General features: G+C 43.4%; 4 protein-coding genes across 5 annotated transcripts; 3 read left to right on the plus strand and 1 right to left on the minus strand.

Annotated features, from left to right (window-relative positions):
- The first annotated feature begins 11,952 nt into the window (after positions 1-11,952).
- Positions 11,953-19,715, plus strand: extl3 (exostosin-like glycosyltransferase 3). Its single transcript, XM_080791097.1, has 5 exons — positions 11,953-14,108; positions 15,037-15,164; positions 17,214-17,358; positions 18,038-18,166; positions 19,326-19,715. Exons 1-5 carry the CDS (start codon positions 11,967-11,969, stop codon positions 19,533-19,535), a joined length of 2,754 nt encoding a protein of 917 aa, XP_080647223.1. The 5' UTR covers positions 11,953-11,966; the 3' UTR covers positions 19,536-19,715.
- A 5,049-nt stretch (positions 19,716-24,764) lies between these two features.
- On the minus strand, positions 24,765-32,435 carry syt14b (synaptotagmin XIVb). Its single transcript, XM_080791473.1, has 9 exons — positions 32,374-32,435; positions 30,567-31,335; positions 29,753-29,861; positions 29,358-29,498; positions 28,546-28,793; positions 27,670-28,101; positions 27,105-27,282; positions 25,420-25,476; positions 24,765-25,085 (listed from the first exon to the last, which is right to left on the minus strand). Exons 2-9 carry the CDS (start codon positions 31,281-31,283, stop codon positions 24,769-24,771), a joined length of 2,199 nt encoding a protein of 732 aa, XP_080647599.1. The 5' UTR covers positions 31,284-31,335; positions 32,374-32,435; the 3' UTR covers positions 24,765-24,768.
- Positions 32,436-39,274: 6,839 nt separating this feature from the next.
- LOC308334814 (cytosolic 5'-nucleotidase 1A-like) lies at positions 39,275-44,136 on the plus strand. The gene is made up of 6 exons (XM_080791665.1): positions 39,275-39,488; positions 39,716-39,883; positions 41,236-41,365; positions 41,456-41,578; positions 42,157-42,341; positions 43,625-44,136. The coding sequence occupies exons 1-6, from the start codon at positions 39,378-39,380 to the stop codon at positions 43,988-43,990; spliced, it is 1,083 nt and encodes a 360-aa protein (XP_080647791.1). The 5' UTR covers positions 39,275-39,377; the 3' UTR covers positions 43,991-44,136.
- Positions 44,137-44,652: 516 nt separating this feature from the next.
- On the plus strand, positions 44,653-53,303 carry LOC308334812 (saccharopine dehydrogenase-like oxidoreductase). 2 transcript variants are annotated; one of them, XM_080791663.1, is made up of 12 exons: positions 44,653-44,799; positions 47,073-47,185; positions 47,471-47,551; positions 47,953-48,082; positions 48,250-48,299; positions 48,621-48,751; positions 50,161-50,281; positions 51,243-51,362; positions 51,567-51,623; positions 51,966-52,077; positions 52,366-52,447; positions 52,734-53,303. In XM_080791663.1, the coding sequence occupies exons 2-12, from the start codon at positions 47,075-47,077 to the stop codon at positions 52,831-52,833; spliced, it is 1,095 nt and encodes a 364-aa protein (XP_080647789.1). In that variant the 5' UTR covers positions 44,653-44,799; positions 47,073-47,074; the 3' UTR covers positions 52,834-53,303. The 2 variants fall into 2 exon arrangements, with proteins under 2 accessions (XP_080647789.1, XP_080647788.1); XM_080791662.1 differs by lacking the exon at positions 44,653-44,799 and adding an exon at positions 45,856-46,261.
- The last annotated feature ends 7,645 nt before the right edge of the window (positions 53,304-60,948 follow it).

A 60,948-nucleotide genomic window follows, 5' to 3' on the forward strand; every position in this document is an offset into this window, starting at 1 on the left:
CCAGTTGAATTGAGGCAAGAATATGTTTTAATAGGGACATGGAGCAAGCCCAAGTACTCATGAACTTACTTTGGAGCTATCTATTCTAATAATCTTCTTATTTTGTAGTCAACTTTGTAAAAAATAGACAGTGTCATTTTTTTGGCTTACATTTCCTCTCACAGCCAGTGTCTAGACTACTAGCCTTTGGCTAAAGTGGAAGCGAGGCTCGTCTTAGCGTGCTCTTCGACATAATGTGTGGAAGAGCTGGTGTTGAGTTTTACCTGGCTTGAGTTCTTTTTGGTCAAATCATTCAGAGCAGAATCTCAGTGTAGAGACGTTTTTTTTGTTTTGTATGACTTCCTCTCTTAGAATCTCTTCAACCCCACTTTCCTTTCCGAGTAACCTAATTATGCACACTTAGAGGGTTAGATGAGTACCGTGTGGCAGCCTGTAATTAGATTTTGGTAATGAAAGGGTCAAATGCCAATCAGCTATGCAGCTAACTCAGGAATGCCCGGTGAAGATGACATGTCAGACAATGCAGAAGGCGCTTTACATATCGCCACATGAACACACCAGAAATCTTGGCCTGGAGTTTCTCTGTGTACCTGTACAAGTCAGTATGACTTAATTTAAAGGAATACTACAGGTGCAATTGACCTTAAAAACATTCTTAGATGTGTTTATAATTCGCACTGAAACAACACATGGTAGCCATGGCGAGGCAATGTATCAATATTCCATTGATATTGTGACCTGAGACAGGCATAAGTGTTGCCTTTTTGGGGATTTATACTTAAACATTTCCATTTCTTCAAGAATCTTCAGAAATAACGAAAATAGCAATTTTTGGTCATACATATTATGATATACGGTTTGTCCATATCGCCCATTCCTAATGTGCAGGTAATCCTTTCCAGTGAAAAGAAAGCTAAAGGGAGTTTAGGGTCATTAAAGGACATGTAGAACACATATTTACACAGTATAATGAGTGGTCAGTGATGGAAAATATGCAACAAAAAAATCTATTTTTTACATTGATTTATTTTTACATTTATTGTGGTTTAATATATTTATTTTGTCAGATGAAGCTCATTAGACATGGTTGTGGAGCTGTTCTGTAATAAATATAAGATTGATGATAGACGCTTGTCCAGTCTAATTGTTTGATATCTCAGCATGTGGAAAGTGTGATGCCTCACTCCGTAGTGGCATATTGTGCCCCAGCCCGTAACGCGGTCATAAGCGTTGGCGTGTCTGTCAGACTACCACTGGTTGTTGTCATGCCAGCACAATGCATTTTGTTTATCATCCCCTACACACCTATTACCCAGGAGATGACATATACTGTCACCACAGCAAATATGTGGTTCTCAGAGTGTGGTCCAGGGACTCTCAGGGTTTATAAAATTGTAAACGTTGGAACGTTGGTTCCACTTGTATACTGTGCGAGTTAAGGGGGGTCCTTGAAATGTAAAAGTTTGATATTCGCCCCTGACACCTGCCCTCATTACCATGCTAATTAGTAATTACACAGTTTACCAGCGTTTTGGACTAGATTTTCACCTTGGTTTGTGTCCTTCGACTGCACACCTGTCCAGTCCTACAAGTACATCCTCCTGGGTGAGCTGTATCACACTGGGGGAGCTTTGGGTTTTGAAAGGCGCCGTAGGCCCATCTGTCAGTAAGGCCCAAACCGCACCAATTATTCGCCATGCAGTTGCATTGGTGTGACATGTCCTTTAAAACTATTTTGTTGCAAGGAGTTGCATTGCTTCAGTTTGGACCTAAGAGTGCATCCATGCACTTATTTTTCTTTTTTGTTTTGCTTCCATCTGCAACCATACCTAACTATATATCCTTATTTCACTTCTGTCCTCCCCCTGCCCCCCCCCACCCCACACGCACACCCAATGATTCTGTGGTGAGTGGAAGGTAGTTGGCATGCGGAGCCCTCTAATTGCTTGTGCGCTGGGCTATAATCATGCAAAGACTGCCCATCATAACAAGCCTCATTGTCATCAGTTGCAAAGCAATCTGCTTTAAATGACAGCATTAGAAGGGCAGCACGAAAACGATATAGATTTATACTGCGGTGGGCCGCCCGTTATTATGAGATCTGTTTTTCCGCTACTTTTCAGCTGTCGGCTGACGTTGTCATCCCAAATGAGGTAGAGAGATTTTAAATTGTCTAAAGAGGGTTGATATATTGTTATTAGGAGGACGGTCCTTTAGCATGTCCCATGTTGCACCCAGTGAAACAACACTCTAGTGCAGCTTTGAGTCTCAATGCGGGAGCCTGCTGGAAAGATATCAGAATATGTAAATGAGTTATATTCTTAGTAAAGTGATTCACTCTACGCCCAGCCATCTAGTCTGGTTTGTACATTACGTGTCCTGAAATCCACAATTAAGTCAGTCACAGACATTCTGGGCGGGAACCCCTTTTGGTGTTTTAACTAAGCATTATGTTATACTTTAGCTATTGAAAAATAGCAGATCTACAAGCTCATAGCGCACCACCGAGTGGCGCGCTGCGAGCTTGTAGGTCTGCTATTTTTGAAAAATCGAAGAACGACTGACATGGAAACATAGATTTTTCAAAAAATTGTCAGGATGTAGAAGACGTTTTTAGAATCTGATCTCAGGTCAAAATGGGTATAATGACGTAATGCATTGTAATTTGAATACATTAAAAAAACAAAACAATATTGAAATTCAATGGGACATCGATGGGTTAGGTTTTTTGATGGCAATGCTTGTCTTTGTACTGGAGCAGTGGGAGAGAGAGAGAGAGAGGGGCCCTCCGGGCGGTTCAGTGAGCAGTCTGCAATCTGCATATGAGCCATGAACCATGGTGGGAACAAACAGCTGGTCTCCTCACATGGCCCTCTGACTGCGCCCTCCCCTGCAGCCCTCTGACTGCGCCCTCCCCTGCAGCTGCCCACATCTACCTCCACACCGAGAGCCTACCTCTATGTCAACCATGAAATTATAATCAATCAACAGTTTGACCATGCTGAAGCAGAGGGCCATCAGGTGGCAGAACCGGTGATGATGAAAATGATGAAATTGCAGCTGAGGTACAGCTAGCTGCTCACCAACATCTCCACTGTTCCAGCTGCTGCATTAGCAAGCACTCTACTGGAACAGTGCACTAACCTGAGAGCTATACGTACCGGTACATTGAAAATAGCCGATCTATTCTACAAGCAAGCTCACAAAACGGTGCAACTATTTTCTGTGCACGGCACAAGCAGGCAAATAAAGATCAGGCTTTAGCGTTCTCTTTCTCACTGTTTGGATTGCTAGCACTGCAGTGACAGAAAAGGGTGGCAAATTGGCAATGTGTTTCATTTTTGTTTTACAAAATGCACAGGTCCAGCTTATTCATGCTGTATAATTTGTGTAGGAAAGTCCTCAGTCCTCAGTCACAACACTATTTTAACACTATTAACCACTTCAAGGATCAGCTCTGTCTATCTGTTTAGGTTACCAACAGGGGGCGCTGTTGCACCACTTACTTCAGACAGGTCAGATTCTTTTTTACCAGTGGGCAGTCCTACATAGTGCTGCACGATTCTTGCTCAAATGTGAATCTTGATTTTGACGATTCTATTTTTTTTCTGTGAAAATATTTATAACATAAGAGTGACTAAAATGAATTCAACCAACTAGTGCTGCATGATTCTGGATCTCGATCTTTTTTTAATTATTGTGCAACACTAGTACTCCTACATGAAAGATATATCTATTGAAGACCGGTTTTGCAAGCATCAGTCCAGAAATGTAGTCAACGGTTGTCAACCCCCTGCTTGAAGTTCGGCCGTGGTGTGCAGGTATACAAAAAAAGAAAGGAAGTCAATGGGCCACCTACTGAATGTTTCACTTGCTCCAGCAGCTCCATCGCTAGAGCCTTGCCTATTAAAATATACAAGCTGTGTGATCTCACCCTCGCTCTGCCCTCAAATCCCGCTGTCTATCTCTCTCTCTGTCAAAAGCTCAGTCTGATGCATCATGGGCTGGTAGATAAAACGGCAAGCTGCTTCACTGTGAACTCTGAAGCAGTAGGTTCTGTTATCTGGCATCCACTGCCTTCCACTAATAAATATGCCCCCCCCCCTCCCCTCCAGTCCAGGGCCGGTTGCCCTGGAGTGTAGTTGATCCCAGACAAGTCATTGCAGTTGTCGGGATATGTTGTCAACGCTCTCCTCGGGTTGTCTGCTGCTTTCAGAGACTTTCAGGACTCTTAAATATCCCTCTGCCAGTGTGCAGAGAGAGAGACAGACTGTTCAAACATCTATAGAGACACTTGTCACTTGCCCTGTGGTATTTCGTTTTTTGTTTGGAGAGTGTGGGAACTGGAAAGAGGAGGCTTGTCCACGCTGGGGCTGATTCAGCAACTCTCAGTCTTGACAGTCTGGCTAGCCAGAGGCCGAGCTCTGAACACGGCACCTATACTACTGAGTGAGGTCCTGAAGGTCCCTCGCCCAGACCTGTTGGTATCAGTGCTAAATGCTGGAACAACACTTATCTTTGAAGCTCTTTGATCTAGGCCTGGACAGACACCTGGACACAGAAACCCAGCATTTGTGCATTACCGTTGAAACCCTGTCTAATGCGGTCAAATTTAACATGTATGGCATGTTGTATAATTTCTCCAAATCAAATTAACTGAGACCACTGAAGCTGCCTTGTTCGCATATAAGTCCGATGTTCTGGCTGACTTAGTGCTGCTTGCTCAAAAATGTCTTTATCTGGGTCATCAGCTGTGCTAGTATACACCCACCTCAAGCAAAGACCTTCCCATTTGAAAATGTTGCAGAATTTTGCCCTCTGGATGAAACGGGGCAGAAACAATGTAACATTCATACTGACATTGCAGTACAACATTATAATGTAAATCCATTTTTAGTCTTGGGGTGGCGAGGTTGGTCTGTCAACCACTTTGACCCCAAACAAATGATATTGTAATCAATGGCCTTAATAGGGTGTAGTTTGCTGGGCATGGTGCTCCATGAAAGATGACCCCTACTGATTTAACTCCTTTCCTGTAGCACCTGTCAGGCCAAAATGTCTACATGCACACAAGAACATCCAACACTTCCATGCTTCCTGGAGGGGAAGAGGTGCTGGTAGCACCACAACTACACTGTGATATATTCATCAATTCCATCATTCATCATCACTCATCATCACCATGTCAATCATCACCAGCCCATTTGTTCAATATGCCATTAATGCCACAAATAAATATGAACTCTGAACTACCCATCTGGTCCAACAAAAAGCTAAACTAAAACTATTATTACATCACAGTTTTGATTTGTTGACATAAAACATTTGTGTAACTCAGCTTTAGGTCTGATGGACGCTTAAGTAATGTAAGTAGGCTAATATTTCCATGCTGCTGAAAATCTGTTACATTTTGTCAGTAGCGGCGGCGCATAATTTAATTTAACAATCAGAATGAGTTTCCCCTCTATTATTGCCTAGTATCAACCTAAAATCAAACCATGGTTAACTCATTTTGTTATCTCTTCACTTTGCATACTCTGCCAGTTCAATCCTGTCTTGGATACATTACTCGAATGATAATCATTATTAGGTGTACATTTTGTTGTTCATGTGATTGGCCTGCTACATTGGTATTTGAAGGTCCATTCATGCATACCTGTCCTTGCCACAAAGAAACAGAACCATTCATCTGTTTCCTGAACCATGTACTACAGTCTGACTGCGTCTTAATACTGACTGGGACTGCTGGCTGAGCACAATTGCCTGCTAGCCGCCTGTGCCTGCACTCATTCTGGTACCTAGAGCTCTGCCTGTTTGGTCTCGACTGTGTTTATTCTCAAGGCCGTTGACGATAAGGACTGAGGTAGTGTAATGTACACGTATTTCTTCACGATCAATGAGTCTGGAAGACCAGAGTACTAAGAAAAGCAACAGTGGACCATTATGAGTAAAAAATATATTCTAACACAATCAAAATAACCATAAACTAGAAATATGTCACCATGCATATTGCAATTGAAATAATGGCACACTATATACTGTCCATATCTTGCAGCCATGCCCTGAAATGGTGGGCTCAAGTTCTCTCACGGTGTTGCCCAGCAGTTTCATATTTTATTGTTGATGCAGGCAGTTTGAGGTCGAGGCAAGGACGGGCATCTCAGTGTGTGTGTGTGTGTGTGTGTGTGTGTGTGTGTGTGTGTGTGTGTGTCTGTGTCTGTGTGTGCGACTGTGCGCTGCACTTGTTATCCCACCCACTCTGTCATCCTGTGCTACTTTTCACCAAAGCATACATTGTAAATGGATACAGCCGATATACCATGCCAGCCTTTTAGTTGTTTAACATGAAACGGTTTGGTAGCCAATTATAGCATTATTATCATTGACTCCCATGAAGTGGGTCTAGTGGATCGATGCTTGCTTACTTGTGCACACTGGATATGTTCCCCACAAACTCACTCTCAGACAGGCAGACAGAGAAAAACAGAGCCCCACGACGTCACGTACAAACACTCCAGATTCAATTGAGTCTGGTGAAAAGAGGTCACTCGGCAGATTAGAGGGTTGCAACCAGGGTAGTGCGAGAGAGAGAGAGAGATTGTCTGTTTTGTTCTCCTTCCCAGGGGCCAGAACTCTAAATGTGTGTGTTTATGGTCCCAGATTAGACCTAGTGGTGGCGTGTGCCAGCATCTGTCTCCCATTACCCTTGGGATGCTGACAAGCCTGCAGCAATTAATTGTGATTGTTGTGATGGCTCCCTGTCTGTCTACACCATGTAGGCACAGTGCATAGTGAGAGCTATTGGTCACAGGGTCACCTGTTAATGCTAGTTTGATGAGGCATACAAACAAAGGGAAGCCACCTTTCCTGAAATGTAAATACATTAACTTGCTTCAACCAGAGATAACTGTGGTCAACTCATCTTGTTGGCCCCGCCTCTCAAGGATGGCCCTTCGGTCCATCCAGCGATCCCCAACTAGCTCGATTGGAGTTTGGCCATGGAGTTTGATGTGCGCGTTCATTTGGTGGTTTTGGAGACCCTATGGCCTTTTCCTGTACAGGGGTTTTCCGCTAGTGGTCTGTGGACCACTGATGGTATTTATTTGTATGTTGTCCCTGACAATGCATTCAATCATCTTGAATGCATTGTCTTAGAGCATTGCCTAGAGTTATCGTTAGCATTGCCATTTAATGTGTCTGTGTCTGTCATACATTAGTTTAAAATCAGTATATTGTGAGTTTAATATGGAAGGTTGGATAAAGCGAGAACAGATTTTTGTTTTTAGATCTGGACCACTATCATATTTCAAACAATCCTCAAGGGCCACCCACCCCACCTTTTATTTTTTTGAGGGGCGCTAGCCCCTCCTATATACAGCTGTTGGTGTCTGTCAAACAAACTCTCCTACACAAACATTAAATAAATTAATGGAGAATCTGAGCAAATAGACATTAGTGTCTATTTTTCGTCTTGATGATGTACATTGTACAATGATAAGAGCGCCCCTCACTTCACGCGGGTGTGATTTGTCTATAAATAGTTAACATTAATGATTATACTTAGTTCTACAAGCTTACAATGCATTGCAGTGTGATGTGATGTCAAGTTGTCAACTTGTAGATCAGCTGTTTTCGGTGTGTGATATTACAGCAAACAAATTATATCAAGCCCTTAACAGTCAATAATTAATGCAATATTATTTAGACATGATGGTGCATACATTTAACAAAGACATTTGAAAACACTTCCCCATGGACCACGTGTAATTATGCCACGGTTGAGAACCAGTGTTATAAAAGTACTATGTGTTCTTATAACAAACTATAACAGCAGTTTATAATGCATTATACGTCTTAGTGTATTTCTAATGCATTATAAAGTCAAAGTCGTACGATTTGTAACACTTTACCGCAGTGAAATGTGTTCTCCACATTTGACCCATCTCTTGAGCCACCGCCAAGGAGCGCTGAGCTGCAGACGTGCCGCGCTTGGGAATCATTTGATTACGTAGTTGAAATAGACATGTGACGCATAGTAAGTGATGTGTCACAAATATCCCCATCCAACACAACAGACAACATTGGTCACCAGGTTGATTCTCAAGTCAGGGTGGTATGTGGTCCCTGGTTCACAATCGGGTGAACAAGAAAACCCAACTCGAGTAGCACGCATATGCCAAAATGTACAATTGCACCAATTATCATCAAGACCAAACATTTTGTACACACTGGCAGCAGCATAAGGAAAACACCCTCTGAATAGTTTACCAATCTGTGAACGGTAAATGTTACACCTGGTCTTTCAGGGATTGGGCCGTGATGTCAGTTTCATAACGGAATTGTCCCGTGCAGGTTGTCTTTATGCATCATTGTTGACGAGGCTGTCTCTGAAGCAGTCCTAAGTCAAGTGTATGCTTTGAATTGTTTTCAATGGGAGTTCTCACATATTTAGAGTTATGACCCTTGATATGCTCTAAAAGGTTGAAAAAACTAAATTTCACTTTAACTTGTCTTTAATGAACAGCACAGCCTCTAGAGTCTAGAACAGGACTTCTCGAAGCTTTGCTGAAAGTATTTATTAACATCTGAGGCCTTCAGAGGATAACAGGAGGAATGCACAGGAATACAATATTAAGAGTTAACTAAGACAGTAGACCTCATTTCACAATGGCCTCTTGCCATGGCACAATTCCTTTGTCTGGAAGAAGGTCATTAGGTTGTGCCTTATGGGTGCAACCCATGTAGGTTTTTCTCTTGAATGTCTACACTCTACAGAGACCAAACAAATTGTAGTATGCACCGATTCACAGAACCATGTCTTCTACTTTGTACTGGACAAGGCTGAGTCTGAGATGATAGAGTGCAGAAGCCAGACAAAAATGGGGTTCAGTTATCCAAACAAGTCACCCTAATTCTTTTTCATATATATTTTTTGGTGGGGGGATTTCTTACTTTATTAATATAGTACACAGTGGAGAGAATCTGAAAATATTCTGCAGCGTTGAGCTACGGAATTGCAGAAAAAAAAGAAATGCTACTTTTTAGGATGTTTTTTTTGTTTGTTACCAGCTGCTTTAGCTGCTGGTTAAACAACGCTCATGCAATGTAGACGACCTATTCGGGACCTAGTCATACTGAACGTCGAAGCATAAGTCAGGCTCAGGCTTCACTTTGTTTTTAGCCGAGCCGAGTCGGGACCTTTAGTGTCCTTGAGCAAAACACTGAACCCCTAATTGCTCCCGATGAGCCGGTCGGTGCCTTCCATGGTTTCCTCCACCATCTGTGTATGAATGTGTGTGCGTCTGTGCAAATGGGTTATGGGTTGAATGTAATGCACAATCTATGCAAAGCGCCTTGGATAAAGGCGCTATATAAATGCATTATTTACCATTTATTTATGAGGCAGAGCTGCACCTATTCGCTCCTGTGTCTTATCTCTCTGCTCTGAGTGGGGAAGCAGGTGTATGAGCAAATAGCAATATTGCAAGATGCTCTGATCAGGAAAAAGCTGCATTCTCTGCCCACTCATCCCTTGGACACTGAATCTCCAAATCGCCACAAGGCTGCTGGTAATCTCTGCATGTTGGCATAACTATTCAGATGGAATCAGCAGGGAGAATTCCTGTTTTTCCTGGCACCCAACAGTGAAATATTGCAGGCTGTTTTTCTCATGCTAGTATCGAGAATAGATTGGGTAGTATTTCTGTGACACTTATTTGAAACGTGTATTTCTATTTTTATTTTGACATGCCTGAAGAAAATACATAATTAAATTGTAACGATATACAGTACTTCTGAGAAAAGTATTGTCATATTTTAAAAATTATACAAAAATTACCTTTTTGTTAGGGTTAGGGATAGGTTGCAAATCATGCATGTTCCCCAAGGACATTCTGGGCGACTTATAAAATATACCCAGTTGGTTTCACTTCGCCTGACAAGAGTTTGACATCCAGCTGAGTGACATGCAGCATCAGTGGCATAAATCCAGGGGGTGCAGAGGATGCAACTGGCTGCACCTGCAGGCTGCAGGAGCCCCACAGCCAATTACAGTCTTCGTTTTTGCAACATAGATTTTATGTTTCACTGTATTAATGCACAGTTCAAAATGTAATCTTAGTGGCCCAAATTCAGTTAATATTCAGGTGATCTTGTTTAGAGCATATAGTGCTACATGTCATCTTGTCATTCATTGCAGGCAATGTCTGAGAAGTGTAATAACTTCAATATTTTGCTAATACAAAATGCAGGTACCGTATTCTATTTTTATTTTTACTTTTTTTATGATGGTAGTTTTGGGGGTATTTTGTATTTTATGACGCCATACTGCATTCTTATGTATTTCTGCCCATCCCTGCTTGTTGTATCAGACAGCATGTCACACCAGTGTTCTAAACAGGCAGAGTACCAGTAGCCCAATTAATAATACTTTAACCCCAGCACAGAATTTCTGGCTGATCAAGTAAGCTCTGCTCTCCTGCTGCCAAGTTAAATTGTAGCTCAACCCGTCTATGTTGTTGGGTTTATCAAGCCTCTCTGATATGGTTTAGTTGTGTATTTGATAAGGCATGTTTGGCTCTCGGCCTGTCTGGAGACATCCTCATGATAACTTGAGTGAAAAAGGAGACCGGTTGCCCTGGTAGGAAATGTATCAAGCCATGGTTTTAACTTTTGGCTGCTGTTGTGAAGACTTGCCTTGGAAATTGTGCCATTGTTTAAGTTGCAACTTATGCAATCGTGTAACTTCTGTGCTGTAAATAAATTATAAATCTAATATCTGCTTATTGGTAAATAAAACTCTTAAGAGCTTGTTTCTCTGACATTCCTAACATGAAGATAAGCCCATTGTATGATAAAGTCCCATGTTCCAATAACTTCAATTTTATTATTATTAGTGTTTAACAGAAACTCATTGGTTTACTAGGCAAAACATGAGTAACTTGACTGATGATGATTGATGAACAATAGTTTATTTAACCTTTTGCATACCTGCTGATGCATATTACAAAACTGTATATTTCATCCTACCTACTCTAGGATTGTGTTTGAGCAGGTGTGGATTTGATGCTTTGGACTTGATGCTTTGGAGGCTAGTGTAGAGAAATGCAAAATGTGATTTAGTTATTTGCTGATGCATTTTATTCAGATTTTCACCATTGATGCTGATGCTACCAGGCTTTACCATTCTATGCATAGTTAAAATAGTGTAACAATATTAAGTAAACAATGTTAATATAGGCCTAGTGCCTACCGCTCACACACTGCAGCCTTTTAAATACAGCTTTTCTGTTCAGACAAATTGCTCTATCTATCCTATTCAGTTACTGAAATAACTTTATCCAAGCAACATAAAACATCCACTTCGACTAATATTTATTAGATTCAATTTCACGGGCATAGTGTTTTAGCAGGAGTTCTTTTTTAAGTGACTTTGACTCATGGGTTTCTGTGAATCTTTTTTTGGCAGGTTCCTCTCTGGAGAAGACCAAGGGCCGTTTGGAGTCTCTGGGAGAAGCTTTCATCGATATTCAGAACATGAGCACGGCCCCAGCCCAGATGAAAGAGATTGACCTGTGACCCCACCATGCCCCCTCTGGACCGGCCCTCGAGGGGCACCGCTCCCCTTATTCAGACATAGATCTGGAGCAGCGTATGACCTTGCTTTGGAGACCATACCGGCTTGTTTAGACTATGATGACACACTGTCGCAGCACTGGTGAGGCCAAACAACTACGCAGCACCCAGAGCAGTGTGAAGACAGTTTAAATCCCTAGATGACCTTTCCTCAAGGACAAGACGGCATTGTCCCAGAGCAGTGTGAAGACAGTTTAAATCCCTAGATGACCTTTCCTCAAGGACAAGACGGCATTGTTTAGCATCCCTTCAGCTTGTCGATTAGGCCGTGCCATGGCTCCTGCTGATCCCCGTAGGATGACAATGTTGGGAGCAGATTGAGCGAGTGGAAGATGCAGCGCAACGGCGGCGGGGTGGGGGCCGGCGGGCAGCCGTGGGTGCTGCGCCGCGTGCGCCTCACCTGGCTCAGCTTTATGCTCTTCTTCATCCTGGTGTTCTTTCCGCTCATCGCCCACTACTACCTCACCACCATCGATGAGGCGGGCGGCCCCGGAGACAAGCGCGTCTTCGGCCCGCGCCCCGGCGGCGAGCTGTGCGAGGCCAAGCACGTGCAGGACCTTTGCCGCATCCGCGAGTCGGTAAGCGAGGAGCTGTTGCAGCTGGAGGCCAAGAGGCAGGAGCTGAACGGCGAGATCGCGCGGCTCAACCTGCGCATCGAGGCCTGCAAGCGCAGCATCGACAGCGCCAAGCAGGACCTACTGCAGCTAAAGAACGTCATCAGCCAGACGGAGCACTCCTACAAGGAGCTGATGGCGCAAAACCAGCCCAAGCTCTCGCTGCCCGTCAGGCTGCTACCAGACAAGGACGACCCTGGGCTGCCCCCGCCCAAGTCTGCCCGCTCCTGCCGTCTTCGCTCCTGCTTTGACTATGCCCGCTGCCCACTGACCTCTGGGTTCCCAGTGTATGTCTATGACACGGCCTCCTATCCCTGGGGGGAACACATTGACCCGCTTGTCAGGCAGGCCTTTACAGCGGCAGTAAAGAGTAACATTTATATAACTGATAACCCCAGCGTTGCATGTCTGTACATGGTGCTGGTTGGGGAGCTACAGGAGTTCCCCTCCACCCCGCTCCCATCTCCTTCTGACCTGGAGAAGCAGCTGAAGGCTCTTCCCTACTGGAGGTCTGATGGCCACAACCATCTGCTGGTGCACCTATCCAGAAAGTCTATGACACAAAACTTCCTGTACAACGTAAGCACGGGACGTGCAGCGGTGGCTCAGTCGACCTTCCTGGAGCAGCAGTACCGCGAGGGCTTTGACCTGGTTGTGTCCCCGCTGGTCCATGCCCTCTCGGAGCCCAATTTCTTGGAGGTGCCCCCACAGGTTCCCGTTAAGAGGAAATACCTGTTCACCTTCCAGGGGGAGAGAGTGGAGTCACTGAGGAGCAGCCTGCAGGAAGCCCCACCTCAGTCGTTTGAAGAGGAGATGGAAGGGGACCCGCCAGCCGACTACGACGACCGCATCATCGGCACCCTGAAGGCGGTGCAGGACAGCCACCTGGACCAGGTGCTGGTGGAGTTCACCTGTAAGAACCCCCGGGCCAGTCTAGCCACAGAGTGGGCCCTGTGCGGGGAGAGAGAGGAGAGGTTGGAGGTTCTCAAGGCTTCCACGTTTGCCTTGGTGATCGCTCCGGGGGATGGACAGCTGGTGGCTTCAGCAGGATGTGGGATGAGGCTGTTCGAAGCCCTGGAAGTGGGCGCCCTCCCGGTCGTGCTCGGGGACCACTCCAGACTGCCGTACCATCACCTCATACGCTGGAGCGAGGCAGCTATTTTAGTCCCCAAGCCTCGTATCACAGAGCTCCACTTCCTGCTTCGTAGCCTATCAGACAATGACCTGTTGGCCATGAGACGGCAAGGCCGCTTTCTGTGGGAGACTTACTTCTCCACCTCGGAGAACGTCCTCAGCACAATACTGGCCAGCATCAGAACCAGCATCCAAGTTCCAGCCGCTCCCATCAGAGAAGAGCCTGCGCAGGAGATTCCCCACAAGGCCGGGAAGTTGGCAGGAACCGACGCCAACCTGGCTGACAACGGTGACCTGGACCTGGGTCCTGTGGAGACGGAGCCTCCGTATGCCTCACCTCGCTTCCTCCGCAATTTCACATACACGGCCGCAGACACCTACAGAGCGTGGAACCGTGCACCGGGCCCTTTCCACCTTTTCCCCCACACCCCTCTAGACCCGGTCCTGCCCTCCGAGGCCAAGTTCCTGGGCTCTGGTACGGGCTTCAGGCCCATCGGTGGAGGCACGGGAGGCTCGGGGAAGGAGTTCCAGGCGGCTCTGGGAGGGAACGTGCCCCGGGAGCAGTTCACCGTGGTCATGCTGACATACGAGAGGGAGGAGGTGCTGATGAACTCCCTGGAGAGGCTCAACGGGCTGCCGTACCTCAACAAGGTGGTGGTGGTTTGGAACTCCCCCAAGCCTCCCTCAGAAGACCTGTTGTGGCCAGACATCGGACTGCCTATTGTGGTGAGTGCTGCCGTTGTATACCAATTAGATGAGAACCGTATCTGGAGATCAGCAAGCATCCCCTGTTAATTTACAAGAGATATGTAGCAATTTGTTTTGCTGATGTTGGTGTCTGGGTTCTTCTTCAGCAAGAAATATAATCTTTAAAGCTCTGGCGCTCTCTTTAGCTCTGTCTCCCTGACAAATGCAAATAGGGCAACAGCTTTATGCTGCCATCTCAGAGGCAATGCGTAGGTGTATTACATTCAGCTGATTGAATCGCTTTTCTGTTTGAACCTTTCATTTCAATGTCCAATTAAAGCAAGCTAAAAAAAAAAGAGTTGGAACAACTACAATGCCCAATAAAATGTAAAGCTGTGATTTAAAATGTAGCCCAAGAAATCTAAACTTCAGTGGAGATAATTAGTTGTGACTAATTATCTGGGGGTTGAGATCATTAATGACATTTTTGTGTATTGTTAATTAACAGTTACATACTATACCTGTGGTGGTTTATCTTTAGCATTCTCACTGCACTTTGTGATCAAGTAAGTTTTTCTTCCAACATAGCGCAATTGAGCGTCTGGCCTGTAACAGGACTAATCTCCAATTTGATAGGCATCAGTAATGGTACCACTGCTGCGAAGGACTCTGGGATTTTCCTTTTATCCATTTTACATGGTATTACTATTTTCACTAAAAGCTAATATTTTGTGTCCGATTTTCAGCTGAAAGGTACATTTTTGTGAAGATGTGAGCATTTCAGTCAAAAAATTGCAAAGACTCAGAAATGTCTATCTTTAACCATGTCATTACTTTCAAGAAAGGCATAGTATACGTCATGCTGTGAGACCATGTCATTAACTAAGCACAGTAACAACGTTAGTAGCTGCTCTGCACCGGTGAAAACCCAGTGACAAGACCACGTGTTCCATCACCTCCCTCGTAGGTCGTACGCACAGAGAAGAACAGCCTGAACAACCGCTTCCTGCCCTGGGACGCCGTGGAGACAGAGGCCATCCTGTCCATCGATGATGACGCTCACCTCCGCCACGATGAGATCATGTTTGGCTTCAGGTCAGTGGTGGGGACAGACCGCTGATAGTGTGAGGGGTGATAGGCAGGCTGCAGGTCAGTGGTGGGGACAGACCGCTGATAGTGTGAGGGGTGATAGGCAGGCTTCAGGTCAGTGGTGCAGGGACAGACCGCTGATAGTGTGAGGGGTGATAGGCAGGCTTCAGGTCAGTGGTGCAGGGACAGACCGCTGATAGTGTGAGGGGTGATAGGCAGGATTCAGGTCAGTGGTGGGGACAGACCACTGATAGTGTGAGGGGTGATAGGCAGGCTTCAGGTCAGTGGTGGGGACAGACCGCTGATAGTGTGAGGGGTGATAGGCAGGCTTCAGGTCAGTGGTGGGGACAGACCGCTGATAGTGTGAGGGGTGATAGGCAGGCTTCAGGTCAGTGGTGGGGACAGACCACTGATAGTGTGAGGGGTGATAGGCAGGCTTCAGGTCAGTGGTGCAGGGACAGACCGCTGATAGTGTGAGGGGTGATAGGCAGGCTTCAGGTCAGTGGTGCAGGGACAGACCGCTGATAGTGTGAGGGGTGATAGGCAGGCTTCAGGTCAGTGGTGGGGACTGGGGACAGCCTGATTGTGATAGTGTGAGGGGTGATAGGCAAAGATTTCAGTCGCACTGACATGAAAAGGAAATTTGGCGGCGGTGGCGGGCAACGGGAGCGTTCCTCCTCCGCTCTTTGTTGTTGATCAGCACTTTTTCAACACTACGACAAGCGATTACACCATTTGAAGGCGGATTTTCATGAAAAGGAACAATTATGTCGGGACGGTAGTTCTTCAAAGGTTAGTGGAAAAACTAGGCAGTCAAATGGGGATTGCGATGTTTTTATCCCACAGCCAAACTGTTAAGATCGCATGAACCCCCCCCCCCCACCATTTTGCTGTAAGCTGCTGTAAACCAGGCTAATTAGTGTGATTATTGTAACATCTCAGAGAGGCTAGAAGTATCCATCTCCCAGAGATGGTTGTCCCTGGAAAGCCATTTGTTCCACTAGAAAAATGTCATGAAGTGGGTGTGGTGTGACAGGATGTATGGAACTCCACTAGCCTTTAGAGCCGATCTCTCTGTAAAGAAAGGTAAATGGAGGAATGTAATAAATCAAATTCTGTAAATAGATCCTGAGAGGCAAACATTCCCCAGTGTTGCGCCAGTCCCAGTAATGGTGTTTGAAATTGGAAAAAAGAGATGCACCATCCTGTCGGTTTCCACTAGGCAGTCAACACAGTATTTTAAGAACAAAATAGGACCGAGTCTTGTTTCTCAGACATACAGTAGGTCAGGAAGTTTACTGTACTTCACTGTGAATTGACGTCAAGAATGGACACAGAGGTTAAGAGTTAAGACTTGTTATTCTTCCATTAGAAACAGTGTCTAAAAATAGAATCCAGAAGTCTTTTAACTTGTGAACACAAAGGCCATTACACCATCAAGTCGGCTGTTGCACCCCCCACTCCCTTCGTCTCTTAGCTGTCGGAGACTTGCCACTGTTCCAGCAAGTCCAGGCAGGTGGAATGCAGCTCTGTGTGAGCGGGGTCATTTTGTCATGAATTATCTCCAACTCCCCCAAAATTATGCAGGAATGTTTCCTCTATCTCCACTCTCACTGCAGAATGGAAATGATACAGTGTCCATCTAAGTGTTGGGTATCAGATCGGCCTGATAAGAGGTCCCGAGGTGTGCGAGTGCTTTTTGAGTCTATTTCATGGGTAGGAATTTCAAGCATCTCATCTGATTTAAGAGAGGCTCTTGCCTTTTATTTTGTTCAGCAGCTTTCACAGAGCAGCTCTGCCTACGTGTAAATATCTATGCATTAGCAGCTACTGGTATATTTTGCTCTCATCGGTCTTCGCACCGCTAGTGTGAATGACAAATAAAAATTAACAACCAACCAACCAACCCATAAAAAGTGGCTACACCTACAGTCACAGCAAATTACTGTATCCATGGCCTATAGGAAAACCATCATTAATCACACACTCGGTGAACGATGTGGACTAGTGCTGAGTTTGCTGACTGCGCTTCTCTCCGTCTCTTGTGTTCCCCAGAGTGTGGCGTGAGGCCAGAGATCGCATCGTGGGTTTCCCGGGAAGGTTCCACGCCTGGGATGTCAACCACCAGTCCTGGTTATACAACTCCAACTACTCCTGTGAGCTTTCCATGGTGCTGACGGGTGCTGCCTTCTTCCACAAGGTCAGACTCATGACAACCTCATAGCATTTGAGGTTAACCCATTAATACTCTGAGGTGGATTCTACAAATGCCTGCTATATTATTCAATTTTCGTAGTTCAAAATTCATTTTTCACAAAACACAAAAATAGCAGGTGTATGAGCTCGCAGTGTGGCACAAAGTAGTTGTGAGTTGCATAAGGAGAGGAGACTGGAGCAGCACGGACATTTAGAGCCTTTTATTTAGGTGCTGAGTATACAAACGACTAACGTTTCGACCTTGCAGTCTTCATCAGAGTCATAGTTAGCTGTGAGCTTGTATAACTGCATGCTATTTTTGAATAGCCAACGCTAAAATCTAAAATGACACCAATGCTTTCCCGCTTTTTAATGGTTTTAAACAAATTGAGCCCATCGCCCAAGCCTCATTCATCATATTTTTGAGGGCCGCTAACCTAGAGTAGCAACCAAGTCTGGACTTTCTAAGGTTTGTTTAGTGCATTTTATACAAACATTACCAGGTGTTATGGAGTTACAAAGAATTTCTCGGACACGGGTGCTTCACATAAGTGTAATTTCTACGACATTTTTATTCCACATAAAGCCTGGCCGGCTTTCTATCTCTTGTGTTGCAACCACTTTCCCGCCGTGATTATTGTGACTCACATTCACTCCCTCTTCCTGGCCTGTGCATGTTGCAGTACTACGCCTACCTGTACTCGTACGTGATGCCGCAGGCCATCAGGGACATGGTGGACGAGTACATCAACTGCGAGGACATCGCCATGAACTTCCTGGTGTCGCACATCACCCGCAAACCACCCATCAAGGTCAGTGTCGGCAACAACATCCAGAAGGAGTGTGTGTGATTCTGGCCTCGCTCACTGCATCGCTAGGCGTTGTATCTCTCTCTCTCTCTCTCTCCGAGCTCTCGTGTTTATTAGATTTCTATCCACTTAGCCTCACCATTACTCATACTGACACGTCCAATATTCTGTACAAATTATAAATCAAAACAGAGGATGGAATCGCTATGCCTGCGTTCTCTCCTTATGTTTTCTATTGGTGGGATGTGCATTACCGTAGTGCATATTTATGGCCAGACAAATAATCATACCACTCAAGCCCAGGAAAGCAGCTGCGGTAGAAAGGCAGTTGCTGTCCGCTGTTTAACCCATTTTGGGCGGGAACCCCTTTTGGTGTTAGCATTATGTTATGCTTTAGCTATTGAAAAATAGCAGATGGCGCGCTACGAGCTTGTAGGTCTGCAATATTTTTGAAAAATCGTGAAAATGTGGCGCTGTTATGTTTTTAACTCAAATCTTTGCTTCTGGGGAGGTCCCTGGAACTACATATTTTCAAATGTGGGTCGGCGGCCAAATACATATAGTTTCTGGGGTCCTTGACATGAAATATTGAGAAACACTGATATAGAAACATGAGGTTTAAAAAATATATATATATACATTTTTAAAATTTCGACGTCAGGCCTAAATGGGTTAAGTATGATGTAGCACGCTGTTAATATTCGGTGGGGTTTCGGGGAAGTTAAGGATGTTTGATGGAGTCCGCTGTATGACAGCAGTTCCTTACCAGGAATAAGCCTTTTTAATATTATCCTAACGAGAGGGGAACTTATACTCAATGGTCATTTATGTTATTTGTCATGTATAGTTCTTGGGCTACACATGACGTCAGGGAGGCCTGCTGATGTTTGGTGGGGCATGTTGATTTTTGGGGGATTTCAGAGTTTTGTGGGGAGCATGAATAAGACTAACATTAAAAGTCCATAGACTTGGCTGCCACGTGACGTCATGCCACTCCAGGCCCCTCAAACACTGGACTTAGTGTGGTGGGGTGGAAAGGGGGTGACAAAAAATCTTTATTCATCTGTTTATCTGACCAACAAAGGCAAGCTAATACATTAGCTACAGTTCTTATTATTCTTATTCTTATTAGGAAATTAATAAATAAGTCTTTCTGACACAGGTCACGTCTCGATGGACATTCCGCTGTCCTGGCTGCCCCCAAGCCCTCTCACACGACGACTCGCACTTCCACGAGAGACACAAGTGCATCAACTTTTTTGTCAAGGTGTACGGCTACATGCCGCTGCTCTACACGCAGTTTCGCGTGGACTCTGTGCTCTTTAAGACTCGTTTACCCCACGATAAGACCAAGTGCTTCAAGTTCATCTAGTGTCCCGCCTCGGGCTCAGCAGCCCAGCATACTGTGCTGAGTCACGAGGCGGAGCTCATTAAAGGCTGTACAGAGGAGCTCCTACTGATACTGCTGATATCGGTGGGCAGATTGTTAGATGGACAGAAGGGTGGACAGACTGGCGGATAGATGAATGCACCGAATGGGCCGGGCAAGTTAAATGTGTGTTTGGGTGGGGGGGGGTGGGGTGGGGGGGGGGAGGGGTTGGGGTCGACCAAGGGATGGACATATTAGAAGCTGTTGGCTGAGTGTAACTGGAAACCCTGGGTGTGAAAACTGACAGTAGCGCCAGCGGATGCTACCCTACTTTTCCACCCCGTTTCTTGTCCGTCAGACATGTTCCATCAGCAACCACTATGGATCTCATTTTCACCACTTAACATGCCTGCTGAGAAGAGAGAGGCGTGCTTGTACACTACTTGGTAGCGACTTTCTAAGCCAGACTCTTGGCTGATAACGGTTGCTGTCGGTTACTGGATGAGCGCCGCCACAATGGGGGCGGGGCATGGGAGCCGGCCGGGCCGACTTATTGACGAGAACATTTTATCATTGGGAGAACAAAAGTGTCAAAGGCAACTGGTCGCCATTGCACTCTTTTAGTTTTTTTAGTTTTGTTTGTTTTGGGGGTTGTTTTTTGGGGGGGGGGGGGGGGTCCATTTTACATTTACGATCTTGTACGAATCTTGTATATGAAACATGAGAGAAGCACTGACGGTCAGAAGTATTTTATTGAACAATATCTTTTTTTTATCAATGTTGTTTAAAATTGTAAATCTATGTGGAATGACCATGTTCCAGAAGCTCTGTCTTTGGGAGATCTGACATCAAATCAAGGAAACAGCACATTAGTATATCCACAAGTAGGCCCAAATATAACTTTAATATTAATATTAAGGGATCGAAAGTCACTTAATAGGTTCCCATAATGTCTCAAACCTCACGATGGAAGAAACACTATCAGACGCTTTTGTTTTATGGGCTACACTGTCAAGGAGTAAGTCAGTAAAAATTGTCTTTTCTTTTTTTGCTTTACACTATTATGTAATGCATTATGACCAATATTGATGCTTGACTGGAATAATATTGGTCATTGACCAGTTATAGTATTCCCAATTGTAATGTTAATGAAATGCTTGTAAATATGGTTGTCACTTTCTGGCCAAGCCACAAAGTCTAAATTGTCTGCATCTTCAAAAGTCTTTAACGGTGTTTTTTTTAAAAGAAATCTGTATTTAATGTTCCAGTTAGGCTTCCTGTCAGTTTTAAGACTTAAGGTTTGATTAATAATGTATTTTGTAGGTTACAATTATGAGTAGTTCAGTTTTGTAGCGGGGCCAGAAAGTAATAACCTACAAATAAAATATCAAGTCTTCAGTGTTGTAGGCACACACCCCCCCACCCCCCACCCACCCACCCTCCAGCTGCTATGGTCTTACACTTATTCTGACACGTGTCTCAGAACCTGCCAACTTCTAACAGAAAAGCCACCATACCACTCTGTTGGTTTCACCATATTTCTGTTTTTACCATAATGCTTGATGAATGTTTCTTTGCCAAATACTGTAGGTACGATATCTGCTGATGTGCAGCATAGTTTTGCAAGGTGCTCAATGTGAATTCTTGTTAAAGGGATGGCAGTCGGGTGTACTCGCCTCCATTTTGCATGGTACTTTACAAAGTGTCACGTCCGTACGAGTTCCATTTTCCAAGTTCCCCTCTTTAATGTCGTCTGTTGTTCCTTTTTAATTTGACCAGTGAGTGGATTTACTTCAACAAAACAAAAGATACTCAGCTGGTAACCGTGTTATCAGATGATAGGATTCTTTTCTTTCCGCTTTTATATAAGGAAATCTCATGAGCCCATGGTTTCTGTATATTTATTAAATATATTGTTAAAAAAAAAAGCTGAAGAAGCTCTCTTCTCGAGGAGAGTAACTTTTAAAATGGTAAACACACATGCAATAAAAATGAGTTGGGCCTTGGGGTGCATTATTGCAATGAGCAGCGCCATTGTACCATGACTGACCGTGACAGTACTCATCAATAAATGAAGGTAAACCAGCGTGTGCCACTGACTGAATGCCTGAAAGACCCGTTATACTTTGTTGCACGCCAGTGTCGCACGACTAAAATTGCCAATCTACAAGCTCACAGCTTGACGTGAGCTTTCAGATCTGCCATTTGTGGCCCCTTGTATGAATTAGGCATATGGTGAAGTACTGCTATGGCCCTTACAGCACCATGCAGGGATGGAATCATCCTGTGGTGTCCTTGAGCAACCTTCTGAACAGTGGCCTGCCTCTTTATGGCATCCAAGTAGACGAGTCTCAGAGGAGCATTTATTTTAAACAAATCAATTGCACTGTGCAATTAAGTGCCCCAAACATATTTTTTATTTGATTTTCATTGTGTTTGTAACATGAACTCAAAAGCCAGCCGGGGCGTCTGTCGAGTCTAGCCTTGTCGACGTGCAATAACCCACCCTCCTATTTCGGTGAGCTTTTTATTGGAACTCCAGGGGCCTCATTAATTACCTGCCTGACTACAAACCTGTCCCCGGGGCAGGAATGGGTCAGCTGGTGTCCCAGGCGGCTGTTTGGAATAATATCCTCCAATTCCTCCCCTCCATGTTATTTCCCCCTCCCGGGAACAGTGGCACAGCTGGTTTTCTACGGCTCGGAGCAGGAGAGGCCCCCCAGAGGGGACACCGTCACTCCGCTACGTAGGTATTAAGGAGTTGTGAAACTATGTGCTCCTGGAGTCTGTTCCAGAACTCTGGGAGCAGCTCCAGACACCTGCACAGTACCAGACTGAAAACCCATGACAGCGTCAAACGTACCATTGAAGGCCAGATGAATGGAAATAAACTCTCTACGTTGTTTAAAAACACTTTTGACTGGTGTCCTAATTAGCTTGTCTGTCTGATGTGGGAATGGGAGAGCTGTGGGCCAGTCCCATAGGGACACTTTAACCATGTTGAGGTAGATGCATGCTCGGTCACATTTACTAAAGCAAAAAAAGAAAAAGTCATTGTCCCCATTTTTTCTAGAATTGATAGATTTATTAATACCCCCTTAATGAGGAGAAAGTAGATATTGGGTCTTTAAAAAAAAAACAAAGATGAATGTTCCGAAAGTAAATTTCATTGTTCTTTCATAGATCTTTGAAGTAATTTGTCAAATATTATGGTTCGCCAATGTCTTTTGGTGTATGGTAGTGTACGTTATTTTTTTCAATTTCATATCTTTATTATTGCAACTTTCTTACAGATTATAACCGCAATGTCTCATCTTCTTTTAAATAGGCTAATGTTAAAGCCACCTATTTAAAATATGTTAATGAACAAATCTTAAAGAAAGCTTATGTTGCTGCTTTTGAAACCAATCCTGGCATGCATCTATCTATATTGACAGTTTGTTACACTGTATGTGGAAACAAGCTAATTCTAATTATTTAATTCTGGGTTTTCTCCAGTTAACAAAGGAATGAATACTGGGACCCAATTAGAAAGGCAAATATTTGTTTGATCTTTCTTGAGTACAAAGTCATTTAGTTTCTGGGTGATATAAATTGCCTGCAGTAGCCCTGACCCAGAGGCATTAGGTCAACTTGCATCACAGGCAGAGGGATAAAGAATGTATCCCACACCCCTCAGGCGAGGGGCTTCCATTCTGCTCTGACAAGGGTGTGGTACTACAGTATGTGATGTGATTTTTGTGGGCCTTTTCAGGACTGGGGTGGTTTGAACATGCAGCTCCTATAGTCATGTCTACTGGGAGATTACATGTCAGAGCGTGGCTTTCATTAGCATTGGGAGTGTTTGCAGACTCTGTCAACAAATGACATCTATAATCTCCTCTCTGCTATCTATTGGACGCAAGCAACTGTGTACACATGCATTGACTTATACTGCTGGGATATTCTATGACTATTCTACTTGTATTTATTTTTTCTTACCTGAATTTTTGTGTTCCTGATTACATCTCTCTGCGCTCCTCACTGAATGCTGTACCTGCATTGCACCGAGTAATTTGACGGCCGACAAGCAACATTACAGTCTGTCATCGCCCCTATACCTCAGAGACACAAATATGTTCCTTCTCAGCGGAAAGTCATGCATTCTGAAAGTTGTCCGAAGGCTGGGTGGTGAAATAGGCTTAGTCTTGATGGAACACACAGGACACTGAAGTTACTGTCTGTAGTGCCACACAAGTGCTGTGCTCAGCACAAAAGAAACAGGCCCAGTGACCACTTAAACACGTTATCTTATTTAAAATGACAAATGCATAGTGTTTTGTATGATATAAGACCATTATAAAAACAAACTAAATTGAGCTTGCATTTGTGTAACATGCCCTGCAGACAATAGAAATGGTACACCGTATGTAATACCTACAGTATAAAGCCCCAAACATAAGAACATTAACCAATGCTGTAGGTAGGTACTGCATAATGCCACATGCATGCATGTAAACAGACTGAGCAAAGCATAGCGTGTCAGCATAATTGCAGCATGTTACAGGCCGTCTTGTTAACAAGTCTTTCAAATAGCTTTCCCGTTGGCCATTGATGGCTACGTCTTGGTAGAGAAATGTCTGGTATGCTGGTGGAAGTCAGGTGAGGTCCAGGAGGAGTATTGCTTCTCCAGGACCTAGAGCTCTTCTTTGGTCCGAGATGAAGAAAACCAAAGGCATAAATTCCTGTCACTCGACAGGCTATGAAAGTGTCGCATGATCGCATCGTCTCCTGTAAACAGTATCATGCAATTATTAGAAAAATACAATAACGGTCCCATTCTGTTCCTACGCATGTCCAACAGATTTCATTTGATGGATCGACCACTCGGATTCAAAGAATGAAGCGGTCCGCCTCGTTTTTCTGTCAGTGATGGGCCTTAAATCTGCATGTCACACTTCTTCCACTAATGCAGTCAATCTGCCCTGCCTTGGCTGGTTGACGGGTATTAAAGGATATTCAAACAATCTTTGGGGGTGAAGACCAGATATCTTTGCCAGTCCCCCCCCCCCACTTACTTGACAAACCAACACACAACCACACCACTACCAGCACCGGGCAGGCCGCGCACCGCACACACAAACACACCACCCCCTATCCCTTCTCTGGGGTGATTCTCAGCCACGGTGACCCCTATAGGTTAAATAATTTGATGAATTCAGCATCCTTTCCGTCGACTTCCTCTCGCCTCCTCGTTCTACGTGTCTGACAGTGTGTGCCAGTGGCAGACCTGCTGTCCCTCGGCCTCCTTCATCTCAGTCCAGTGGGCCTGCTGGTCCTCCCCTGTGCTGCTGTGGCCTAGGGAGACCCAGCCCAGCCTCTCCCGGGGCTTCAAGCTGCTCCGACAGCAGAACACGGACACCACCAGAGAGACCTCAGACAGCTGGAACAGCGCCACCTGGAACACGAAGCTCTCCTTGTAGGTGGGGTTGGGCTGGCCTCGGCACACGGCGGTCTTGCACTTGGACATCTCCTTCCCCTTGGAGTCCAGCATGGTCAGCTTGACGTAGGTGTCTGACCAGAGGTGTGAGAGAGACAGTTTGGTGTGAGTGAGACTGACATCTTGTGGCCGCATATTGGTAATGCAGGAGATAATGGCGCTCTCTGGGAATTTGTTAGTTTTTTTTAGGGATGATCATTAGTCTAGAAATGTGTGGAGGATGCTTCTGAAACATTGTCAAAACACTACACTTTTTGACAACTGGGCTAGGTGTTAGACTGTTTTCTGTGATGAACAAACTCACAAAGAAAGGCATATTAGTTTCTTTCCAGCATTACCACAGATCATAATAAGTATTTACATGATCCGACATGAAGGTGGCCAAAGGGTCAGTGACAGCTGACTCACCTCTCATGATATAAAGCTGTCCTCCTACGAAGTGTTTTATACAACAAAACAGACCATCTGTGACACACAGCACAGCACACACAGAGATGGAAAGAGGAAAAAGTCAGAGAAGAAACAAGACGTGAAGACAAGACTCAGGTAGAGACACACAGGAAAAGTTTCCCAAGAAGCTTTGCTGAACTGTATACAGAATGTAACATTCCCATATCTACACACTCATCATCTTGCTGTGTAGAACGGCTCACCATCAGTGGTGGAAAAGGTACTTGCATATTTTACTTAAGAAAAAGTATCAATACTGCAATGTAGAAATACTAGTAACATTAATTAGTAAAAATAAAATGTAAAAGAACAAAGGTATTGGCATCAAAAAGTACTCATCATGTAGAATGTCCACAAATGTGTCACAAATCTTTGAATATAATATATTCAAAGATTTGTGACACATTTTCCAAAAAATAGCAGTTAAAAACGTTCGCTCTGAAAGAATATATTATATTCTTTCAGAGCGAACGTTTTTAACTCGAATCTTTGCTTCTGGGGGGGACCCAGTTAAGTAAATGGGTTAAGTACAGTACTTAGTCACTTTCCACCACTGCTCAGCATCCATTGTAGAAAGATCTTTGTGTTAGAACAAGGAAATAGCCAAAAGCCAAGGAACATCTGCAGAGGGAGCTTTGTACTCACTTGTAGGGCTGTGACGGTATGGAATCTGTATTACCGCATTGAAAAAAGCATCGTATCCCAATTGCTTATCGCTATGATAAGCTGTGACCTGCAGCTATGGATATGCAGCTGGATATGCCATATTTGGCATATCCAGATTGGAACCAGATTGATTTATTGAGTGTAAACGGCTCAGTTCAAGGTGGTTTGAAATGTGATTAAAATCTGGTTTTCCAAAGATGTCTCTCAGTCTAGACGCTTTAGCCACTCACAGTGAATAACAAACTATCCTTTATGTCACTCACTCGCCACATGACGAGAAGGATTTTGACCTATTCATTAACGTGTGAGTGGTAGCGTTATGGAAGACATTGAGAACAATAGCCCCTGGACAGAGGGAGATATTACCTTTCTGCTAGCACTTGGGGGATGCCTCAGTATAGGCGAAGCTTGAAGGAATGTACAGGAACAAGACCATATTATATCAAGACATAGAAGGACATGGCTGTAGTGCCAGAGGGGGAAAAAAACGAAATATAAGGAGACAAGAGATGGAAACAACAAAAGCGGGGCGGGACGAAATAGGTGCCCATTTTATGAGCTGATGGACATGCCATCATTACCACAGCAACCAATGCAGATAGGTCGTCGACGGTGTCAGAATACACATATCCGGTTTGCTTTGATCACTTGTAAGTAACAGTGTGAACACAGGACAGTCGGTGCTAAACATCGTATTTGAGAAACAAAACAGATGTGCCTACAGTCTGAACAAAGACCATAGAGAAATTAGTTCTCTATAAGCACTTTCAATCTAATTCCAACTTTTTACTTTGTTGCTTCTGCTTCTGAAGTAACGAGCGATTCATTTTGTTTCTCCACAAGCCCTTGAACATAGGATTTAAGAGAGTCAATGATAACGATTAACGGTAAGCTATATGCAAGAAATAATAATGTAAGTATTTATGACAGAAATTAACTCAGCCCCTGCACGTGGTTACTGTCCCATCCCCACTCACTTGTAGGTTTGTCAGAGGCCGTGGTTCTGAAGTGGCTTCCCTGGATGACCTCAGCAGACAGGCGACCCGTGGACGCGTTGTAGATGAGACCCAGGAAGATCTCTGGTAGGGAGTCTCCACTTGATCTGTAGGACAGTGCTCCTGCACTGCGAGACACGCTCACCAGAGAGCCACAGCCCTGCCAAGACCAAACACCATGGAGGTTACTGTCATCTGCTTAAAGGATGTCTTCAGCCCTTTTCAACCTATCCTCACTAATGCTCATTATGGTAACAATATGGTCTACTACTCACTCTGTCTCAGTGGAGGGCTGTGGAGAGTTCATAAACCCACCTACCAGTGATATCATCGATGGGGAATCCATGCAAGCTAATAGAAACCGCAGACTTTCTATCCCTGGAAAGTTAGCATGCTATACGAAGCCATTGTTCTATCATTAACACAAATCTAAAAAGGACCAAGCATTTAACAAGCATCAGATATGTTTGGATAATAATTAAAAAGTCAGTATTAAAATATGAATACAGATGAATGTCATAACCAATGTTTGACCAAAGCCTCTCACCGTGAGCTCAGAACCTGGCTCCAGGGTGACTGGCAGCGCCATCTTGCCCTGCAAGTTGAGTTTGGTCAGGTAGAAGATCTTCTCCCCCAGGACCTTCTCCTTCTTCATGCGTCGGACACTGTAGAGACGGAAGCGCACGGCGTAGTTTCCCAGGGCCTCCTGCTCCACCCGCGAAAACTTGAAGGTCTCCGTGAAGACGGGACACGGACCCTTCTGGACCCCCGTCTTGGCTCGCTGTTTCTTGGTGGGCAGCAGCACCAGGTGCACCTGCCAGGCGATGTTGCCCGTCTGCTTGAGAGCAGGGATGTCCGTGGCTGCCGTGACGGTGACGGCCAACCACTGCTCGCCCGAGTCATACTCGAAGGCCACGTCCAGCGTGCCATACTTGGCCATGGGCTCCGGCTCGTAGGGAAGCATCGGACCAGAGCCGTCCTGAGAGAGGGAGAGCAGAGACAGATGAATTAAAGAGTGATGAATACACGAGTCACAAAGAGAGTGAGGTTGGAAAGAGTTAGGATTAGCATATTGCTGTGATTAAACAGATGGTCATGAGTCAGAGAGTCCTGCAGGTCAAATGTGTGAGCTCTACATCAGCCTCATTCAAACATCGTCAGTTAAATAAGTCACAAACATTATGAATTGAGTAACACACACTTTCCAGTGATAATCTCTACTTTGTTGCACTTAGCCTATATTGTGTGGCCCTGTGTGTCAAGCAAAAGTAAACAAACCACAAGGTTTGCCAATACGTTTTGGCCGGGCCCTGACTTATATAAAGTCATGGGGGAGGAATTAAGACAGCCCAAGGCTTGTTTTATGGGATAATGAGACGCAATAAACGTTAAATGCCCCAACCCAAGAGGGAGTTCCTCTGACCTCTGCTCCCAGCACAGCGGTGCTGTCACTGGGTACGTCCTCCTCATATCCTTTGTTGAGGTAGCTCTCAGTGTCCTGGTCCACACTGGCCTCACTGGAGCCCTTGGAGCGCTCTAGAGACGAGCCCCTCCTGAGCGCCCGGCCCGACCGGGAGCGTGGGACCCGCACCAAGGTGTCCTCGTCCTGATACGGGGGAGGCTGGAGCTCGTTCAGAGAATGATCCCGTTTTATCCGCTGGATATTGTTCACTATCTCAACAAGAGAGAGAGAGAGAGAGAGAAACACAATATGGTGGGTGTGGTGTTGTATGTTACTGGAGACTCACAGTATATGTTACAACATGAGAACTGTACTGGAAGCGTGTGTATACAATATACCGGTGTATATATATATATATATATATATATATATATATATACACACACAGAGGTATACACAGGTACATATATATATATATATCCCATCGATTCTGCACTATTTAGCAATATCTGGATGGCACCATGAAAGGCTGAACAGTTTACATAGGCAGAGGCTCAAATCACATCGACAACGGGGTGAGAGACAGAGAGACACCATCCTATACCACACTGGATTTGTTATAAAGAATAAAATATACATGTATAAGTCTTCTGACATTTATCTTACCATTCCCACACAAATATACAGAAAAACATGGCATATTTTGGACATAGTTTGGATGGTGACTAATCATGATTAATTCATTTTTAAGATGTGATTAATCTGATTAACATTTTTATCGCCTTATAACATGTAATAACATACAGGCAATATTGAACATTGCTGTCACTCACCCTGTGCACTGGAGGCATCACTGCTGTAGCCCTCTGGGTCAGTACTGTGTTTGTGTCTGTTGTTCCACACAGACCCAGTGTTCTTGTTGACTGCTGCTGCGTCTTGTAGCTTCTCCTCCTCGCTCCCTGATGAGCCCCCCTCTGAGCAGGACACAAGGCAGTCACATTACAACATCGTATCACGGACAGTTAAACGTTTTATCAAAGTTTATTTTAACACAGTTGACAGAGGTGAAGAAAGACGGGTCATTGGGTTGATTTTCGCACAACATTCGAGCGAGAACGTTCGGGAAAAAGTGTTTTGTTTTTGTTAAGTCCAGTCTGAAAGGTCAGCTGTTGGACATGAAGAGGTAAAGGAGAGCAGCAGTGAAAGAGAAGCAGCACACCGCTCTGACCTTTGCTGGATTTATTCTTTTTGCCTTTCTTGCTCTTCTTCTTTTTGTCTTTCTTCGACTTCTTTTTCTCGGTGTCTTTCTTCGACTTCTTTGCGTTGTCTTTCGCTGCCTTCAACGTTCAAGGTTCAACTTTATTGTCCCCGAGGGGAAATTTGTCTTGGGCACAAAGCTACACAGTTGCTTCCCATATAACATCAGTGGTGGAAGAGGTACACAGATTTCTTTTACTCAAGTACAATTAACAATACCATAATAAATCCTGTACACAATATATTAAGTATTCAATATATACTTACAGTACCAAACTTATAGTACTTACTATGTAGAGTGGCCCATTTTACAATCATGTGTTATTGGATTATATTTACAGTAGTAATGTTTTAATGTGTTTATCACTTTAACATGGCTGTTGGTACAGATTTGAATTGCTTTATGCACTGCTGGGTAGCTTAACTTATAATAATAGGTCATCATTTAGCAATTAAAGTATGTGTTGTAGAAATATTCTAAAGTAACTATAGATATCAAATAACTGTTGTGAAGTAAAATGACCAATATTTTCCTCTAGGATGTATAGAAGCATAAGGTATCATGAAATAGAAATACTCAAGCAAAGTAAAAGTACCACAAATAAAGAAAATGTTCTTAGTTAATTTCCACCACTGTGAGACATCTTAAACATGCTAATTTGATCATACATTCAACATTGACAACAGGATTGCTTGAAAAATAAACTGTAAGAATTAAAATACAAAAGTTCTATGTTTTTTTTTATTGACTAATATCTACCGTATTACAGTAAAGTACACTTGACCTTCTTCTTTTCTGGAATTGTCTCCTTCGTTGGCGAGGGTGGCTTGACCTTTCCCTCTGTCTCTGCACTGGCCTGGTCTTTGTCCTTCTCTGGCGCCCCGGCCTTCACCGCGGGCCTGGGCGACGCTGGGGCGTCCTCGTCGCATGCGTCACTCTGCCGCTCCTCGGTGGGCTCCTCCTCTACCTGCGTGTCCCCCTCCCCACCGCCATCGTGTGCCTTCACAGCGCCGTCCTCCGGGTGCTCCGCGCCCTCCTCCTCCTCCTCCGGGTCGTCCTGGCCCATTTCCTTGCGCCTCTGGGCCTCCTGGGCTTCCCTCTCCAGCTGCCGTTCTCTTTTCTCCCTCCTCTTCTCCTCGCGCTTCTCCTCCCACTCCAGCTGCTCCTGCTTCTTCCGCTCCTCCTCCTCCAACTCGGCCTCCGTCCTCTTCACCCTCCAGCCCCCGTTCCTCCACTCCCACTCCTGTTGGCTGGCGGAGCTCTCCGTGGCCTCCGTGGACTCCTCCTGGGCGCTCTCAGCCTCGACTTCCTCCGCCTTGCTAATGGCGGCCTTGCTGATGGTGGTGACCTGTTCAGACACCTGGTCGCTGACCGCCGATGTGGCATCGCTGACGGCATTCGCCAGGTCGCCCACGCCGCTGGTGACCGACTCAAACATGGAGGAGATGTTGACAGAAGGGAGGACTGGGAGGTTGCTCTGGAAGCTCTTGAAGAACGCCATGTCTCTTCCGTCGTCACTCCTCACGCCGCTACAGATTAGCTCAACACAGGCACTGAACACGGATGAATTTGTAATTATGAATGTTTGTCACAGCCGTGTGTGTGTGTGTGTGTGAGTGATTTTGAGTGAGTGATTTGAAAATGTGTGTTTCAAATTCAGTGTCCTGTATTCTAACCTTGTAATCTATACATGACATAATAACATTATGTACTGACCTTATATGACCCCACGCATGTATCCCATAGTTTTTGTTGAATATTCAAACTGTGATCAAGATAAACAGGAGTACTGTCTTACTCATAAAATGTAAGCTTGAACAGTGTGGACAAGGTGTAAAGTTACACGTGTAGAGACAAGCCTTCACTACAAGCAATGGTGAACTCAGTCAAGTTAAATTATAATAAGATTGAGTGTGATACAAAGTCTATGAAGTCTATGAAGACTAGAATAATAATAATACAAATTCATGGAACATTCTTGTTGACCATTATGCAAATATAATGATATTCTGACATTTTGGCTACTCATTTGAAAAATCCTTTGGCCTACAGTAACAAAACAAAAACACTTTGTGAGAATGATTAGCTACACTGCTTTACATTTTAAAACAAAGTAAACATCTTGTGCCAAGATTGCAATCTAATTTGTAGCACCCATTAATTTGACTGAGTGCTGCTAACAGTGAAGGTGGTTTTCAGTCAAAGCTCTATAGCGTAGAGATGTTCAGCCCGTACTGTATGTAACAACTGTTTGGTGAAACAATATCTAACAATCTACTCTTTTTAATGTAATTGTTATCATATTTAACTTTTATTTTTAACTGAATTTAGCTTAAGGGGCTTCTTAAACTTTTTCTATCGTTCTATTGTAAGAAGGATATGTGCAAATCTGACATAAGCATAACACTGTATTGTGTGTTGGCAGCCCCCTAAACACAGAAATTAGGATTCTTGATATTTGTACTTCAAAAGGCTGTGTGTAAATGTGCCTAGACAAGTCAAATCCCTTGTATGGGTGAAAATACTGGGCCAATAAATGGATTCAGATTCAGACTAAAATAAACAGCTTCTGATTGTGATTGCGTCTTTACCTGGCTGCTCCTTATGGCCATGGAGACGAGACAGATCACTGGTGCTCTCCACAGACAGTTTGTTGCTGAAGTAAAGAAAACAGAGAGCCATCAGCGCCATGAAGACGGTGAGAGAGGACAGGACGCCGAGGATCTCGGGTGAGACTGAAGAGAAGGATAGAGAGAAGAAGAAGAAGGGAGATGACAGTGAATATGATGGCTTTCATCATAGAAGAGAAAGAAAAAGGAAATCTGATTGATTGATTGTGTGTGTGTGAGTTGTGTTTGTGTGTGTGTGTGTGTGTGTGTGTGTGTGTGTGTGTGTGTGTGTGTGTGTGTGTGTGTGTGTGTGTGTGTGTGTGTGTGTGTGTGTGTGTGTGTGTGTGTGTGTGTGTGTGTGTGTGTGTGTGTGTGTGTGTGTGTGTGTGTGTGTGTGTGTGTGTGTGTGTGTGTGTGTGTGTGTGTGTTATTTTGCTAATCTTGAAATAAAACAATTATCCTATATTTGGGGAATAGAATTAGATAGGCCTATCCTGTAACATTGCTAGGTTATTTCCTTCTTGTTCTTGTTCCACTTCAAAGACATAACCGATATAATCTACAGCCCTCTAAGTAGGCCAGCAATACTTCATGTAAATATGCAGCCCAGCATTTCTGATGATCTATTTTTATTAGAATCGCAGAGGACCTGTGGGGCATCTAACTGCAATGCAAGACAATGGAATCAGCAAGACCGTGTTAAGACGACAGAGTACAGATCAGAGCAGGTGAACCAACCACACGACAACCACAGGGAAACTTGAAACTACCAGCCACAGTGGTCAGTAGGATACCGTTAAAATGTTACCTCATGCGACATTACTTTCACCAGCCATGCAAGTCCCTAAAATATGGTGTGAAAAAGTAGAGCAACAGCTACAGCTATAAATTAGCAGCATTAATGTTGTTAGGTCGTAATTTTCCCCCATCCTACAAATAGATGTGAACTTAACCGTTATTATAGGTCATTGGTGGACCATTGGTATGTCAGGTTGCAACAAATCCAGAATGGATAATGTACTTTATCTAGCCTGCCCTTGCTGAATATAGCCTGAATTTATTCTTGAGGACAGGCTGTTCTCGCCACATTAACATGTAGAGAAGACAGCCAGAGTCCAACAACTAGAGCTGTCTGCTGCACAACGATAAAAAAGATGAATGCAGATGTGCAGATATGCAGAAGCTTACCCAATCTCTGCATGACCGTCCTCTTTTATAGATCTCCATTCCCCCAAAAAACACACGTGCAGAGAATACACTATTAGAACATTACCAGGTATAACTCCATCATAGGGGAAGAAAAAACAAAAACAAAGTGCTAACTTGGCCTGCAATAAATCCCTTCTGTGCTTAATCCAATCCAGAGGTTCAACAGATACAACTATGGTTATACCTTTCAACTCTCACAGGTGACAGCTCCGACGAATGAGCCAATGGGGGCCTGTAGCCCATAGCCCATAGCCTCCTGTCCAAATAAGTACTGTGTATACCTTATGACCCTGTTTTCCCAAAAGGAGGTGACAACTCATGCAGTGGCCCATGGCCCTGTTCTGTACTTGTCAACTGCACATGAATAATGTAGGTATCTTTGGTAAGTGGATCCCTCCCTCGGTGCACACCATCGAGGGGAACAGCAGCTAGCCTGCCTTTCAGAGCCTATCCTCGCTGCCTAGCAACTCACTGAGGATTAGTGGTGGTGACCCGTGAAGTCACATTGATTCATAATAACCACATTCACATAGGCTCAGTGTCCTAAGATGTGTGTCGAAACTAAAGACTCCAAACAGCAGACCAGGTCAGCTTCTACTATCTCTGTCTTCACTTTCTCTCTATCTTTCTCCATCACTCTCTCTCTCTCACACACACACTCTTGGGTCTTTTTTCACTCCTACTATTCTGTGTGTGCATGTGCATGTGCATGTACATGTGCATGTGCATGTGCATGTGCCTGCGTGTGCGTGCGTGTGTGTATTTATATATAATGCTGACAAATAGGCTGACAAATACAGTAAGAAGCAAAACCAGGTAATAATAACCATGATAAGTTGATCAAACTGACTGCTTGACCACTGACTCTGAAAACAGCATATTAATTATTCACTATGTAAACGTCCTATTTCAAATTAACGTCTCTCCATATATAACCATAGGCCTAGTCATGTTTCAGCCATCTTTCCACTCCGGCCTGCTGGGACACTAATGGGGAGAACACTGAACTATGTAGTGATATATTCTATTTCATGACAGCTTTCTTTTGACCAAAGTCTATTGAAGTCACCAAGGGTGTCTAAAGCATGTTTAGTTAAAACATAGGTGTGTAATCTTAAAGTCTTGCTTACATATGAACCCTATGGCTTACAGTATCTGAAACAAAACTCCATACTCTGAATAAATCATGACCACGCTGCTGCCCTCCTCTTGGCAAAGTGTACTAAAACTTGATATGGCATGCATAATTCACACTCAGACATTGCATTTTCTGAAGTCAATAACCATAGAAACACTGTCTGTGCTCAGTGTGCTGTACTTCAGTGGAGTGGAGCGGCAAGGAACTAAGGATGGGGAATAAAGTGCTCTGGAAAGTAACCATGCTTAAGCTTTCAAATGGACAAGTGTACAGCCAAGTAAGTGGTCAGACACTACAGACTAATGAATATGTGTATAACATGCACACATACTGTACACACACCTTACCTCGTCTGGCACAGATGAGCTCGTTCACGCCACAGCTCCTCCCCCCTCCTGAGGTAAAGGGGTGAAAGGTGAAGGGTCAGATGTATAACTCCATTGTTTCCTGTTCCGTGCAAGCATGTGTTCTGTCCCTGCAGAAGCCAGGGGATATGACAGATGCCAGCGCTGGCAGATGTCAACCTAATTAGCTTGAACCAACTGAGCACACTGACAATTCAAATGTTTATTTAATTTCCCAGGCAAGGTAGTGTTACATAATAAAGTATTATTTGATGAGACAGGTGCAGAGTAATTGAGTGTAGATTTCATGTGCATTTAGAACAAAACACTATATTTAGCACAAACCACTCTGTCCACACACAGGTGGAGGATAGCACCATGTGACTGACCAGTACACATATATTCATAATATACAAATTTCATGACTACAAATCTTTCTGTCACCTATCCTGTTTGTGATTTTCATGGACAGGATCTCGAGGCAAAGTCGTGGCGGAGAGGGTATTCAGCTCGGTGAGCTAAGGGTTGCATCACTGCTTTTTGCAGATGTGATCCTGAAGGCACCATTGGTCCAAGACCTTCAGCTCTCACTGGACTGGTTCGCAGCCGAGGATGGGATGAGGATCAGCGCTCCAAATCTGAGGCCATGGTTCTCAGCAGGAAACCAGTGGATTCCGGGTAGGGAATGAGGCATTACCCCAGGTGAAGGAGTTCAAGTATCTCAGGGTCTTGTTCACGAGTGAGGGGAGGACGGAGAAGGAGATCAGCCGTAGAATCGGAGCGGCAGGGGCGGTATTGCAGTCCCTGTACCACACTGACGAAAAGAGAGTTGAGCCAGAAGGCAAAGCTCTCTGTCTACCGAACAATGCAGATCTACAAGCAGGTCTACAAGCGTCATGTTGTGGTGCGTTGTGAGCTTGTATATCGGTATTCTTTTGGCGAGGAGGTTTGGTGGTCCATCTATGATCTTACTAAGGGTTTATAGTTAAACTGAAGTCTTCTTTTCTGTTCGGTTTTTCCCTTCAGGGGTCGCCACAGCGAATCATCTGCCTCCTCACCAACTATAACTTCATGTTCTCTTTCACTACATGCATAAATCTTCTCTTTGGTCTTCCTCTATAGGCCTCCTGCATGCCTGGCAGTTCCAACCTCAACATCTTTCTACCGATATACTCACTATCCCTCCTCTGTACGTGTCCAAACCTATCTGGCTTTATCTCCAAAACATCTGACATGCGTTGATGTACTCGTTTGAACAGCAATGTGTGTCCCTGGCTGGGTCCGTCCGAGCACGGAAATAGCGTTTGTCACTGTTGCGCAGCCACACACACACACACACACACACACACACACACACACACACACACACACACACACACACACACACACACAGTACAAGTACAGCACCACTCCGTTCAGACGGGTCTGATTTTATAGTTGTGATTTATGCACATATTTAACTCATGTAGCACAAAGTTTGTTTCAAGTGTAAAGTGCATTGTAAACATAGTCCATTAGTATGATTATTATTATTAGTATTAATAATAATAATTATATTAATAATAATATTATGATTATTATGATTATGATTATGATTATGATTATTAATTATTAGTATTACTTTACTTACGTGGATATACACGGCTTGGGAAAGTTGTCATTTGACCAACAACAACAAAACTGGTTCTAAATGTTCTCCTTTGACAAGGGAAGATGCAAATAGCCTACTGGTACTGTAGCACAAAACAGGTTATAACCTAATTTTAACTCCACCTGCCAGTGCCAGTACAGCTCTTTGGCAGTGTACTGTATCTCTCGGGCCATCACAGCACCATGCAGGCCATTTTTAGCTGCGGGCAGTAGTCGTCTTCCTGCCTGATTTCCTGTCAGGTGTGACGGCATCAGTGACGGTGTCTGTCACTACCGAGCAGCGCGCCTGCTGGTTGAAGCTAAACATGTATACCCTGCTATATACCCCGTAGTACACGCCGGTGTCGGTTTTCTTCTCTCTTTTTAAAGAACAGATGTATAAGCAAACCAGCGTCGCATCCTTCATGCATGCGGGATGCGGCACGCGACAACCTGCAGGCGAAGGCTCTAAATTAAACACACACGTGACGTGATGCACCGCGTGACAACCTCAAAACACGGGCATGATGCCGTTTCATTCACAAAACCCTTGACAGCCGCAATTGTTATACATTTGCATTAATAGGCTATATTAAATATAATATTACCTATTGTATTGAAATAACACACTCTCTCTCTCTCTCCCATGGACCCATAATTATGGTGAAGGCTGACATAATAATCCGCGCGCATACATGCCACATGAAAGGCACGCTGCTTTAATAGTGTCGCTGTCCACTTCAGCACCACGCGCAGCTGACTGGAGCACGCGCGCGTCGGATCCCGTGGAGGGCACATAAACAACCCCGCACCGCACCACCGGTGCAGCTACATTTCACATATAGGGCATTATTAAGAAAATATACAAATCAACAAAGTCGAAAACATATATCTGACCGCATAAATATATATTTTCATATATAGACTCGGCTTTTTCCAAAGCATATTTTGAGCTATCTTTGGTATATATATATATTTGTGAAACATTTCTTTTCGCTATGGGTATAGCCTGCAATTGCATGCACTGCACTTAAGGATCTACTATCCCAGCACAGCACCGAAACACTGCCGTGTGCATCTAGTAGCCTAGTCACGGCGTGTTTCATACATAGCTGCCAAATATGCGGTGCGTCAAATGAAACACGAGGCTTAAAAGCATTATTTGTCTGTCCTATGCAAGTTACAGAGTCCCACAGAACACACGTGAGCACAGTGTACTTACCATCAATCGCCATGATGTTCTGCTCTGGAATCTACCAATTCGAGGGGAAGACGGTAGGAAGCGAGCATTCCGGTGCCAGGGCAGGGGCGCAGGTATGGGCTCCGATCCAGATTTGGGAATAGTGATTATATGTTTTGCTTTTAGTTTAGCCTTTTCTTCCCTATTTAATTTAATTTAATATTATTTCAAGTTGTATATACCCATTATGTGAAAATAAACACACAAATTAATACAATATTAAAATCTAAACTTATAGCCTATACTTATATAGGCTATACTAAATAGACTAAAATAACCATAATAATATCATCATCATCAAATGTGAACCTGTGTACAATAAGATTGCAGGACAGATTAGCGAATTTTGAAATATAGTTTGAGTTTATATATATTTTTAAACTACTATATGAAACCTTTTTGTACCAAAATGTGACTAATGAGCATTAATTAACGGTCTAGGACCCCCACATTAATGTATTTGGCTGTGGACCTCCATCTGAAAATATGTTGTGCCCGCCTGCCATGGACCCCCAAGATTTGTGTTTCAAAAATATTTAAAATGTGTAAAAAGATAAATTTCGATTTTGGGACCCCCTGGACTTTGTGAACCACTGATTATTATACATTATGCCTCCACTAAAATAACACTATTGTTAATAATCATATACAAACTATAGAATTGGATGCACTGGAACCACCGATTATTATACATTATGCCTACACTAAAATAGCACGATTATGCTATATGGACAACTTACAACTTACAAGACTTTAGCCGGTGTGCATTAAGTGTCATATTTATCAAGCAACTTGAACACATGGAAGACTAACTAGCCTATATGCTTCCTATAGGTTCCCGTGACCCAAAAGAATAGGTTCCCGTGACCCAAAAGAAAATGTTGATGTCTCCCTGCTGGGACCCAAACTATTGCGTTGTAACTTGTGACCTTGTAGATTGGCTAATTCCACTAGTTACATTTTGTGGAATTTATAGAATTTATTTTAATTGTTTTAAATAAAAAATAATAATTCATACACGTACAGTACAAGCAAAATATTTGGTTGAAACTTCTGCATAAATGTTTAACTCAACAAGATAATAAAAGTATTAATGAAGTCGTTTATGAAATGAATACAAGGCTTCTTTACTGTGTCTATTATTGTCTAGACTTGGTATTTTCTCATGGGCCCACAAAGGGGCCATCAAGGCCAAATTATCCTGAAAGTTCACTCTTTCCTCCTCTGTCCATCATCCATCATCCACCATTCATCTTTGTGATGCTCTGGTTGCCTCGCCCATTAGTTGCATGCGTCATAAGTAGAAGACACGCCCACATACTTCCTCTCTTCACTACATTTCCGCAAAGTTTCCTCGGAGGATTCTCAACTGATTCTTAATTTATTTCTGAATAGATTTTACGCCGTTTGCGGATCTGCAAGAAGAATGAGTGAAATCAAGCCAGAAGCAAGTGATGAGTCTGACACTGGGGAGGAAAAAGACTGGGCCGCGGCGAAAGCCTTCTTTGATAACCTCAAAACAAAAACACCGAGACCTGTAAGTAGGCTGTTGTAGCCGAAATAATTAAATATATAAAGAGCGAGAGCACTCACTTATTGGTTGCAGTCTCATGTTTTAAAACAGCACTTGGACGTTTTAGCATTGCGTCTCAGTGTTGAAGCCATAACTGCACGCCAAAGTGGGATTGCAATGCGTTGAATTGATTTTTACACTTCCCACAACTCATGCAATACTTATTTTCTTGACATGGTCATCACGGGCAGCCCAAACCCAAATATGCTGTTACTATAGCCGTCTCCTCCCGTACCTTGTTCAACATGGTGGCAGAGAGGAAGATCTATGAAGAGCAAGGAGTGGAGAAGTACGTAGCGCATCAGGTGGAGCACGAAAACGAGCCTCTGATGCCAGGAGTTTCTTTTCCATTTGTCAAGGTAGGTCAATAAATATATAATAATGTTACTGTCAGTGCATCATGCATGTTGCATGCGAGCATGACGGGCCCTGTAGTTCGTGCTTACTTGCACAGTTGCACTCACCAGTCACCTCACCACCTAGCCTACATGGCTCAATCACATCACTGTCTTGCATAATTGACTATATTTAACGGACCAGGAGGATTGTATAAAAGGCTAGGCTCTCTTGTATCTTAATCTAATCTGATTATTAATAATTATAAACATCATTCATCATCACATTCACACAACTGGCGTCTCCAATTTTCTGCCCTCACTTTTCGAGGGCCTCCTATGTCCAGCTTTTGGTGTGTGTGCTAACACAAACTTTGTCCTACACAAACATTCAATTGACAATGAATGGACAATTTTGAGTGCTTGTGTAAACACAAACATTGAAGGCGAAGGTGAGGTTGACGCAAATTCTGATTGGCCGGAATGTGATGATGTATGATGTACACAGTACGATGATAAGATCGCCGCTCACTTCACACTGGTGTGATTTTTATCCTCAATAGGCCTATGTACTTTGCTCAGCCAATCAAATCATTGCTATGAGGTTCACACAAACAAAGATGGGCATAGATGTGTACCGGTAATTCGATTAGTTACATCTCTAGGTCGTCCTCAGACGAGCCCTCCATCGTCGTTTCCACTCCAGTCATCCCGATTCTCCATACATCTGGCCAGTTCGTTGGTACGCTCTTGAGTACATCCACGTATGTTAGCGTGGGGTGACCTCGTGATCGATGCCCGTGTGCCAGTTTGCTGGCTGGCAGTTCTTTATGCCTTTGGCAGTGTCCTGCTAGTCTCATTCTCCTGGCTGCTATTTTCTGGCTCACCCTTGGTAATCCCTCTTGTTAGTGACATGTACAGTCTTGCTGATGTTAAGTACTGCACGCAGCATTCTGTTGTAGCACCCGTCAAGGGACTTCTGCTGGGTTGGCTTCAGGGTCCAGCATTCACTGCCGTATAGGAGGAAGATTTATTACATGTTTGTCTTTGAACAATGGCACATTTAATCTCTGCACTGAGACCTCAGCATGAAACTTATGTTTAAAGAAAAATAAATCATATTTGTGCTCATTGTGGAACTCAAATGTTTGTAACTTGCATAGACAGCATTCCACATCGCCACATACCATATCAAAAACCGGTTAAGTTGAAGGTACAAGGTTTCATTTTTGCATCTTGTGTAAAGTGGAATTATTGAAAGAAAGGTGTGCCCTATTTCGAGTGTGGCAATATATTTGCCAAGAATGGTCGGACTCGGAACTTCAAGTTCTCACTTGTTACGTAATTATTTACAATGTGAACTTCTGTGTTGTTAGGCATTGATGACGGTTAACTCCAGGCTGAGGGAACTCTACCCAGACAGTGAGGAGTTGTTTGACATTGTCCTGATGACTAACAACCACGCCCAAGTTGGAGTCAGACTCATAAACAGTATTAATCATTACAGTAGGTAACACTGACAGCTATAGAAGAAATGTTCATTTGTCTATGCAGTATATTTAGTGTTTAATTAACAAATTGTCTTTGTTCCCTCAGATTTGACCATAGAGAGATTCTGCATGACTGGAGGGCAGAGTCCCATTGGCTATCTGAAGGCTTACATGACCAACCTTTATCTCTCCAAAGATGCTGAGAAAGTCACAGAGGCAATTGAAGAGGGTAGGCAATAATGCTGTCAATCATGTTTTCTCTCACTCAGACATGTCAGACTCAGTTGAAGATTGTTTTTGTGCCATTATTTCTATTAGTGAGAACTAATAAACTAACTTTCGATTACCAGCTTACCAAGTCTTGGCATAAACTTCAATAAGTAATGCTTAAAGTATTCTTGGTAAAGTGTTGAGAATGTTACCAAATGACACATCTTTGCTTACATCCACAAAAACACCATGGGACAATCCGGATATGTAGTCTTGTAAGTTTTCTTCTTTGTTCCAGTGTTTTAATGCATTTGATTTCAAATAATGTTTGAAATAAACTCATTCATTCATTCATTCAAGTTACATCCTAGTTACTTTTAAGTTTTTTTTTTCTTTTTCTTTGCACTCACTACTCACGACCATTTGCCCTGTCAGTTGACCAGGTTTTATGCCATTTACTCTGATCTTGCACGTGTAAGTCGCTCTGGATAAGAGCGTCTACTCTTCTAAATGCCTAAATTGTAAACTAAACAGACTTTTTAACTGACTTGCCATCCCTCCACCTATTAACCCCTGCCCCCCCCTTCCCCCTCCCAGGCATTGCTGCTGCCACAATGTTTACACCCAACAAAGAGGTCGAGTTGTATGATACCCAGCTGAGAGTGGCATTTGACGGAGATGCTGTGATCTTCTCGGATGAGTCTGAGATCATTGTGAAACAAGGAGGCTTGGATAAGTTCTTTGAGCATGAGAAGCAATTTGAGAACGAAGCACTTGCAAAGGTAACCAATAGCCTGATTGAATAACATGAGGGAAGGCCTATAATATATACTAAGAAACACCACAATCACAAGACCTAAGTCAGTCCATCAGGGGGTACTGTATTTCAGCACACCACCTCTGTCCACGACTGTGTTGAATCCACTAAGCCAACAATGTTTTCACAATCATCCTACCTTATATTCAATCTCAATAGTTAGTTACACACAAACTCTGGCTACATATCATGAACTGTGATTATGTTTCTCTCTTGTTTATCTCCGCCACTCAGTCTGTCACAATTAAGAAACTGATGAATCTGCACACCATTTTATGCTCCCAATTATATCTTTACTGAAGTGGTAACGTTTTGGGCCGCAGCCCTTCCTCAGACCTTCAAGGAATGAGTAGACAATACATATATATAGTGTGACGTACCACACCTTTGGCCCATCAACCATCAGTCCCAATCACTGTCACCGATCAGGTGACATTGACATTGAAGTGATATGTACAAGTCTCAAAGTATATCCATTGCATAAGATATAAAAACACCCATATACAATATACATTCATATTTGTCCCAAACATATACAGACATTGTAACCATACACACAGAGAACTCAGGCTGACAAAGCCATCATACTGCTACCTAAGAGGTGCCTCTAAATGCAAGTAAAAAGTAGGGACAACAAAATACCGTATCATTTAAAAACGGGTCTGTCACAATTATGGAACAAAACAATCGAGAAGAAGATAAAAGTGTAGATCACATGACCGTAGATGTCCATGTTCATCTATAGACATGTAAAGCACAGAGAATGTCTAAAGATGAACATGGACTTGTTCTCGTTGCCATGGACATAATTAAACGGTCATGTGATCTACACTTGTATCTTCTCCTCGATGGGTCATATCCTGGTTGTTTTGTTCCATAATTGTGACAGACTGACTCTCCTGTTTTTAAATGATACGGTATTTTGTTGTCCCTACTTTTTACTTGCATTTAGAGTAGACAAGAGGCGCCTCTATATGTAGCATATATACATCTTATGCAATGGATATCCTTTGAGACTTGTACTGTACATATCACTTGTGTCAATGTCACCTGATCGGTTATTCATTGAAGGTCTAAGGAATAAAATTATGTGCAGACTTTTTTCCATTTCTTCATTCGTGACTTTATTTTGATCCATCACCCAGCCTATATAGGTACTGTATATAGATGTGCGTGTTTGTTCAGCCTCCTCTACTACAACTGTTCAGCAAAAGCATTTTAGGCATACGGTTGTGTCGACTCTTTCAGGGTCCCCTGAAGGGTTTTCTGGAGGCCTTGGGGAAACTCCAGAAGAAGTTCTACGCCAAGGATGAGCGTTTGACCTGTCCCATCCGCACTTTCCTGGTCACAGCCCGCAGTGCAGCCAGCTCAGGGGCCCGCGTTCTGAAAACACTAAGGAGCTGGGGCCTAGAGATCGACGAAGCTCTCTTCCTGGCGGGGGCCCCCAAGGGACCCCTCTTAGAGAAGATAAAGCCCCACATATTTTTTGACGACCAAATGTTCCACGTTGAGGGGGCCAATGAGCTGGGCACCATCGCTGCACATGTGCCGTATGGGATTGGACAGAAGTACCACAAGGGGAAACTCATTGAGCAGCCACAGAAAGAGAAGTGATCTTACACCTGAACATGTTTTGACGTATACTGCCGTTTTACTTACCGGCATTTTAGACTAGGAGCTAATACGCACAAACTGTACTTTTTATATTAAAGTTTTCTATTTGTTAAACACAAGACTGATATTACTACTGAAATGGCCAAAGTTCCATATTACATTGCATCTGTACAGCATGTAAGTATTGTTAGACTCTTCCTAGCAGCTTTCCATAATAAGCTAATGGTTTCTAAAACTTTTTTCTATTTCTTCTATTTACAAGTGGATTGGTTGAGAGTTGCATATTTAGTGACTATTGTTATTGTAAATGAGCGATACGCCCCCTCAGCTGGTCTGCTTGAGGTGCAAGATGGCAACTAGGAAATACGGTGAGGCAGCTTTCTGCTTCTACGGGTTGACAACCTGGAATAAACTCACTATACTAAGCTTCAGCTTGGACAGGCCCCCTCTGTACACTCTTCAGTCTTACTTTTAAAACCTCTTTGTGTTCTTATTCATATACTCATTATTCTGCCTGATTTGCTGCCGTTTTTATGCTCTTTGCTATTGTTTTATTATGTTACTCTGTTTTTGCTTGTTTTAATGCCATCTTGTTTTTCTCTTTTCTGCCCTGTAAAGCATGTTGCACTGAAGGGGGGCACAGTCGTTAGTGCTGTCGCCTCACAGCTAGAAGGTCCTGCGTTCGATTCCCACTGGGGACACTGTTGGCACTGGGGGCGTGTTTTCGTCCTCTGCGTCATCAGTGCCCATACCTGAGGCAAAAGGGCCTTTCTGTGTGGAGTTTGCATGTTCTCCCCGTGTCCCCTAGGGTAGGTATACCCTCACAAAAAGCATGTAGTAATCCTGTTCTCTAAACTGCTTCCCCCTGGCCAGCCGGGGAGCCTAATGGAGGCGAAAGGAACTGTTCGGAATAACGTGTTCCTTCCACGTGCTACGTCCGGCCGGGGAAACTCCCCCTTGGACTCCTCATGCATAGAAGGAAGCATGAGATATGTCTGCTGCCCCCCCAGGTTGGCAGAGGTGTAGCGCCCAGGATTACATTAGATAATTGACACTGGGTGAAAAAATGGGTTGCAAAATCGTGGGATAAAAAATATATTTAAAAAAAAGAATGTTGCGCTGCATTTTTATGTCATGAAAGATGCTATATAAATAAAGTTTATTATTATTATTAATACTAAATCAGTGGTGGATTTCAGTACAACCTCTGAGCATGACCAATTGCACAATCATCCTCACATTCATTGCCATATCTTTATCATAATTTCACAATAAAAATAAGTAAATACACATATACTCACATTATACTGTAGGGCCTATACTGGTAGCCTGGCTAATAAGCCAGACCGAATCAGCCGTTGGCAAAAAATAATTGCCTGCCGTATACAGCGACAGTGTTGTGTGATATTAGTCTGGCTTATTAGCCAGGCTACTATACTGGCACTGTTATGCACAGTGAAACTGAAACCACAAAGGCCATGGAATATATTTCCTGGTCATTGTGTCATTTTGTCACACTTCTGCACCTGATTGCTCATGTATTTGGCAGTGAGTGTGCTTTTCTGCCAGACCTTGACGTACCTGAAGATAGGCAGGTGTTTCTGTGTGAGAACAATTGATGTAATTTGGTCTTTTGCAGTCAAATTCATGCAATCAACTCAGACTTCTTCACAATGTCACAACGCAATACTAAACTTGGCCACTAGATGTCTCACTTCATCACAATCACAATACCAGTTTTGCTGCAGTCAGAAATGGCTGCGTTCTCGCCGTTCTGGTTCATCTGGGCTGCCTGTGCAAGTTGTGCAACTAAACATTTTCCTGCGCATCTAGAGAAACGCTAATAAACTGCTAAAGAGTCTTATTATCTTACAGCATACCGATGCCGGCCACCGGCTAAATTTCGGGAAAGCAGTATATAAAAGGGGTGTGTCGATGTGTGAAAGCAAACTACGTACGTAACGGACACATGGCACTCCAGTTTCCTATCTGAAGGGCACGTTTGAGTGCTGCGTAGAAATATTATATAAAGCTACCAGCCAGCTCCGCAGGCGGGTCCTTTAACCGCGTACACAATGGCGACTGTAACCTCTAACAGACCGTACCACATTATAATATTCGGTGCCTCTGGGTTTACCGGACAGTTTGTGGTGGAAGAGCTCGCCCGATGCGCGGCAGAGAGTTCCAGTGGCGGGTCGCTCCAATGGGCCGTGGCCGGGAGAAGCCGTGAGCGCCTGGGAGGAGTTTTGAAACAAGCTGCCAGGAGGCTGTGTATGTTCTGGACTGCGTGCACTGCAGCTTTTGTTGTTTGTCGTCGGTGTAAATATAACCCAATCAATGTTCCTCCGAGGTGGAAAGCCTGGAGACGCGAGGTTAAATCAATTATGTCGGATGTCATTCTCAGCTGGCTTTGATGTGTTTTGAGCGTAGCTGCGTAGTGAAGTTATTACTGTTTCGCCAGGACAGTTCAGTCTTCAGAGCCTGATCTTTGAATGGATAAAAAGCTACTCCATTTCCTGTATTCCTGACCTCAAGTGTGCAGTTTGTCGTTTGTGCATGTCTTTCTATGTCCAATAAAATATTCCATTCATGTCTACTAGTAATACAAATACACACAATTGATCTAGCCTTGGATCAAGACTAGACTAGTCTAGCATGATGTATTTTATCGATTTTGATTGCATATCTATGATCAAGTCAGACCCTAAAATATACACAACACATCTATGATAGTCTTTCTTGACTCTTGATCCAAGGCTAACATTGTCATGACATGACATGACATGACATGACATGACATGCATGTTCCCTCAGTTTAGGGGTAGGGGAGTTGAGGTTAGTCTGAGGAAACATAACTCTGGTCCATAGCCCTAATGCCCTTTGAAGGCATTAGAGCTATGGACCAGAGGTAGAGGAAACAGGGCTGAGACCTGAAGGTATTTGTTCTTGCAGACAGTAATGAGACCCAGACTTTAATTCCCCAATAGTTAGCCTAAATAAAATACCTGTATGAATAGTCTACATATAATTTTAGTGATATCCACTGTAGATTAATCAATATTTACCAATCTCTGTTTTGTAGCTATGCCAGAGTTGAGCACAGATGTTGAAATAATTGTTGCCGATGTGTCCAATGAAGAATCACTGGGCATGATGTGTGGTCAAGGACAGGTCATTCTCAACTGTGTGGGACCAGTAAGTATGTATTTACTTTAGTCTTTTTGTGGTGATGGGGAGGGGTTTTCATCCTGTTCTGTACAGGTCCTGAGTAAAGTTCCTCTCATATAGGTTTTATTATGATTTATTTTTGACTAACGTATGTATGAATCAAACTGGTTTTCTGGGTTCATACAAATATAGCAGGAATATTAATAATAAAATATTAACATACCGGTAATAATACATACAAGAGCAAGGAAATATTCATCAGTATGTTTGGACAATTTTGGACGTTTCTGTGTCCCCTCTGTCCCCATTCAGTACAGATTCTTTGGAGAGCCTGTGGTGAAAGCCTGTATTGAGAATGGAGCTCATTGCATAGACATCAGCGGGGAGCCTCAGGTAGGTCGTAATTTAAATGCCACCTTTTATGACTGTTACCAGCGTTGTTCTTAATGTGTTTTTTATGGTTTGATATTTGTTTTAGTGCTGAGTCACTTAAAAAGACTGCAGCGATGACGGCACAAGTGATGTGTGTATGCGTTTGTATACTGGAGTGCACTTGTTCCAGGCACTTGGTCCAGGCACCTTGGCTGGTAATCCAGTCTGGCAGTGTGCCGCGGGTTCGACTCCCGATCGCGACGGCCTTTACTGCATGTCTTCCCCCATCTCTCTCCCCATTTCCTGTCAGCCTATTGTCTGTCCCTCCATAAAATATATAAAATAAAGGCGAAAGCCACAAAAAAACATTTATAAAAAAAACATTGCAGATATTAATGAATGTGTGTGTCCTTCCTCCACAGTTTCTGGAGCGTATGCAGCTGCAGTACCACAGTAAGGCCTTGGAGAAGGGGGTGTATGTGATTGGCAGTTGTGGGTTTGACTCCATCCCAGCAGACATGGGCATTCTCTATACGCAGAAGCAATTCAAAGGTAACACAACGCTGAGCTCACACCTGGCATAGAAGAAACAACATGTACATCATTCATGAATCATAGATTATTATTACTGTTTCAGTCCTGTCAGAAATGTGATAAAATGTAAAAGGAAAATAAATAATTTACTTAATTTAAGTGTGGGTACGTACGTATGTTTTCAGGAACACTGACAGCAGTGGAGAGCTTCTTCACGGTTACCACTGGACCTGAGGTAGGCTATCTTATCTTTTCCTAACTTCAAGAATAAAGTTTTTCCAGTGGAGGAAAGTGTTAAAAGTTTAAAATGACAAAAGGTTTAGTGTTAGGTCTTGGTATGTTTGACAGTCCTCTCAAAGCAGAAGACGTTAATGCTTGGTACATCTCTGTATCATCTTGGTGTCTCAGGCTGCCAGTGACATCAGCCCAGTCCATGACTCATGTTGCATGTCATTCCTGTTATTCTTCACTGTTCTTGTCAGAGAAGAGCAATTGAATTGAATGGGAACTGTTTACTGAGGTGAAGTCAGCACTGGTGTCCTTCCGTTCCTTGCAGGGCGGCGGTGGCCACGATGCCACCTGGCAGTCTGCCGTCTACGGCTTCTCAGACAGCCACTCTCTACGCCAACTGAGGAAGAAGTTTGGCCACAAACCCATGCCTGTGGTGGGAGCCAGAGTTAAAAAGAGGTGCTGTACTCGGTCTCAGAGTGGGGTTACTGTCTGACAAGTGCACTTGCATTTGGAGTGATGACATTTTCATTGGTATGTCAAGGCTTGGCAGTTTGGCAGTTGAGGGTTAGGGGTAAAGGGTGTTCTGTTCAGAATCAGAATCAGAATCAAACTTTCTCACTTCAAGTGAGCTACAGTAGTACACCATTTTTGTGTTTGTGTATTGAACCCTGGTGGGCACTCGGATACAAGTTATTTCTGACCTGCGCTATACTGTACAGTACATTACATTAACACTAAACACACGACTGCCATGGATGGAGATCCCTGCCTTTTCAAATCCATCGGCCATAGACTGTCTTTTAATCAAATCAAACTTTATTTATAAAGCACATTTACAAAGACCAAATGTCAACCGAAGTGCTCAAATAAAAGAAGAAAAAATAGCATAAATGTTTTATATTTTTAAATTTGAGATCGCGTTATACTGTCTATCAGAGTCTCCGTGTCTAGGAGTGAAATTGGAAGTGGTTGGTCTGTCAGGCAAAATGAAGGTTGTTGACTTGAACGATAGCCGAAATCTTAACACCCTTTTATCTCGTATTCTATTCTATTCCCAGATTCCGATTCTAATCAAAACAGAGAAAAACAAATTCACTAAAGCTACCACACAGAATAACAACAGCGAGAAAACAAAGTACAAACAGTGAAAACAACTGAGACACATTACAGAAAAACAACAGCATCACAGTGAGACAAAACATATACAAGGACCGAAGGAACTCAAGCAGGGTTAAAAGCCAAGGTATAGAGGTGGGTCTTTAGGCGAGATTTAAAAGTCTCGATGGAAGGGGCCAATTTGACGTGGGAGGGGAGTGCATTCCATAGTTTGGGGCTACAACAGAAAAGGCTACAACAGAAAAGGCTCGGTCGCCTCTGGACTTTAAGCGGGTCTTCTTTGTGACCCTGAGATTTAGCTGGCCCTCAGACCGCAGTGACCTAGGAGATTAGCTAATCTATTAAGTAATAGATTAGCTTTACTAACTGGCTGCTCCTAATTTCAATGTATCTATCGTGTTTATCTGTCTTTTGTTGTTTCCACATGTGTATCCTGCTTCATGTGTAAAGCACTTTGTAACAAAGGTGCTATACACAACATAAGGTGAAAGGTTTCTGCAGGACGCCAGCAATTTGCAGGCTATTATTGTCTGGTGGACTGGTTCCCATTCAGAGTAATGAGATTTTATTGGAAACTTCTCCGCAGTTCTAGAGCATTTAAAAGACTATCAGTGGGTGAAATGAGCTAGTGCTGAACGGTGCTGTCACTGTGTACACACTGTAAGCCAAGGGGTAGAATGGTTAAGTCTAGACATGTCTAACTTCGTGTGTGTGTGTGTGTGTGTGTGTGTGTGTGTGTGTGTGTGTAGGGGCTCTGTGTTCTTCAGTAAGGAGATTCGTCAGTATGCCATCCCTTTCATGGGCTCCGACCCCTCTGTAGTGAAGAGAACCCAGCGGTATCTTTATGAAGAAGAAGAAGACCATTCACCAGTAAGACCCTACATCTACAACACAGCTTTTGCGCTGTCTTCATCATTAGTTGATTTGACCCCCAATCCACATTGGGTCCCATTTTTACAGTCTTTGGTATGACCCGGCCGGGGATCTTACAAAATACAACTTTACTGACTTTTATACTTATAATACAGTCCTTATCCAGTGGAGCTGACAGTCGAGCCTATGCAGTTTTTATTAGAAGTTGTAACTTGCAGAATTTATTAACTGTGGTCATGTCTGTGATCTATTCCTCTCTCTCTCTGTCTCTCTGTCTCTCTCTCTCTCACTCACTCACTCACACACACGCACACACACACACACACACACACACACACACACACACACACACACACACACACACACACACACATTACTGTAACTGTAATGTTTGTGTGTGTGTGTGTGTGTGTGTGTGTGTGTGTGTGTGTGTGTGTGTGTGTGTGTGTGTGTGTGTGTGTGTGCGCGCGCGCGTGTCTAGGTCAGCTATTCCAGCTGCTGTCAGTATTTTATTGTCATCCACAGGAAACTAGCCTTAATGAAACCCTGCTGTGATTGCATTGTTTAGACCAGTAGAGTGGAAATATGATGAGTCACATGTAGTGATTCATCACTTCTCCACTGTTTATTATTCAGTTTGACGACTCATCTCTGCATCTCTCTCCCCTTTTTTGTTTTTGTTCTACTATTCCCCTTTCCCGTTTCATCTCCACCCCCCCCTCCTTTCTCTTTGCTTCTCTATTTCTTCTCTCCTTTCTCCTTCCGCCTACCTATTTCTTCCCTTACCTCCTTTGCACTTTATTGTCTTTCCCCCCGTGTCCCATCATTGCTTCATCCCATTCCCACTTTCCCCATTTCTCTGAAACCATCCCTCCCTCTGTGGCCTCCCCCATATTTCCCTCCTCTTCCCATCCCTCATCCCCTCCCTCCTCCCATCTCCTCTTAATCTTCTCTCCAGGTTCAGTACAGTGCCTATGTTGGCGTTGGTGGTCTGTTCGCACTTGTTAAAATGTTCTGCGGGGGTCTGGTCTTTTGGCTCATGGTCAAATTCAGCCTGGGCAGGAAACTCCTCACTATGGTAGGCACATGACTCACCAGTAATCCCCTTATCACAGGAATGTCACTACTATTGCCATGAAATACGGTATATTCCAAGAATAAGGCATCTCATCTGAAGAGGGAATTGAATTGAATTGAATTGAATTGAATAATCTTTACTCTGACACCTGTAAGGGTCACTTATTTCAGTTAAATGAACATGCGTTGTTATTTGGGTCCACAGTTTCCATCGTTCTTCTCCCTTGGCTTGTTCTCCAAGACTGGTCCAACGAAGAAGCAGGTCAGAACGCATGCTACTTCAGAGTTTTGTTCGGCTTATATTGTATTTCCTTTGCCTGTGTTTGAAACTCAGTCACTCATGCTAGCAACAGAGGCACATGTGCAATGCATGAGAACCCTCTCCCTGGTACTAAATGCACATGTTTCTGTGTCTGGACTTGTTCATGTATGATTATCTCCATGCGTGTCTGATGGGTTTTAGTTATCGTTATTTTCTTTATTCACATTATTCTGCTGTAACACCTCAATTTCCCTTCGGGGATTAATAAGGTATATCTCATCTCATCTCGTCACACTCCCTTCCTTCTGGTCTCCTTCCTTGCTTATCTAATCTCTGTCTCAGATGGAGGACACGTGTTTCAGCATGACGTTCTTTGGGGAGGGCTACTCGGAGGGACAGGACACCTCACAGGGTCACCCCAATGCCAAGATCTGCACTCAGGTCATAGGAGCAGGTAAAAAGAGACACACCCTGCTTATTTGTAGTGCTGCAACTATAGATTATTTTATTAGCAATGTTTCTATTGATATACCTTTTTGATTAATAAAATATTCTAGAAGCAATTTACATAATTTGATTATATCTAACCGCTATAGCATTTTGTGCTGCCCGTATTATACTATTATTAGTATGCTTTGGAAAGTGGTTGGCAGTGATGTTAAGTGTATCGTGAGACATGGGTAATAATGGGCTAGACAAGTGTCTTCTGTAATTCTTGGCTTGTATTGGTCTTTGCTGACAGAGCCTGGTTATGTTGCGACACCAGCGGCCATGGTCCAGGCAGCCGTCACCTTGTTGGATGAAGTGCATTCACTCCCAAAAAGGTTAGATGACGGTCCGTCTGTCTTGATATCTTTCTGGCTCATACGCTTAGCTGCTAGCTTTTCATACTGCACACACGTTACTGTACAGTACAGCATTTGCCATGAATTAGGAGACTGCCTCTCTTCCTGTCTTTTTCTCCTACTGTACTTTTGTTATCTTTCTGAAGGCATACAAACAAATGTCCTCTCTCTCTCTCTCTCTCTCTCTCTCTCTCTCTCTCTCTCTCTCTCTCTCTCTCTCTCTCTCTCTCTCTCTCTCTCTTTCTCTCTCTCTCTCCATTGACAGGGGAGGAGTGTATACTCCAGGTGCTGCGTTCTATAAAACCAGCCTCATCGACCGCCTCAATAACCATGGCATTAAGTTCTCAGTCAGGAGCTACCCATAGGCCTCCAGCGGCAGCCATTTTTAGAAGCCACTGTAGAAGTCAACCCCTCTCTTATTGTTTTTTACTGTTACAGTACAGTGGTAGTCATTGTTGAAATCCCTCCAACCTGAATTTATCCTGCATTATCACATGGCTTGATTGAATGATGGATTCTGCTTGGTCAGTCACGCCATTCTGTGGTCTGTTATTTCTTGATAGCAGACCGCTGCTATGAATGAACGTCATTCTGATCAACAGGCTGGTTTTTGCTCTGCCGTATCCAACATGGTGCCCGAGTAACAATCACATTTTACATCTAAACGGTACACCACAGTATGCTTCTGGACATATTTGAGGCCAGAAATGGGCAATACATTATTATTACTGCCTAGATTGATAGTTGGATCAACGTATGTTTCGGGAGCTGGCCATGTTGTGCTGGACGGATCTCTTTACCAAACAACAATGAATAAAATTGTTTTTGTTGTGTCTTTCCTGTAAATGTATTGATTTCTAGTAGCTATGTAATAAGCGTCCTTTAGGGTGCTTGCCCTCCTCTTCATCTTGGGGTCATGCATCAGCCAGGGTTAATTCCTCTATAATGACCACGTCACTCACTGTTCATTATGCCTTACTTAGTCTCTCGAGTCTCACTTAGCACAGTATCGGGCTTTGGATAATACCCTCTACCTTACCTACAGTACAGTACATACAGTATTTCTATCTGTGCTTTATGATACATTCATCATTTCAACAAGTCCTTGTTATGCCTACATATCAAGGCCTATGCCCACAGTCAGCCAGGTATGTATCATGAAAGACATCTCTGCAGAAAACAAAGTGTTGTACCTGGATTTCAGCCGTAGCGTTATACTGCCAGGGCAGGCATTTTAATTAGTCTGCTTAAAAAAATGTAAAACAAAAATCCCCAAAGGTTAGTGATTGAAGAGCATAATATGGAGATTTCGCAGCAGCAGTATACTTTTAGATAGATTTGGCAGCAGCAGTATACTTTTGCTGTAACCACTTAAATGCATTTTACTAGTTCAGTCCAAAAGTGGTTCTACAACACACATTAATTGTGATGTAATGGTTTTGTCTCCCATCGATTTTTATCACATTATGGCAATTAAACCTTTTTCAGAAGAATAAAACAAAACTGACCTACTACTGAACTGTCCATTTTATAAGTGAGTGTGTGTGCATACACACACACACACACACACACACACACACACACACACACACACACACACAGTATATTTTGTATTACTATTATATTAACCATGTGAGAATATTCTTGTTGACTATACACAATCTTTTTTGACACATGACCCGATCATAAAATGGTAAGCTCAGGAATGCGACACAAATAATCAAAAAAATATCCATGAATTCAAGGCTTCATGGGGTGATTGATAGAAAATAAGTAATTTTTTTGGGCGCAAACTACTCTTAACCTTTACACGAACATCGACCTAAACACAGAGCCTGGCTGTCTTTCTACATGAGTGAAAACATATAATGCTACATCATTATCTTTCCACTCAAAGATTATAATATCAAACCAGTTGTATTCCTCTGCGCTGTAGTACTTCATTTCCACCACCATGTGTCACTGTTGACATAGCTGTTTATCCCTGGCAAAATGTTTATGGCACAGATCAGGATGACAGTAGAGGTCATCAGCCTGTAAGAGGCCTTGTTTAAAGCCCTAATTAAAGAACCATCCATACACGTTTCAAGACAGAACAAACAGGCAAGGCGAGTGCAGCAAGGTTATCAGCGTTGGCAGACACCATGGCTCTGTGAGTCTGAATAGGAGGCCACGGCTAGAAATACCTGCTGGCTATGATTTCTGTTTCCCTCCCTTTTTTCCCTATTGTGACTCAGTCCACTCTTTGTTCTTTTTATCCTGCCCTCTCTCTCTCAATCCAGCCTGCATTCTATGTATCTTAGTTGTTTCCCCTCCCCCAGTTGTCACCACCGCTCCAATAAAACGGCTCCCAAGGGGTGAAAATGCCACAATAACACACACATACGTCACATGCACATGCAGACCTGATAGATTATTTTATTCGTCCGTTAGGAAATGTATTTCCGCATCCTATAGGTATAGGGCATCAGAAATAATTGCCTCAGTACAATTCCTTAGATTTAAGCAACATGGTTCACCTCTGGTAACCAGGTTCAAGCTCAGTGGTTGCGCAACGTGATTACATGAACTGGTTTGTTGCCAGTGGGGAGATAGATGGTGCTGAGATGAAGAGACTGAGGAAGAGGAAGGTAGAGATTGCAGTGGTGTCCCTGTGTCTAGGAGAGAGCAGCTCCAACCCTCTCTACTACGGCACTACCCTGCAGCGCCTTGTCTTCTCGCATTTGAGGAATTTAGGAAGAAGGGATAACCAGGAAATTTGATCCCCCTTCCTGTCCGTTGTAGCGATGGATCATGCTTGCAATGAGACTTGCAATCAATGGCAGAGAGGAGGCACTGGGGTTCACTGGATGGAGTCTACACAAGAATGCTATGAATGGCACTAGGTGTCACATGGACAGACCGCATCAGAAATGTGGCCCTCTATGGGGACCTACCACGGGTCACAGACAAAGTCAGAGAGAGAAGGATGAGGCTGGCAGGGCACTGCGTCAGGCATCCAGAACTTGAGGCAAGTAAATTGACCCTATGGGAGCCAACCCAGGGCAAAGCCAGGAGGGGAAAGAAGCGCACCACCTATGTAGACGTGGCAACAGCTTGGCTGACAACACTGCAGTTCTCAAGAACCTGATGTTGGATAGGAAATTGTGGAGGGCAGCGATCCAGGAATCCCGAGTTGGTGTTGGCTAGACCTCACTCTCGCAGTAACTTAAACTTACATTTGTAATCGTGACTTATTTGAGCATGGCTGGGAACCTGCTGCCGCTCTTACCTCCTGAGCCTACAGTAGCCTACAGTACACACACCCACACACACACACACACACACACACTGCACAAAGGCAGGATAGCAAACACGCACACATTTAATGTGTGCATGTGACATATGCACATGCATAGCCATTGAGTCAGATCCTGAGTGGTGTGATGTAAGCTGTGGGCTGAGGAGGGAGTATGAATACAGTATGAATGCATTTACAATGATGATGTAAGCCTATTAATTAGGTGTGAGTGAGAGAGAATTTGTTTTGTTAAATGAGTTTTGTTCATTTGCTTGTGTGATTGTGCATGTGGACGTGGATACACTGTGTGTGTGTGTGTGTGTGTGTGTGTGTGTGTGTGTGTGTGTGTGTGTGTGTGTGTGTGTGTGTGTGTGTGTGTGTGTGTGTGTGTGTGTGTGTGTGCGCGTGTGCGTGCGTGCGTGCGTGCGTGCATGTGCGCACTTATGGCAGGAGCCAGGAGGGTGTTATTCCTCCAGGCGTCATGTGCTAACTCTTAACAAATTGGCTCCCAGACTGTGTCAGCAATATAGAGAGTCAGACAGCAGACACAAGTAAGCACTAGAGAGATTTAGAGAGAGCGAGAATGATAGGACTAGGTGTGGAGGAGGTGAAAGCAGCAGTTCCTGGAGGATGGATGAGGAGAGCAGACTAATAACAATGGAACTGAGCGCTGGAAAGAGAGCAGACAAGCAGAGAGTAATACAGATAGGGAAAGAAGAGTAAAGAAATGAAAGACTAAAGTAGGAGGTGAACACACACACACCTGTTGCCATTTACGCAAATGTCACATTTTCACATTATCCTGATTGAATACTGAACAAACGGGTTAATGTCCAAAGATTTTACAATTGGCATATACACATTTTAAAGAGTTCTATGTGAACTGCCACGGTTTGTCTACTCTAAATCTGCACGACCTGAACCTATGCTGCATTGTTTACATTTTTTGGTACTGAGTGGAATAGTAGAGAGAGACAGAAAAATCCATTTGGTTAAGGCTCATACATAGTCTGGATTTTCGGTGGTTAGGTGACCACAGAACTACAACATGACGTCACGAGCCGCGGTGAAGAGCAAACCTCCGCCACCGCTCCAGCCCTTCTCTCTGTTTTTACTCACCACCGCTCAACGTTATTTCAGCTCCGGTGGTCAGCTCACCACCTGAGCGGTGGACACCTCACCACCGAAGATCCAGACTATGAATAGGCCTTTACACTATCAGAAGCATTTATTTGTCATTCACATACCTTATTGTGCTGTGGCATGTTCAGAAAGACAATATACAACAAGATGATAATAATAGAGATAATACTGGATTGTAATGGTTTAAAATTAATAAAAATAATAAATATAAGATGAGATCAAAACAAATGTTAGAAATTAGGCTAGAAAGTAAAGGAAGGACATTTTTGTCTAACCCTGCATGGGTTCAGGTGGGAAGCAGGATGTTGCTGCATCCACTGGGCTTTGTGGACTATTCCTGATTAAATTAAATGGACATTGAAGAGCAGTGAGACAAAGAGACAGTAATTCACATATTGGACGCAATCCACACACGGCATTACCAAGGATTATTAAGACAGGGAATTAAGAAAGTCATTAGCATGTCCATAAATATGCTGATAGTGCAGTGTAATACTCTGGTGTTCTTCCCCCCCCCCCATCTCCCCTTCTCTGTCTGAACAATCAAATTGATGCAGATTCAATTCCTTATCTACTGTTCTCAACACATGCATAGATAATTACCTCCAGATGTTATACACATCCTGAAAAATACACTCATTTCATAGATATACGTGTGTCATGTGTGTGTGCGTGTGTGTGTGTGTGTGTGTGTGTGTGTGTGTGTGTGTGTGTGTGTGTGTGTGTGTGCGCGCGTGTGTGCATCTGAGTATGGAGTCATGTCACCAATCACCACTTCTCTGCAGAATATTATATTAACTATTTGTGTGTGCATGCGCGTGTTCGAAATGCTTTGGTGACTGTTAACTGATTGTTCTGATTTCATGGCTCTGTTTCGGACAGTTGAGAAGATATAGTGGACAGACTGACCAAACAGATGGCATGAATCTTCACAGACACGGGTTGGAATTAACGGAGATGGTGATAACACAGGAGAACAGGATACATCTGTAGTATGTGTTTTTCATTTGTTAGACTTCTGAATAATTTATGAAATTGTGTGTGTGTGTGTGTGTGTGTGTGTGTGTGTGTGTGTGTGTGTGTGTGTGTGTGTGTGTGTGTGTGTGTGTGTGTGTGTGTGTGTGGAGTTAAGTAGGGTAGAGCAAGAGAAAATGTGAGCTAGAGAACGATAAATGGGAGAAAGAGAGGGCGATAGGGAGAGATGTTTGGTGATTTCATGGTATTGCAGCACTTGTTTGCACCAATGGCTCCCACGCGCTCTTTGCTACAGTATTGTCTCACTGGTTTCCTCTGAGGTAAGTTGGCTCTAGTTTAATCAAAAGTTAAACCTGGAAACATTTTGGAATCCCCTGAAGTACTGTAATTATAATGTGATAACACTATGATAACACACTATTCTAAAAGATTTTTGTCTTTTAAGATTGTCATTATTCTGAATGAATACCTTAAATCATAGTTTTAGTTTTTTTGTTGATATATACGTAGATAGAGGAAATAGAAGAATGTTTTAATTTACATCTCATAGATACTGTAACAGCATCATGAAAACAGCGTAGCTCCACAGCACAAAAGTGTCGGTTTCAGAAATTCTGATAATAATGATTGAAACATTGCGGTCACATTTGTAGACATGTAGACATAAGAGAGTTGTTCCAATGCTTATTCCAATATCGGAAATGGTTCTGGTTGCGCAACACTGATCCATAATATCACATCGATCATTTATCACGATGATCTTCAATTACACAGACCAGCAACACATACAGATCCATACTTAAGATGGAAAGATACAGCTGTTGTCTCTAGACGTGATGAATAATGTATATCTTTCAGAATGAATTTATGATGTGTATCTTAGGCTATACAGATAGAGAACATGCTTTGTTGTTATTGGACAGGGCAGTTAGTACATCCAAAGCCTTAATGGAGAATGCCTCAAACAGTAGCACATTGAGGCCAGATCAGATACTATTGGTATGGATGAAGCATAGTAGATCTACTAGTTCTGTAGGAGCCATCTTATTTGATTTGACCAAATGGCGCCCCCACTGGTTGCCTTGAGAAATGGCACCATGGTTCCCTTTAATTAAGCCACAGGCTCTGAGGCTCACAGCTGTAGAAAGAAAGACGCCAGAGATACAGATTTTCAACAGCTTGCACGCAACGCACAAACAGCGCAGTTAGAGAAAGAAAGGAAAGAAAGAAAGAAAGAAAGAAAAGTAGCCTACTTTATTATTTGTTATCGAACCCTGCGCGTGTCTGTTTTTTTTTGTCACACAACACAAACTCCTACCAATAATACCAACCTTGCAGTCATCAATCGCCATCGACAAACAACTATACAACAAGTGAGTAAACAACAACAAGACGCCCAAGTCCCAAAGTGTGAGCACGTTAAACCGTATATCTCTGGTGAATGATTATAGAAAGAAAGGCATATTGGCCCTACAAGTTCTATGTTGGTCCCTGCAGTGGAGAAGACGGTAGCAGAGGCAGCTTAATACACATGTTAGGCCTGTTCCCCTACACTGGTCAGCATACTGTTAAACTATGACAGATTTTGTGTGTGTGTGTGTGTGTGTGTGCGTGCGTGCGTGCGTGCGTGCTGTAGTGTACAGTGCTGCCATCCGTTGTCAACACAATCAGGATTTGAGTCAGTGTGGAGGACAGAAAATGTGTCAATTACTTGAGGTCATCCACAGATGTATCTATTTTTATGAAATGTCTTCAGAGGCCCTATACACTCCTACAGTGGAGAGACTCCATCAAATGCTAAAGAAGTTTTTCTACTTGAAAGAAAATTCTAAAACAAATCATAATTGTCCCAATGTCTAAAACCTTTTGTAAATATGTACCAAGAGAACTACAATTTTCATTTCAGAGGTCATCTCTAACTACTCCACTGGCAGGGAATTAGAACTGGGTTGCTGAATAATCTGATGTAGTTATGTAATACATTGAGGTGCTGGAGTCTAGTATGTTAACACTTGGCCGTCAAGCCAGCTTGTCAAAGTTTTGCAGACTCACTCAGTCATTTGTAATATATTTATTATGGTTTGGCGATGAATTGGATCTGCTTTTTAGGTACATCAGTCCCAACCATAGGGACTCCGAATCCCCCGTAGGAGGGTGAGCAGCAAAAGTTTAAGCAGACAGCAGTGCAGCAGTATCAGTGTGCAGCAGCAAGAAGGCAGGGTGAGCAGTTTAAATAGCCGGTATGACGATGGAATGAGTGTGTGATTGGATGAGTTCATGCTGACAACTGCACCGAGTTTCCTGACTGACAGGCGCGATGCTCATACTCTTTATTAATTTAATGTTTAATCTACTGTATTACTTCATAAGACACAATACACAATCATCTGGTCCTAGTGGGAAACCAGATGAGAATCAGTGATGCAATCGAGAATAGACCAACCACATTATCCGTGTTATACCTACAGAATATCATCTGGTGACTCGTCATCAATCAGTTGTCCATAAAACGACATTTCCCCCCTGCATGCTATCTATGTAGCCTGCAAGTAGCAAAAGTTGGGTTATACTTGTTGACTTTATTTGATTTAGTTTTACATTGCTGAACTGCTACACTGTACCTGGGCTGGATGTCTTGTCTTCTCTGAGCAATAATGAGAGGGATAAAGGAATATTAACTGGGATATATTAACTAAGTTCACAAAGTATAAATCAGGCTTTTAGACCAAAAGACAGTTCCCCTGTAAGTAAACTAGTTGGCTTATTTTAAACACTTTTCTTTTATTGATTTCAAACAAATAAGACAACAACTACACCAACAATACAAAACATTACAAAACAATGCAAAAAACAATAACCACAATACAAAAATCACAATACAAAAGACAATTCCAAAACATAATAAACAAGGAATGCAGAATTACAATAAAACGGAAAAAAAAAAAAAATCAATACAAAACCAAAAATATTTCTCTTTCGTAAGTAAGCTACCGGTATATAAATAACATCCCCTAGCCAAGATGTCTGCTCAGAGCTCCTTGGAGGTCCAGAGACCAAAGGCTGTCGGCTGACAGGAGCAAAA

The sequence above is a fragment of the Protomyctophum bolini genome, assembly GCF_963924005.1.
Source record: "Protomyctophum bolini genome assembly, chromosome: 19".
Taxonomy (NCBI): domain Eukaryota; kingdom Metazoa; phylum Chordata; class Actinopteri; order Myctophiformes; family Myctophidae; genus Protomyctophum; species Protomyctophum bolini.

Excerpts from the sequence above, each read along its gene's own strand:
- extl3 (XM_080791097.1), top strand. The coding sequence starts at position 11,967 with ATGCAGCGCAACGGCGGCGGGGTGGGGGCCGGCGGGCAGCCGTGGGTG. Across the intron at positions 14,109-15,036 it reads ACATCGGACTGCCTATTGTG|GTCGTACGCACAGAGAAGAA; the intron begins GTGAGTGCTGCC and ends CCTCCCTCGTAG. Across the intron at positions 15,165-17,213 it reads GAGATCATGTTTGGCTTCAG|AGTGTGGCGTGAGGCCAGAG; the intron begins GTCAGTGGTGGG and ends TGTGTTCCCCAG.
- LOC308334812 (XM_080791662.1), top strand. The coding sequence starts at position 46,066 with ATGGCGACTGTAACCTCTAACAGACCGTACCACATTATAATATTCGGT. Across the intron at positions 47,186-47,470 it reads TTCTCAACTGTGTGGGACCA|TACAGATTCTTTGGAGAGCC; the intron begins GTAAGTATGTAT and ends GTCCCCATTCAG. Across the intron at positions 48,300-48,620 it reads CGGTTACCACTGGACCTGAG|GGCGGCGGTGGCCACGATGC; the intron begins GTAGGCTATCTT and ends CGTTCCTTGCAG.
- syt14b (XM_080791473.1), bottom strand. The coding sequence starts at position 31,283 with ATGGCGTTCTTCAAGAGCTTCCAGAGCAACCTCCCAGTCCTCCCTTCT. Across the intron at positions 29,499-29,752 it reads AAAGAATAAATCCAGCAAAG|AGGGGGGCTCATCAGGGAGC; the intron begins GTCAGAGCGGTG and ends TGTCCTGCTCAG. Across the intron at positions 25,086-25,419 it reads ACAGCTTTATATCATGAGAG|ACACCTACGTCAAGCTGACC; the intron begins GTGAGTCAGCTG and ends ACCTCTGGTCAG.
- LOC308334814 (XM_080791665.1), top strand. The coding sequence starts at position 39,378 with ATGAGTGAAATCAAGCCAGAAGCAAGTGATGAGTCTGACACTGGGGAG. Across the intron at positions 41,366-41,455 it reads AAACAGTATTAATCATTACA|ATTTGACCATAGAGAGATTC; the intron begins GTAGGTAACACT and ends TTGTTCCCTCAG. Across the intron at positions 42,342-43,624 it reads AGAACGAAGCACTTGCAAAG|GGTCCCCTGAAGGGTTTTCT; the intron begins GTAACCAATAGC and ends CGACTCTTTCAG.